Source organism: Lactuca virosa, chromosome 1, assembly GCF_052849685.1.
Source record: "Lactuca virosa cultivar CGN04683 chromosome 1, Lactuca_virosa_CGN04683_v6, whole genome shotgun sequence".
Classification (NCBI taxonomy): Eukaryota; Viridiplantae; Streptophyta; class Magnoliopsida; order Asterales; family Asteraceae; genus Lactuca; species Lactuca virosa.
The window spans coordinates 111227334-111299422 of NC_136426.1; the positions used below are offsets into that span (position 1 = coordinate 111227334).

The following is a 72089-nucleotide window of genomic DNA, read 5'->3' on the forward strand; positions in this document are numbered from 1 at the left end:
TAAGCACAAAGCTTAGTGAGTTCCCCCATCATACCACATACCATACAATATCCTCGGTATCTTTCAACCGGTAATCATCGTCGGTATCTTTCAACCGGTAATCATCATCGGTATCTTTCAACCGGTAATCATCATCGGTATCTTTCAACCGGTAATCATCATCGGTATCTTTCAACCGGTAACTGTCATCGGTATCTTTCAACCGGTACTTGGGGACTATTCCACCCCCTACCACTAGCATACAACAAAAAGATATAAACATACAGTCAGGCATATCCGGGTACTGACCTACCCTTTGGTCCTAAGGACCGTTATCAGGGAAACCAATCCCTATCATACACGTAACATGTCATACAAATAAAACTCATGACCAAAGCATGTAACCAGACCAAGATAATTATCACAAAGACAATCATCTTCTAAATACTCCTCTTTGGTGGGTCGGCATTGTGGCCTTAGACCCACCCCTACTAGAAGGTAACTCACCTCGTACGAGAAACTGCTGATAAGCTGTGCGGGAAACCTCCGTCCGCTGCTGTTCCGGAAATCCTCCGGCTACAATCCCCACAAAACACTCAGTTAGAAACTGATATCTACTCTTAGGGTAAAATGACCATTTTACCCCTAACCAAGTCCAAGTCAAAGTCAACTTCCAGTTGACCCGACTCGCCGAGTTGGGCCGTCAACTCGTCGAGTCCCTTCCCTTTACTCGACCTTATCCACGACACGACTCGTCGAGTTTGACAATGACTCGACGAGTTCCCCTTCCTTACGAACATCAATGAACCTTCATCCGACTCGCTGAGTCGGACGAACACTCGCCGAGTTCACCTTCAACTGATGAACAAGTCCTGACCTTGACTCGCCGAGTTGTATGAACAACTCGTCTAGTTCATCTTCAAACATAAGGAGATTGCCTTGGACTCGCCGAGTGTGATCTAGCACTCGTCGAGTCCCATGAACTCCAGGCCTAAAATTAAGTCCAATGCGTTGGGTCACTCTTTCTGTCCTGCTACAACCCTTCTAACACCCAACTGAGTCCTTTTGACCCTCAACAGATATGGGACTCAAAGCCTTGGACTCGTCGAGTCCCAAGAACGGACTCGTCGAGTCGATAACATCCACACCCTAAATCCTCGATTTCTGATGTACAACACTTGACCAAATGATAGATCCAAGCCCCTAAGCTCGATCTAGCACGTAAAGTTACGAACTTTACGTGCATGCATGGGACTTTTGAGCCAAAAAGGCTCTAAAATGGCTCTTATGCTGCATGGGGCCTTCCTTGAGTGCAAAAGCAACCCAAATCTGCCTTGTGACCCCTCCCAAGACTTAGATCCGAAGTCTTGACCCCCAACCATGTTTGCAATCATGGTTGGCTACCTCATATGGCTAAAAAAGCCTTAAATCTTCCCCAAAAAGGGATCTAACAAACAAGCAAGCAAGGTACAGACTTTATACCTTTCAAAGACTGCAAATGATGAACCAAACTCGAATCCTTCAGTATCCTCTTGATCCTTCTATGCTCTTCCTTCTTCCTTGAGGTCAAAACCCACAAAAATCACTCAAAAGCCTTAGATCTTGCACCAAAACACTTAGGGTTTGCTATGGAGGGTTTCTGGGAGCATAAAGGGGTGATGGAGGTTGTATAAGGTTGTTTAAATAGGGTGCAAACCCTCAGATTAGGGTTTTGTCCAGTCAGAGCCTACTCGTCGAGTCCGGGACCCGACTGGACGAGTCCATCACTTAAATCTCGCGTCTCATCCCGCTTCTACTCGGCGAGTTGGTCCTTCAACTCGTCGAGGCCAAGGTCAAAAATGCAAAATACCTAAATAAAATACATACCAAGAACCAGGTGCTACAAATCTCCCCCACTTATTTTAGACTTCGTCCTCGAAGTCTGCTGCTCGATCCTGGAATAGCTCTGGGTAATGCTCCATCATCTCATCCACCGGCTCCCAGGTCCATTCCGAGCCCTTCCGGTGATGCCATTGCACCTTCACGAGCTCCACCCTCTTGTTCCTCAGATCCTTCGACTTTCGGTCGAGAATCGCTACAGGTCGCTCAATGTAATTCAGGCTGTCATCGACCTGAATATCCTCTAATGGTACCACTGCCGCGTCGTTCACCAGGCACTTCCGCAACTGGGAGACGTGGAAAGTGTTGTGGATCTGGCTGAGTTCGGCTGGCAGATCCAACCTATAAGCCACCTTGCCCATCCTGGCTATAACCCTGAAGGGTCCAATATACCTGGGACCCAACTTGCCCCGTTTCCTAAATCGGATGACGCCCTTCCATGGCGACACCTTCAGAAGAACCATATCCCCGACCTGAAACTCCAGGTCCGATTGGCGCTTGTCGGCATAACTTTTCTGCCGACTCTGAGCAGTCTAAAGTCTGCTCCAAACCTGCTGAATCCTCTCTGTCGTCTTGAGCACCACTTCGGTGCTTCCCATGACCCTCTGGCCAACCTCGCCCCAACATATCGGGGTTCTGCACTTCCTCCCGTATAACATCTCGAAGGGAGGACGGTCGATACTCGCATGATAGCTATTATTATACAAGAACTCCGCCAACGGAAGGTAGGTATCCCAGCTACCTTCGAAGTATCAAACACATGCCCGCAGCATATCCTCTAGCGTATGGATGGTCCGCTCGCTCTGACCATCCGTCTGCGGGTGAAAGGCGGTGCTAAAATGCAGACGAGTACCCAGCTCGTCATGAAACTTCTTCCAAAACCTGGAAGTGAACCGCACATCCCTGTCGGAAATCACTGAAACTGGCACCCCGTGCCGCGCCACCACCTCTCTGATATAGATGTCGGCCAGCTTCTCGGCTGAGATGCTCTCCTGAATCGGAATAAAATGAGCGCTCTTGGTCAATCGATCGACGATGACCCAAATCGAATCCACTCCCCGCGCGGTCCTGGGAAGCTTTGTGATAAAATCCATCGTAATGTCTTCCCATTTCCACAGTGGGATATCCAACGGCTGCATCTTGCCGTGTGGCCTCTGGTGCTCGGCCTTGACCTTCCTGCAGGTCAAACACCGCTCCATATACCATGCTACGTCCCGCTTCATGCAGGGCCACCAATAATCAGGACGAAGATATTTATACATCTTCGTCGCTCTGGGATGGATAGAAAATCTGGATTTGTGTGCCTCCTCCATCAGGATCTGGCGCACGCCTCCATGATAAGGGACCTACACCCTACGGTGAAGAGTCAATAACCCTCGGTTATCATAGTCGAAGGAGGAAACCTGCCCCACAATCCGCTCGCTCTTCCGATGTTCCTCCTTCATGGCCTCCTGTTGGGCCTCCCGAATCTGCTCCAACAGGGAGTCACCACTGTCATCCTCAGACAGATATCCCTGATCGGCGCTGCCTTGCGGCTAAGCGCATCGGCCACCACATTGGCCTTCCCCGGGTGGTAGAGGATCTCACAGTCATAATCCTTTACCACATCAAGCCACCGACGCTGCCTCATATTTAGATTTGGCTGGTCCATGAGATACCTCAGGCTCTTGTGGTCCGTGTAAATCGTACAACGAACCCCATAGAGGTAATGACGCCAAATCTTGAGGGAGAACACAACAACCCCCAGCTCCAAATCATGCGTCGGGTAGTTCGCCTCGTGAGGCTTCAGCTGCCTCGAAGCGTAAGAAATGACATGCCCTATTTGCATCAATACTGCGCCCAAACCCGTGATGGACGCATCACAGTACACGATGAAATCCTCCATGCCATCTGGCAGGGCTAAGATTGGCGCCTCGCACAATCTCTGCCTCAATGTCTCGAATGCAGCCTGCTGCTCAGGCCCCCAACGAAAGACCAAGGCCTTCCTCGTTAGCCTGGTCAGGGGTACGACTATCTTGGAGAAATCCTGGATGAACCTCCGATAGTAGCCGGCTAATCCTAGGAAACTCCGAATCTCAGATGGAGACCTCGGAACCTCCCATCTCATCACCGCCTCCACTTTGGCCGGATCTACCGAAATCCCGTTCTGGTTGACAAGGTGCCCAAGAAACTGCACCTCGCGCAACCAGAACTCACACTTGGAGAACTTAGCATACAAGTTCTCCCTTCTCAAAGTCTCCAGAACCTCTCGCAGATGCTCCTCATGCTACTCTCGCGTCTTAGAGTAAACCAAGATATCATCAATAAACACTATCACAGACCGGTCTAACATCGGTCTACACACGCGGTTCATGAGGTCCATGAACGCGGCAGGAGCATTGGTGAGCCCGAAAGGCATCACCACAAACTCATAGTGGCCATAGCACGTCCGAGACGCAGTCTTCTGCACATCCGCCTCTCTGACCCTCATCTGGTGATACCCTGAACTCAGATTAATCTTGGAGAACCAAGACGCTCCCTGTAGCTGGTCAAAGAGGTCATCAATCCTCGGGAGTGGGTAACGGTTCTTCACCGTTACCTTATTCAGCTCCCGATAATCTATACACATCCGATGCGACCCGTCCTTCTTCTGCACAAACAGAATCGGGGCTCCCCAGGGAGAACTACTCGGTCTAATGAATCCCTTGTCTAACAGCTCCTGCAGCTGTGTAGACAACTCCTGCATCTCAGGAGGAGCCAACCGATACGGTGCCTTGGCTATCAGAGCCGCACCAGGGACTAGGTCGATCCTGAACTCCACCTGTCGCTCCGGAGGTATCCCAGGCAACTCCTCGGGGAATATGTCTGCAAACACTCGTACTACGGGCACATCGCCCACCGTCGCCCTACCCGCCTCCCGGGTATCCATAACATAGGCGACATAACCTGCGCAACCCTGCTGGAGGTAGCGCCTATCCCTCGCTGCCGAACATAAAGCCGGTCCTTGTTGTGGCCCTTCGCCCTGAACCACCAGCTCTCCCCCACTAGGGGTCTAATCCGTACTGACTGCTGCGCACAGTCAATCACTGCCCCATTGGGGCTCAGCCAATACATATCGATAAATACCTTGTTCCCCCGCAAAGGTATGGGAACCAGATCTACCAGATAACGCTTCTCAAACAGCCTCAAAACACAATCCCGGTAGACCTCTGACGCCCGTACCGACCGGTCGTCCGCAATCTCGACCTCTAGAGGGCAATCCAACATGCCCGAAGACTCTGGAAACTTCTTGCTAAGCGCAAGAGAGACAAATGATCGGGTGGCACCCGAATCAAACAACACCTGAACTGGGATACCGTTCACATGGAACGATCCTAAGCAAGGCACATAATATATCAAAATCATAGCGACATAACATGAAAGCATAAAAACAAGAAATCATACCCGTCACCACATCGGGTGCAGCGTGTGCCTCTTCAGCTGTCAGCTGAAATGCTCGGCTTCAAACCACTGGAGCCTCCAACTTGGCCTTCCGGCCATCCACAACCCGTGTTGTCGTTGTAGTTGGCGCCACTGCCGGCGTCGCTGCTGCTGTCAATCTGGGGCAACTGGCCTTTTTATGGCCCTTATGATTGCAATGAAAGCAAATCAGGTCTGATATCTGAATCACAGGAGCAGGGGCAGTGCAATCTCTGCCAAAATGCCCAACCTTGCCACACTTATAGTAGCCTGAACCCGGCCCAGTGCGATAAGCTCCCTCGTGTGACCGACCGCATTTCCCACAGCGATCCCGCCCTGACTGGCCTTTCGGCCTACCATCGGATCCCTTGGGCTTCTTCCCCGAAGCCCCCGTCGTCAGCCCCTCAGCTGCCTTCCTCTTCCGGATGTGCTCCAGATCAATCTCCCTCTCCCTAGCCCTGACAATCATGGAATCCAGGGTAGGGCAAGCTGAGAAACTGACATGCTCCCGGATGTCAGCTCGTAACATATCATGGTAGCGGGTCCTCCTCATGTCCTTATCACCCGCATACTGGGGCACCAGCAATGCCCTCTCCCGGAAGTTGGCGGTGATCTCCGCCACAGTCTCCGTAGTTTGTCTCATGTCCAAGAACTCCCTGGCCAGCTGCTGAAGCTCCACAGCTGGCGCAAACTCCGCCCTGAACCGGGTCACAAAATCCGGCCATGTCATAGCCTCAATAGCCGAGGCTCCCAGAGAGTCACCAACCGACTCCCACCAATCTCTGGCCCTGTCTCTCAAGCATCCTGATGCATACCTTACCTTCGACCCCTCGGGGCAGAAGCTAGTCAACTGTGCAGACTCAATGTCTGCGATCCATCTCCTAGCAGCAATGGGGTCTTTCACCCCATGGAAATCCGACGCACCACTCCCGCGGAAGTCCTTAAAGGACAGTGTGCGCGTACTCGTCTGGCTAGACGCCATATCACTCCTGAATGCCCGGAGGCGATCCTCCATCAGCTCAACAATCCCTTCCTTGATCGACCCGAAAATGACCGGCGTCGACTCAAGAATGCCTCTCGTGATCTCAGACGCGATGAATTCGCGCATCCCGTCATCAACTTGCTCGGATCCTGCACCCGAGCATGATCCTGATCCTGATCTGGAACCTCCTGCTCCATGTCGCGTGGTCACCATGCTGAAAATACACGCATAAATGTCAGGATCATACATACTCTCGAGAGGTCTAACACACTCTCCAAGGTTCCCGGTTCTGTCTCAACCTTCCTTGATCCGAGTACGGATCCTCTGCTTCCAGTAGTACGGGCCCATACTACCTTCCACATCTATCCGTACTTTCCTCAAGGACTGTCTCGACTTCGCCAGGTCCCTTACCCAATATCCCTTTCCATCTAGTCTCATCCCACGCTTTCCTGGGGCACTCTCCGACCTACCCTCCGCCATCAGCTGCACTAGGAGTCCCCACCACTTCCCCCTAACTAACTTTCAGATACTGTTACATATCCGTTCCTTAGCTAGTTGAAGGTGGCCAGAACCCCCATAGCACAAAGCAAGCAGCATTCGTGCATTGGGTAACCAAATCAAGCATAACCTACACAGGCCATCCTACTGCTGACTAAACAGTCCTAGCATACAGCTCATACAACAGGAATATAAGGCATCCTCCTAGATCCTTAGCCCTAACTAGCATGCAATTCTCAGAATCATATATCAGGCACACAAGGCATCCTCCTAGATCCTTAGTCCTATTCTAGCATGCAGTTTTCTGAATCAAAACCATATAGCATAACATATCAAGTATGGGTATCTTGGGGAAAACTTACTTGAGCCCGGCCAGTCGCATGCATCACACACTTTGACTTTCTTAAAATCCTTCCATTTAGATTTTAGAAAAACCATTTTTCCTTGTAAAAACCTTTTAGCCCCTCAGTTTGAGTCCAGACACCCCCGAGGGTGTGTCCGAATCCCTCAAACCAGGGCTCTGATACCAACTTGTAACGACCCAATTTTCGAGTCCAAAAATTTCTTTTTGATTAACTGACTCATAAAAACATTCATAAGAAAATACTGTGAAAACACGTCATCTCATAAAACAAAGAATCATGTCTGAAAACCCAAGTCATAAAATAATATATATCAGAGTACAATCCCAGAAAGCTCCGTGCGGAAATCATGTGTGTGTGTGTGATGCGATGCTACGCCGCCGGCTCCTTCCCCTTGGACGAAGAGGTACCTGAATCCAAAACCGAAACCGTAAGCACAAAGCTTAGTAAGTTCCCCCATCATACCACATACCATACAATATCCTCGGTATCTTTCAACTGGTAATCATCGTCAGTATCTTTCAACCGATAATCATCATCGGTATCTTTCAACCGGTAATCATCATCGGTATCTTTCAACCGGTAATCATCATCGGTATCTTTCAACCGGTAACTGTCATCGGTATCTTTCAACCGGTAACTGGGGACTATTCCACCCCCTACCACTAGCATACAACAACAAGATATAAACATACAGTCAGGCATATCCGGGTACTGACCTACCCTTTGGTCCTAAGGACCGCTATCAGGGAAACCAATCCCTATCATACACGTAACATGTCATACAAATAAAACTCATGACCAAAGCATGTAACCAAACCAAGATAATTATCACAAAGACAATCATCTTCTAAATACTCCTCTTCGGTGGGCCGGCATTGTGGCCTTAGACCCACCCCTACTGGAAGGTAACTCACCTCGTACGAGAAACTGCTGATAAGCTGTGCGGGAAACCTCCGTCCGCTGCTGTTCCGGAAATCCTCCGGCTACAATCCCCACAAAACACTCAGTTAGAAACTGATATCTACTCTTAGGGTAAAATGACCATTTTACCCCTAACCAAGTCCAAGTCAAAGTAAACTTCCAGTTGACCCGACTCGCCGAGTTGGGCCGTCAACTCGTCGAGTCCCTTCCCTTTACTCGACCTTATCCACGACTCGACTCGTCGAGTTTGGCAATGACTTGACGAGTTCCCCTTCCTTACGAACATCAAATAACCTTCATCCGACTCACCGAGTTCACCTTCAACTGATGAACAAGTCCTGACCTTGACTCGCTGAGTTGTATGAACAACTCGTCGAGTTCATCTTCAAACATAAGGAGATTGCCTTGGACTCGCCGAGTCTGATCTAGCACTCGTCGAGTCCCATGAACTCCAGGTCTAAAATTAAGTCCAATGCGTTGGGTCACTCTTTCTGTCCTGCTACAACCCTTCTAACACCCAACTGAGTCCTTTTGACCCTCAACAGATATGGGACTCAAAGCCTTGGACTCGTCGAGTCCCAAGAACGGACTCGCCGAGTCGATAACATCCACACCCTAAATCCTCGATTTCTGATGTACAACACTTGACCAAATGATAGATCCAAGCCCCTAAGCTCGATCTAGCACGTAAAGTTATGAACTTTACGTGCATGCATGGGACTTTTGAGCCAAAAAGGCTCTAAAATGGCTCTTATGTTGCATGGCGCCTTCCTTGAGTGCAAAAGCAACCCAAATCTGCCTTGTGACCCCTCCCAAGACTTAGATCTGAAGTCTTGACCCCCAACCATGTTTGCAATCATGGTTGGCTACCTCATATGGCTAAAAAAGCCCTAAATCTTCCCCAAAAAGGGATCTAACAAACAAGCAAGCAAGGTACAGACTTTATACCTTTCAAAGACTACAAATGATGAACCAAACTCGAATCCTTCAGTATCCTCTTGATCCTTCTATGCTCTTCCTTCTTCCATTAGGTCAAAACCCACAAAAATCACTCAAAAGCCTTAGATCTTGCACCAAAACACGTAGGGTTTGCTATGGAGGGTTTCTGGGAGCATAAAGGGGCGATGGAGGTTGTATAAGGTTGTTTAAATAGGGTGCAAACCCTCATATTAGGGTTTTGTCCAGTCAGAGCCTACTCGTCGAGTCCGGGACCCGACTCGACGAGTCCATAACTTAAATCCCGCGTCTCATCCCGCTTCTACTCGGCGAGTTGGTCCTTCAACTCGCCGAGTCCAAGGTCAAAAATGCAAAATACTTAAATAAAATACATACCAAGAACCAGGTGCTACACTTCGGCACGTCTGGACCGCCTCGCGGGGCCTTCAGCCTATCCAGACCGCTCGTCGGGCCTTCAGTCTGACTATCATACCCTCTTGGGTTTTGTAGTCTATCCGGACCCCCCTGGGTATGTTGTCCTTCAGCACAAAGCAGGACCGCCTCAACCCAACACCCAAATCAAACAACATGTGCATATACATTCATAGGCTATCATAATAACAGACAAACCGATCTAACAGATCAAATAGCATAGCAACGTCCTAAACCAGGACACCGACCTACCCAGGTCATATCATAGCATAATCCTGTAACAAGGATATCGACCGAACCCGATCACTAAGCATAAGCATATCACCATCCTAACTAACAGGATGCGAAACAATGCACATATTATGTAATAATCCAAATACAAATCCATAAGGGTCGGCCTTGGTGCCTTAGACCCTGTTGATATAGTGAGGATAACTCACCTTGCAACTGACGTCTGAAACTAGAAATCCCAACTCCTGGATCACCAACACGAACTCTACCACCTATAGTTACCATAAAACCCTTTTTCATAAATTTCCAAATTACCAGAATACCCTCAGAAGTCAACTGGTCAATTCTTGGTCAAAGTCAAAGTCCACAGTCAAAGTCAACAGTCCATGTCTACTCAACTCGTCGAGTGTAGTTTACCGACTCGTTGAGTCCTTCCTGAACTCGAGAAGTCGTGAAATCCTTGATTGGCTCGTCGAGTTCCCCTTTAACTCGCCAAGTTCATACGTGTCCAAGAATTGGGAGAAACCCTAGCCGACTCACCGAGTCTTCGAACGACTCGCCGAGTTCAAGGCAATCTTCAACGGACTCGCCGAGTTTGTTCATCAACTCGACGAGTTCATGACCATCTTCATATGACTCGCCGAGTTGACTATGCAACTCGCCGATTCCTTGCAGACCTTCATCCATGCAGACACTTTTCAAGCCATACCAAGGTTTCAGATTACAGATCCAAGCTTCTAAGGCATGTTTATCATGTGAAGTTGCAAACTTTACACGCATGCAAGGCCCTAAAGGCTCTAAATGACCAATCTAAGCTTCTAATGGAGCTTTACACCATAGGAGAGTCTCATCCTTGCAAAAGCTAGAAACTTTATGGACTTAGGACTCAAAAGAGGTTTAGATATGAAGTTTCAACTTCAGATCTAGCTCCCATACCAAAATCCCTTCATGAATAACTAAAGAAAGCCCTAGTTTCCACATATGAATGATTCTAGAAGAAAAAGAGGTTAAGGTAACAGCTGGAACCTCCAAAACGTGCCCAAACTGAAGTAGACTCTGAATCCACACAGAAATCTTGATTCTAGCCTCTTGATCTACAAATTTCCTTCACAAAAGTCACTTCCCAAAGCTCCAAAACACTCTCCAATCTCTCACTCATGGAAATTAGGGTTTTTGGGTCTCAAGAGGGTGATAGAGGACAGTGGGAGGCACTAATGGTCCAATATATAGGGTGCAACACCCTGTGAATTAGGGTTTCCACTGCCAGCTCCTACTCGTCGAGTCTTCATGTCGACTCGACGAGTCAATCATCAATTGACGTGTCCTGGCCCGATGCTACTCGATGAGTCAAGCGCCAACTCGTCGAGTAGACCTTAGACATGAAGTATTAATGGAAAAAAAATTAATAATACTTGACGGTTGGGATGTTACAATATACTTCATATTATGCTAGTTAGGATGAAACCTTGGAATATTGAATATTTGCATGTATAATAGAGAAAACATAGATCCAAGGTTTATAGGGTTACATGTACAACATAGGAGTGTTAGAATGCTCAAAACCCATCAGTGGTATCAGAGCCTAGGCTTTTTTTTCAATTATACTTGATGCTACATGTTTTTCCAAAGTTGAAATTATGTATTTTTTGCATCTGACTGCTTACCACGACGTGGTGATGCCCCTGTATGCAGAATTTCGGGGTTTTGCTTGGTATTGGATGAGGATCATTACCCTAAACTGTTTTTTGAACCTTAAAACTTGTTTTTGATGTGGTAATGATTATGCTAATCCAATTTCAAAGGTTATTATCAAAATTTGAAGCTTTATATGTGTTTATATGATTCTTGAAAAATTGTTGATATGATTGTTCATACACTTATGAGTTTTGGTAGATCATAGGAATTATTTACAAATTGTTTGTTAGTTAATTCTTGATCTAAATGTTTTTAATGGAGTCCATAATTTGTCCTCAAGTTATGGATTACCAAAAGTCATTTCTTTTAAAGATCCATTAAAGAGTCATAGGTTACATAATTGAAGAGTCTTTCTCATAAATAGTTTTATGAACTCCATAACTTGTCCTCAAGTTATAGATGTTCAAGAGTCTCTTCAATAAAGTTTTTAAAAATCTTAATTAAACTCATAAGTTATGAAAAACCAAAAGTTTTTTGAATTGATCAAAACTTGCCCTCAAGTTTTGGAATTTGTAAAGTCTCATACACACTTTAATTCCAAACCCTAGAGTTTTAAAAGTTAAAATTCAACCCTTATACTTTATAGTATTATAAGTTATTAATATATATATATATATATATATATATATGTATAAGAACAAGTTAGTCTTACCGTTAGTAGGCCTCATTAACGAAGTCGGTCTATAAGGGGGTATAAGGTTGTTGCCTATAAAATGGCAGCTTAATGGGTGTCCACTCTCACCCACTGCTTCCTTGACTGGTGGAGGGTCGTTACCCGAACGGGTAGGACAAGGACTATAATTCTCATTATAAGTATAATGATAAATATAAAGTAACTAAACCTTTTATAAATTCTCAATCTTAGTTACTTTAGGAAAATGTGAAATTGATGCTAACCCATGAAATTACACTTTGTACCTTACCAAGTCGTTGGTGGAACGTGTATGGGTAACCGACACACTAACATGGACTAGTAAGAGTCGCAAAGGATGACTTAATGTTTATCATAGATCGGTGGAGCGCGTGTGGGTAACCGGCACATCGATTAGGTGATAAAGTTAAGGGTACCAAGTTAATTTGCATGGTTATTCACACATTGTTTGTGATCCTCGGCATCCCAGTCACAAACTTGAGAGGGCACAATAGAGATTTAAACATGCCATTGAAAAGTTCAATGAATCTCAAAAGATCTAGGAGTTTCAAATCCAATTAAAACCTAATAATTTATTTCGTTTTTCATGGTGGCAATTGGTGAATCTTCATTCGCCTACCTTCAAATATTTTGTAGCTTGGATTACGACATCCCTCTTGCAAGTTATAAAATATTGTGTAGGGTCCTAGCCTTAATACATATTGGGTGTTATATTAAGGACTTAAATCAACTAACTTGGATTTCTCCCATTGTAGATGTCTGGTTCACATAATTATGATATTCCCAAATCTTTTGGAACAAGTTTTCTTAATGAAGATGATGTCCCGCGATTGGATCATGGAAATTATACTTCTCTTCCTCCACCTCCTCCAATTATTCTCCCTGACCCACAAGCTCGAAGGCTTGAAAAGTTCAAGATCACTCAAGTCCTACTTGCAATGAAAAATAAAGATGGAAGACCTGTGTGTACTCATGTCTTAGAGATGAAGTCACATTGACAGGTTGAGAATGTTGGGTGTCGATATCTCACGAAAGTTGGCTATTAACTGGGTTCTTCAGTCACTTCCTGAGTCATATAGTGAGTTCATTAAGGACTACTATGTGACAGATCACGACATGACCCTTATTGATCTTACTTATTTGCTTGTTGCTGCTGAATCAAAAATGTTTTGGCGCACTGGAAAAGTAAATTTGGGTGGAAGATCTACTTCTCAAACTTCCATGGACATTGACAATGGTAACATTGGAAGTCCAGAAAAGCTTTCTCTTCCCAATGGAAAGGGATCGGCCTTGGTCAACCCAGTTGACCAAAAGGTAAAGGGAAAGGCTAAGTCTGTGATAGTCCTGTGTACCATTCCCAAAGAGTCTATATGTTTTTATTGTCAAAATAAGGGGTATTGGTTGCGAAGCTGCCCTAACTACCTGAAAGATCTGAGAGAAGGAAGAATCAAAAAAGTTTGACTCTGCTTCAGTTAAGTCCACTATCTAACTCTGTTAAGTTCCTAATTGTTGATTCTTAATACATGATGTGACTAGGTTACATTTTGATGTTTTGCAGGATCAAGCAAAGGGAAGAAAGCTTAAAAGAAGAGTATGCTGAATCTGATCGTGAATATGGATTTCAATCGCATGGTTCGAAGATCGGATTTTTGAGCTACTACTTAGGGGTTATGATAAATTGCTAGGAAATATGTAATAGCATAGTTTTCATTTAAAGTTGCATTGTAAGGAAAAAGTTTTTTTCCGCATTTCATAAATAAATAAAATTTTGTTTTATTTTATTATATATCCTTACAATGACATTTATGAAAAATTGATGTTTGTATGTTTCTAGCAATAATGGAAATATGAATTTGATTCTTTCATTTGTGGTAGTGTCTAAATTTACCAAATAAGGAAAGATTCTCATCACCCAAGTTTCAATTGGACAAGAACTTGGAATCATGCGAGTTGTATTGTATGATGAATGAGAATTTTCATCTTTGGAAAATTAAGACTAATTCCTTGATCACATGTATATGTGAGTCAAGTGAAGGACTAAGGTATCGAGTACACATTCTTGTGCACTGGTCAAGTCCACCACAAATATCGATAAGACTATTTGTCATGATTTACTAAAGTTTAGTAGATATGGTTATACTTACAAGTTTAAGTATAATTCTGAAACATTGGAAAAGTTTTGATGTACGACAGAACGAATGAGAAGAATCAAATTAGGCAGAAAGATAAAAGTTTTTCAAATCTGGAAAGATAGGAGAGTACTTTAGTATCATGTTTTGTGATCATCTTAATGATTAAGAAACCATATCACAATTGGTCCTCTAAGGACATCTTAGTGCATTCCTATGGCTAAGAAGAGGAATCATGAATTGTTGAAATGGTTAAAATCAAGAAGATGAGTCATACTTCGTTCCAAAAACAATTCTTAGAGTCATACTCCAAGATTGTAACTTGAGTGATACATCTTAAAGAAGGTTTATAACACTTGTCAAATGTAAGAGTAAAATGTTTTCTACTCTTGTACATTTGAAATTGGTAAGTTGTGATGTTTTGGATAAAACAAAAACCAACTAAGGCCAATTGTGTGAAGTGTTTGTCTTGATAAGAATCCGCACTATCTCTTGAATATTTGTTTGGTAAGGAATGGTTCTTGGCAAGAGAGTCTTATATGTCAAGAGGACAGTGGGAGTCTAAAAGATCCTGAAAGATTTTCAAGAACTAATCAAGAATAAAACCTGTAGTTTATCACTAGCGCACGACTTGAGGTTTGTAACCTATCGTGTTGACATACTCTTATTTTTGTGCCTATTCCAGTTAAACTTGACTATGCATCTGAGTTCTACAAGTTCTCAATTGTTTTGATTACAACCTGGAAGCAATGGTAGGCCTTGTGCTGCCATGTGGCAAGAAGTTAAGATTGCACAAGTTCAGTCCATATGAGTTTGGATTTGTCACTAACCTTGTCTTGTGATTATGGTTTTGACAAATTCACATGGATAGCAACACATACACCATAAAATCTAAGTGCCATAAGGTTTCTCTCCGATTCATGAAAATGATGGTGAGGAAACGCTTTCGCTAAATAGATTTTAAGTAGATAGCAATTGTGATATTTGCATTCTCAAAGTCGTTAGTGGAGCGTGTGTGGGTAACCGGTACACTAACATGGACTTGTGAGAAATGGCAAAGGTCTAAACGATTGAGACTGTGATTACAACATCCTTTTTCATGGTTCTAAAAATTGTTTAGACACACATGTAAGCTATCTAAGGAAAGGTGTATGATTTTGATAAAGTTTTATCAAAGCATCTCGTATCAGAAATCTGAACTTTGGTAAGAAAGTCAATAAAGTATTGATTTCTAGAAGTCCAGCTGATTTCTGAGTACATGTCAAAGCTAGTGGGAGCATAAGTGTTATGCTAATAATTATCATGTTAGTAGGAGCATGATAATTATGATAAGTATTGCAAGTTAGCAATGTTAATTATAGAAAACAAAAGTTTCAATTGGGAAAAGTTGTTTTGCTATAATTAAGGGAGAGGAAATTATACTTCATTTCAATTCTAAAAGCTTAGATTGAGATTTTAATCATCTTTAGTCAAGGATATATATATATATATATATATATATATATATATATATATATATATATATATATATATATGAATTTTATGTTGGAATGGTTCAACATGAGGAAATTCTATATATATTGCGTTCTCAAATTCGATTATGATTACGACATCCCTCTTCATAGTCAAATTATGAAAACATGGCAAATAAAAAATATTGTAGCAAAAGACTGATCTAGGATCATGTCTTTATGTGAGACATCATGAATCGTGTCCCATATGCTTCGGATATAGGATCGATTACATGTGCTATAATATTTATCCTTTCTAAATTTTCCTAATGCCTAGAGCATTAAGAGGGGAAAAGGTCTAGAATTGGATATGACTAAAATGATTAAGCAATTGTCGAGGACAATCTGAGGTTTACCAAAGATTGGTTGATCATGGACAGTTAGAAGTATGGTGTAAATTTTTGGAAAGGACCATATTGACATATTTTGAAAAGAGGCAACTCTTGTTCAGAAGTGATAGTCAAAATGAGAATATGGAAATGTCTCCATAGGTGGAAGTTATTCAATCTTGTAAGATTAGAAAACTTAATGCAAGAAGGATGTTCAAAGGAATGTACTTTGAATTTGAGACTTCGTTTCCGTGGAATTTGCTCTCCATTGGAATACTTTGTAATGTTTGTTGCCAAGTCTTTGTGACTTTTGTGCATAGTCATTACAAGAGGATCAATGCATATAAGTTTAGAATCTAACAGATTTCGGTAAATGGCAAAGAATATTGTATTCTTACATTTACGGTAAGGATTTGGGATTGTGAAATGAGCATAACTGGAATCATGTTCAATTGGACTATTTCACAAAGTAAGGATCATAGACAAACATAGTGTGCATACTTGGTGTATGACATAACTATTGTTTAGAAAACATAGTGTGCATGCTTGGAGCATGGGACAACTATTGTTTTAATTCAAGTATTAAGTTGATTATTTGAAACATTCTACAATGAATAATGTGTAATTAATATGGTGATAAATAAAAGGTGTTTTATTTATATTCATAAGTTCCGAGACCATATTGGATTCGATTATTCTTGTGTTTCACTTTGCATTTTTTGACTTCCCGAATAACTAGGTTATTCAAACTCTCCACAGTCAATCATACTTTGGAAGTAGGTATGAATGAAGACTGTCATAAAGTGGGCTTGTAGATGTCTAAAGAGTTTAGACATAGCAAAAGTTGCTACAACATTCATGAGTGCTCCTGGAATGAGATTCGAGTATTGGATTAAACCCACGCTCATTTGTATCACTTCATGGATTTTATCACGAGTGATCATGAGACGATAATACCTTATATTCTTCAAACAGAGACGTGTGAGTTGTAGTTGCCCGTCAGTTGCACATTGACATATGTAAACGCAACCAGTAACTTGGTTGTTATAAAACATATTGTTGTGTGTAATTTGATGAGTAAGTACAAGCGAACATTTGGTTCGAAGTTTATCCATTCCTTTTACCCTTGGAGGGATAAAAGCGATATTTGTGGGCCCCTCGATGATTTAGTGATGACACACGTAAGTGCTTGGCCAAGCCTAGACTGATTTGATTTGTTTAATTAGTCAGTTGTCATAAATCGAAAATCGGGAAACAAAAAATGGACAGAGAGAATGATTATAATCCATGTCTCAGTTCATATGATATCTAGAATGGAGGAATATATGATCCCTTATCTAATGGACACGTCATTTGACTAGGTCAGATTTCGACAGCGGCTTTAAGAGCTATGATTGCTAGTCGGGGTCTTGGAGTCATACTTGAATAATAGTTTTAGACTTATCCAAGTGGGAGATTGTTGGATTAGATGTCTATGTCCATAACTATTATTGGTATGTACTCGACCCGAGTGTAGCATGGTCCATTTGGGTTGCACTTCACCGAAACAATTTGTATGGATAGTCTTTTGAGAATAGTATGTCTATGGTTTATTAATATATTATAAGTTGTAATATATTAATATGAAATCATATTATTTAATTAGTATTGATCAAGAATTAATTTAGAATTAATTTAGTGATCAAAAGGAACTAATTAAATATGGACTCTTATATATATATAGAATGGGCCAAGTTCATTTAGGATGGGCTAAGCTTGCATGGATAGTCCATGCGGTTTTTAACCCATGGATCCTATGGAAATGAAAGGTCTTGGGTATTAGGTTTTACATGAATGTAACCCTAATCCTCCATACTATATAAAGAGGTCTTTGGCACATGAAATAGCACTAGTGTGTGAGTACAAAGGGTGGGCCGATTTCTAGAAGTGTTTTCTATTCTCTCAAGTTTTCAAAGTGCTTTTGGTGATTTGTGATTCCATTTGAGGCTTCCACATTATTGGGGTTAAGCTCTTAAAGGTTCAAGACTACAAGCTCCATCAAAAGGTATGTCATTCTACTAGATTCTTGTATTGTATATACTTCATATTATGCTAGTTAGGATGAAACCTTGGAATATTGAATGTTTGCATGTATAATAGAGAAAACATAGATCCAAGGTTTATAGGGTTGCATGTACACCATAGGAGTGTTAGAATGCTCAAAACCCATCAGAAGCTTCTAGAAGTGTTTGCATGGCATTCCATGATTGGTTGGAAATTAGGGCATCCCCTTTATGGGCTAACTATGGATGGGTCTGGCCCATCAGAATTAGGGTTTTCTATGCTTTCCTATAAATATGTTCATATCTCTATTCATTATTCATTGCGAGGTAATGCTTGTGTGTACACAGTAATTTCGAGAGAGCGATCATTGTGAGGTTTAGTGCACATCCTTTGGAGTAGTTACTAAGCAAGAGAGATTCTTTTGTTTTGAGAGCTCAAGTGAGGTGTAACATTTGTGTGTGATTGTAATTGTTCTTGGAAGTTTAATAAATCCTCTCTCTCTCTCTCTCTCTCTCTCTCTCTCTCTCTCTCGTCCATGGATGTAAGTCACCTTGACCGAATCATGTTAAATATTGTGTTCCGATTTGATTTAAGTTTTTCATAATTTTTATTTCCACAAGTTTCACCGAAGTTTGTTTGATATTTTTATGAAGTGTTTAACTTGTTTTGTTGTCATTCTAACAATTCTAGCTAGTAATTATATAATGTATTGTATTGTGTTGTTGTTCGATTTCTAATCTACATAGCTCCCATTTGTTTTAAGAAACTTTTCTCTTCATACTCATCATTTCAAGCAACAAAACATATTTTGCTCTTGGTGGGCTATTCTACAAATACATTTGATAATCGTGGATTCCAACTTGCACAAGTTGTACATCCTACGTAGCTTTTTTTCATCTCCAAATTCTTAATTAAGACCACCTTGGAAAACCTCTTCATATCATAATAAATATGGTGTCTTGATCATCTTCTTTAATTTGGGATCGTTTTATGAAAAATCGCCTTCTTAATTAAGACACCTTTGGAATATCTCGACATATTCCTATTAGGGCATCCACAATGCATTGAACTTTATACAGTTCAATGGATTGCCATATCATTTTTCTACATTCTATACAACTCAATCAATTTTTTTCCTACAATGCATTCAACTCTACAAAGTTCAATAGAAAGTTACAAAAGCTAATTTATAGTATGTATTTAAGATTAAAAACAGTCATTTTCCCATTGAAGAGTTCAATGACCATTGAACTCCAAATCCATTGAATGTCAAGGTGACATCTCACTATGGTAGAGTTTCATTCATTGAATGACAACTAGATTTGCCACCTCATTCAACTCTTCCATTGAACTCACCATTGTGGATGCTCTTAGGACCACATACATATGTATGTATCAATTCTAACACTTGGACGTTTCTTTAAACAATTAAAGAGAATGTCTAAATCATCCTTTTATAAATAAAATTATATAATATAAAGCAAAACAACTCTGAATTGTATGATGTCAAAATTTCTACCAATTGAACACGATTGTATGACAAGATTGTTGGGTGTTCCGAATATTCACCATTGATGAAGCTAGAAAGAGTATCAAGATTTCAAGAAGCATCGGCCCATACATTGTCACTTGGTTTCATCATTTAACAGATATGGTCATATGGGTCAGAGTTAGAGTCCCTATATGATTCAATATTTAGCATGAGAAGTGATGGCCCAAGTTTCTTGAAAAACTACTCCTTTATTTCTTGATTTCAAATTTCAAATATCCTATATTCCTATACATGCCTCTCGGCTCTGGTTCTGTTCAAAAACTTAGTTAGACGTAGCAGTGTTTTATTTTATTTTATTTTGTTATTATTATCTATTTATACAAAGGACCTATGTATTATCGCAAAGGCTAAATACATAGGCTTTATGATAGACCATGGAGGCATGGATATAAGTAAATTGTTGTAATTTGAAACACATTTTGGTTTAGTTTTTTAAATAATTAATGCATCAAATATGATACTTTTAAATAAAACAAATTTAAGGGATACCTTAATACTACTCTTGGAAAAACTTTCTACCCATTTGTTTCACTTTTAGTTAATTTTTTCATTCGACTCATTTCACAATTACATATATACATACCACAACACCTACCACTTCATAAGTAAATTAATTGAAACTCATATCTCTACCATAACCAATCCAAATTAAAACTGATTGTCGTTCACACACTTACAAGTTACAAGCAACAAAGATGAAATCAAGTTCACGCCTTCAAATTACCATAAAAGAAATATATCTATAATATAAATAAAGACTCATATCCAAATCCTAGACAACAAGAACAGATTCATCTTCTGTAAGTTCTTCATTCTGAAAAAGGAGTGACCTTGAACCTATAGAGCAATGTTTTCTTCTTTGAAGTCGAGTTGTCAATAGTAAGAAGTATCCTACCAATCTCACTGATCTTGAAGCTGTGACTAATCACAGGTTCATCACTTTGAGTCATCTTCTTCGCCTTCTGTATGATTATGGTGTAAAGATCTTCGTTATTGGGTACAAACTCAGCACCATAGCTCACTTCCCAACCAACTACACGTAGCTCCCAGACAAATACGCATTTCTGGAACAATTCATGGTGAAGCACACAAAGAAATCGATCAACATTTTGAGAGAAAACGGATCATGTAAAACAGTAAATAGCAAATTGTACCTCGTTGACTATAATCTCCACAGTTTGCTTAGTTGCAGGTTTAACTGTAACCACTGAAGCTGGATCATCAATGGTGAATTCCGGATTGCAATCACAGTAATCTAAGCTCAACCCACCGTATTGAATTGGAACATGCTCGGGAGTCACGTATCTAATTTCAAAAATCAAAACCCTAAAAGCTTAAAGAATCGGTAATGGAAAGGAGATTCATAAGTTTATAACGAAAAAGAGGAACGTACTTGAAAAGGGTTTCGGGGGTTTTTGCAGAGCTTGCGAATACGAACTTGCTCTTGGTTCTTTGAGTCATGAATGGACTGATCATTGTATAGAAAGCTAAATACCACCATGGAGCATTGATGAAAACCTTCAAATAATCATTCGTAGTTAGAATACAAAAAAGGAACAAAATTTGAACATAAATGGAGGCAATATGCGAATATTCGCCATTAGAGTTACCTGTTTTGCTACAAATTCAGGGTAGTTGTCCTGCAGGAGGTGCAGAGCTTGAGTGGTGGCTAGCCGGAGCTCCGTCTTGGCCGGTCCCGGAGAGTTTTTCAGGTCGTTGATCTGGAAAATGGTGTTTACACCGCCAGGGGTGAAATCTAGCTTTCTTATACTCCTTTCAAGAAACTGAATCCTCCATCTCAAGAACTTCAGCCTCGTTTCTCCATCGGAAAAAGTTTTCTGATACAATTCTTTGTTCTGAAACTCGCCGTATACATTATAACAAACAGGGTGTCCTTCTTTATCGAATCCATGCATAAACACAACTTTTTCAAGATCATCTCCTAAGTTTTCGTCAAGTAAAGAATCAATGTTGAATGTTTGTCTCCATTGGAGTGTGTCTTTGAGCATTGTGAAAGAATCTTTGACTTTGAAGTCTCTAGCTCTCAAGAACTTGAGCAAAATAACATCAGTTCTTTCATCTTTCAAAAGGGGTATGCCCCAAATTGAAATTTCTTCAGGAGGTGAAGTGATTTCTGAAATGGGTTCTTCTGGTTTAGTCAAAAAGGTAAACTCTTTCTTGGTTATGGCTTCTTGGAGAATGTGTTTGAAGTCATCAAGTGATTTTTTTTCTGAAGCTGAAAGATCTTTGATTTGGTTGCTTTCTTCCTTGAAAGAAGGCATGTGTTCAGGGGTTTTGGTGGGTTCATTGGATATGGATTTTTCTGGTTGTTCAATAACCTGACCTATGGTAGTGGTGGATGGTGGTGAAAATGGGGTTTCCTTCTCTGTTACAGAACCAGGTGGCGGAGGTGATGGTGGAGGGTGAGACAAAATGGGCTGCTCACTAGCCATTTCCGGCGGAGGTGAGGCGGTAGTGGGACTGTCGTCGGCCATTCTTGATGTTAGTATCGAAAGGCGTGTTTACACTTAGTCAATTAGTAAAAGGAAAGCTAGCTGTGTAAAAGGGTGTGCTTTTGTTGAGAGAGAGAGAGAGAGAGGGAATCTATGTTATACGAGGTAGAGTGAACGGTGTGAAGGTGGAAGCAAGATGTAGGGAAGAAATTAGTTTGTTGGTGTATTGTTTAATCGTACAAAATTCACTGGTACAAGTCTCAACAATGTTTTAGGTGTGTATTAAAATATTTTTACGACAAAACTTCAAAAATGTCCCTGTGGTTTTCGAAAATATCAAGTTTAGTCCCTAAGTTCAAAAAACCTCACAGATGGTCCCTGTGGTTTCAAAACTTTTAACAAATGATCCTTTTCGCTAACTCCGTTAACATTTAGCCGTTAAGTGAAGGGCATTTCTGTCATTTCACAACCAAAGGGACCATTTATGAAGTTTTGCCTTAACTTTTTTTTTAAAAAAAATAAATATAATTATTTAATATTAAACATCATCTCTCTCTCTCTCTCTCTCTCTCTCTCTCTCTCTCTCGTGAATCAAATCATTCTTCGTTGCCCCCACCATCGCATCATTCCTCACCGTTTGTCACCACCAAATTCTACCACCGGTTCCTCTGGGAAACACTCCGATCCCCATCCCATTCTTCTCTTCCTCCCTAAAAGTTCACCAAGAAATTGAGCCTGAGTAACAGACATGAAATCGATTAGCAACCCCAATGAAATCATTCACAAAAATCAAGAAACGGGTTCTCCGTTTTAGTCACCGGAGCAGCCAGAAGACGAAATGGGGACAGCCCTCCTCCACCCCTCCTCTTGTTGATCGGAAACAACCAAACACCTCTGAGGATCGCTGCTTCCCTCCGCTGCTACTTCGTTGTTTCCTTCCCTTCCTCTCTCGTGTTTTTCCAATGGAACAGAGAAGGAACGACCAAGGAGGCCACCAGAGCAACCCCCTTGCTGTAACAGTCACCCAACATCATAAGTTGCCTTCGTTTTCTTCCTTCATTTTGGCGATTGTCCAAACCCCCCACCGAACCACCTCTGCTTCCATTCTTCTTTCTCCATTCGATCCAGTGTTTCCCATTCCCCTCGATTTGTGATCGCCGACGACGAGAGAAGAGCCAAGGGGAGTTTGTCGGAGATCGACTCCCTTCTTGCGATCTATTTAACCATCAGACCACCATTTTGAGTGCTTTCATTCGTGTTCCTTCTTCCCTTTCCCGATCAATGAAGAAGAGGCGTAAACCAACAAGGGGTTATCGGTCTCGACGGACACCCTTTTCCCTCCTCGTGATTTCCCAGCCGCACCGAACCTCCCATCGATCTGCCTTTCGTTCGTCTGTTCCTTGCCCAATCTGATGGATACGATGATTATTCAAGGTCAAAGTTGGTTTGGCTTTTTGGGGAAGATGAAGCTATAAGAATACGTACTGTAAAGTCTCAAAGCAATGGGGGGAGAGAGAGAGAGAGAGAGAGAGAGAGAGAGAGAGAGAGTGAGAGAGAGATCAAACATTAAAAGTTTTGAAACCACAGGGACCATCTGTGAGGTTTTTTGAACTTAGGGACTAAACTTGATATTTTCGGAAACCACATGGACCATTTTTGAAGTTTTGTCTATTTTTAATTTCGAATGGATATAAAAGTTTTATATAGCCGTTTGTTTTAGTTTAAAAAAAAATTGAAAAATGTTTTTGTGGGCCTCTTTTGATTTAAGTTTTGGCCTTTTTTCAATAACTAGATGGGAATCATGTGCGCCCGTTGGCGCTGACTCATTTTTTTTTTGTTCTTTCAGGTTGTATATGTACTGCAACGTACCATTATATTGATAAAAATATATTTAACATACAAGAGATTTTTGGATAGGTCTTATATAGAAATTTAGGAAAGGAAGTAGTTGATGAAATGATTATTGTCCCTGCAATTACATATTCAACATGGTTAAGTGTTTTAAATAACCATTCCATAATTAAAAAAAACAAAGATCGGTTAAAGAAAATACAAAGTGGGTAGGTCACCAGATTAGAGAGTGCAACCAGTATTAAAGCCCATAAGGTATCATCATCCACGAAAATCGATAAATAACTAACCACTTGAAATACATAAATAAATAAATGTCAAGATTATTGTACGGAAATAATTATATAAGATTGCAGTGTTGAAACTTAAAAACACTAACTCGCATTGCATTTTTCTTCTTGCTGCAAGGCATCCCACCAACCCCGTATCTATAACAAAAAAAACAGAGGTTCATAAGGAAACACAACTGCAACCATGGAAGATGATGGAACTTTAGCAGCAGATGTAAGAACATTAAGTGTCCCCTTCACCAGAGGCTCTATCAATTGTGCCTAATAAAAATTAAGAAAAAGTTATATTAATTTCCACCAAATGATAAGTTAGGAACATACAACATATCTTAAAATGTAAGCATGGAATTTTGAGAGCAAAAGAAGGAAGAAACGAAAACCTATGGCTCAGACATTGAAAGCAGAACAGGAAATGCTATATGAAAGACACAAATCTATCATTTCATCACATTTGAATGTCAGAATTAGTCTTTTTAATGGAAAAGGAAGAATTAGTTGGAACATTACCTTTTTCGCCTAAAATATGGTAGCCCATCCTGTGTAGAGCCTGAATTTAAATCAGGTTCTCCACTGAGCATAAAAGCAGGTGTTTGGATGGTAACATAATCTGAATCGTTGATGAGGCATCAGGCTACTATAACCAAAAAAGTCATAATTATCTAATATGAGCAACTGATATATTGTATTTCAAAACCTGCAAAAAAGAATAACATACAGCTATAAAACCACCATAAAATTCTGTGAAAATCTGTATACAAACATTGATTATATCCAAAGAGTAGGATCCAAAGATAGATCCATTAAGAATAATGTTAAGCCATATGATATCATTGTACAAATTAAAAACTTTACATTCTTTTAATAACATAATCTGTCCAACAGTAAATCAAAAGAAAAACATTATGTTACCATCCAAACACCATATTCCTAATCAACTACAATCACATGTGGGAGCAAGTAAGCAACTGGAAACTTTTTTACCTACTAAGATGGAAAAGGGAAGACGTAGAAAACAGAAAGAAGAATAGTGCACAACCTACAGATTCTGTTGTAGTTCCATCTGCTCCCCGCACTGATAATCAGAGAAACATAATGTATCAAAACTTAAAACAAATTTTCTATAGTTTTAAGCCAAAAGCCTATAATCAGAGTGCTGAAACATGAGTAAAAAAAATTTACCTGAACATCTGATAGCTTTCCCTGACATTTCATTAACAAATCAATTAGGCATTAGTGGAAAAAGTTGCAATTAGCCTCTGCCTTGAATGCCCCCCTTCGATTTTCCTATTTCCATTGTCTCTCCCATACCTCTCGCATATGAAAACCGCCATGCTCCTCTCTTCAGTTTTTAGGGTTAGAGAGGGACTGTTAGAGGCAAATATGCTCTGTGATTATACATACCCTGAACAACAACTTATTCAACTTGCATATTTAAGAACAAAAGTAGAAATAAATATTCCATACTCTGAAAATCAAAATATAATTAAAATAAAAACATTTATGTAAAATATTAAACCTGCCGATGAACATCTGCTGCCAGTCGAATTGAATCATACATCATGTTTTCTAATCTCTCCAAATCAGATGTAGTCCTCCATAAAACTTTGTTTTACACGGAGATCAGGTGAACATTAATTGCTATAAAATAAGAGATACCTGCCCTCTACTGAGTTTTCATTTTCCTCTTGCAAACATTAAACTTTGTTCTCCGGTTCATGGGTATAAGCCTATCCAACCATATAGAACTCTCTTTTTTAATGATCGTGAACATGCAGCAGACTCCATGTTGTTGATCATTCTTTTTTGCCTCGTTTCTAGTCATCCATAATGAATTGAGCTTCAAAGTACCTATAAGAATTTAGAATGTCATCAAATTAAAAGGGTATATGTGGAAATAAATATCGACCAAATGTAACCTCGGAATTGTGACCTCTAAAAAGAATAACGTACAAAATGAAATTACTACTCGGCTTGAAGATGTTTTGTTTTGGGTTTACCGATGCTTCCTCTTCTGATTTTTCTTTCCACCATACGGCTTAACCTGCTCTTGGTTATTTGCACTGGTATCTCCTCCAAATGTAATATCCTAACATATAAACAAAGTCAATTATTAATTACATGGTTTTAGATTTCCTCAAACGATGATTACTTATGATTTCTGAATATTTGAACTACTTTCTTTTCAGGGCATCAAAAATACGAAATACAATTATGATTTTTTACGGTATCATATAAAAGTATATATATATATATTTTTTGGGTTTTACTAACTTACAAACTCACCTTACAGCAAAAAGTTTATATATTTCTTTCTCTTAAAGGCTTTCATTCTAATGAAATGATTTCTTGACAAATGAAACATATTTTTTAAATTCTAATGGAGTGAACCATCCGGTTCTTTCCTATATTGCACAATATCAAACATTGCCTACTTCTAGCAAGTTACTATCATAGAGTGATATGGATCAATACATTGTTCAGGTGGTAAGTCAGCCGTAGTGGACCCAAAAGTTTGGTTTACTTGAATTTTGCCACATCCCTTTCCCCCTCTTCTCCAAATCTGTTACTACACTGTAGGTAGTTGGTAATTGTCAGATTCTGTGTAACATCGCAACAGAAGTTCATGAAAAAAGATATAAAAATTTAAACATGTTGCAGAGAACCCCAAAACTTTGGGTAAAGAATAGATGAAGGATGTGACTTTAATAAAAAATTCAAAAAAATGAGTTTAAATTCTAAAATTTGGCGAAATTAGGGTCAAAATAAAGTAATTTAAAGATCCAGGGTGGCTTTTAAGCTGGTCAGCTGCAGTGCACAAGTCCGCAGGTGTCCTTGCAACTGTCATCAAGACAAATAAAACCAATACATACATGGTTCCATCCATGACTGAATAACAACCCGTTCAAAGGAGTGGAGATGGATTTGAGAAACTTACTCAGAGATGTCGAACATATGATGGTTGAAGGCCGCCGGGTAGGGCGCTTTCACCAGAACCTCAATGCACCGGCGACAGTATGACGGTGCACTTTGTGTTTGCTTGTGGTATAGCCAAAAAGAGGAAGCAACAGTTGGTGGCGGCTGCTTGTTTGCTGCCGGTGTCAGAGTTTGCTGAGAAAAAAAGGGGCGCGCCGGTGGAATTACTTTGCCCTAAAAAATGGGGACTTCACCTGAGACGTCAATTCGACGATTTGATGTCCATACATAACAACAGTGGAGGTGAGAGGAGAAGCAGAAGCTGAATTTCTAAGACAAAGGAAGAGTTGTGAGAGGCAGTTATCGACAGAGCGATGTATCGATTGACGGATGATTTACAGAATTGGAAGGAGAAGGGTAAGAATCGCCTTGAAGGGATGCAGAAGAAAAAAAAGCGGTGGAAGGTCTATCTGATTGAATACAATGGCGGTGGGAAGAGATAAAATTGAGGGTGAGTAAGCAAGGAAAAAAAGGGGAAGAAGGCACGTATCTGTTGTGTCAGAAGCTGACGGTACTGACGGTGGTGGAATAAAGCGCGAAGTTGGAACCAAAGAAAAGAAAACAACGAAAGCAAAACTCTAAGTGTCAAAATAACGAAAACTTAAGCTTCGTGGCCAAACATGAAAGAGAAAAAATTATACTGTTCCCCAACTTTTTAAGCTTTTATGTTATATATAATATGTTATTTAGGTATGTTAAATTCAAATAAATTACCATATCGTTTATATTTTTTATAAGAAAATTGCAAATTTTGTTAGCATGGTTTGCAAGCTTCTATAATAATAATAATTTGAGGCCAATGTTATTTTATGAGACAAATGGACAACATTTCGGTCTTTGATCAAAATTGATCTTGTGGTTGTTAAAAAAACATAGTTAAAGCTTATTAATATGTCTTAATTAGAGACAGATTAGTCAATGTTAGGTTAAATATATCAAAACCAAATTTGCTATCAAAATTACCGTCATTGTTAATGTAATCAAATCTTCATCATATTCAATCATCAATATCTTCAACCATGTATGTAGGATCTTATCACAAATATCAAAATCTTTGCTATATGATCAACTTTTTCGTTGATCGGTTAAGCATTCTTTCTTATCAAAATCACATTTTTGGTGTTTTGTGTCTTCATTTTTTAATTCTTCGACATCTGAAACTCATCATCAAATAGATGTCAGTTTTCAACGAAGAGGTTTTATCAAATCACAAATATCCACATCATAAACTAATCATAAGATTGTGATCGATTTTTAGCATCTTGATCGTTGACTTTCAACAAATACAGCTAGTTTTTGTTCTCTGATCATCTACTTCATTAATTATTCATTTAATCACATTTGTTTAGGTGTTTGAGATCTACTTTGAGCACTTTAAATCTTTGATTTAAATCTCAGATTTCAGATTTTTATATTTTCATCAAGGTTCTAAAAAGTTTGTCATGGCTTCGACATGGCGCGCCATGACTTCAAGGCTTGTACTTGCCGCCAAGTTTTAACAAAATTCCGTCTTAAGTCATATATATATATATATATATATATATATATATATATATATATATATATATATATATATATAAAATTATGAATTTTATACAAAATTGTCGCCTTAAGTCACGCCTTACAAATGACGTGACTCGCCACGGCTTGAAAAAACTTGAGGCTTGAAATTGCCGCCAAGTTACGTCTTACGTTATTTAGAACATTGATTTTCATCATCTCGTATCAATTATTAATTGGAGCTTTGATTATAACAATCGATCATTGGTTTCAAGCTTTTATTCTTTTATCCACATTCGAGCACATAATACATGAAAAGATGCAAACATAAACAACAAATTTGTCAAGTTATTTTGAGTTTTTTATGTAAAATTAACAGGGTATGTTATGTACAAAGTAATAATTATTGCTCACCAAATTCTCTTAAACTATGCACTCTACATGTTTGATGAAAGTCTTGAATGAACAAAGACTCAGACGTATCACTCCTTCCTTCCCATGACTAAACTCATCTTTAAAAATATGAATATTCTTCCAAAATATGAGTCAAAACCGATGTAAAATAATACAATGTTGACTACTTTTATTAAATTTAACATAGTTTTGTTAAAAATATGTTTTGTTTTCTTTAAAGACATATTGTTGGAGGTCTTTTTAGCAGCGTTTTCTTTGTTATGCTCGTTGTTAACTTGCAGAAAAAAAAGGTTGTACTAAAGAAAATATTGGCTTTCCTTATATATGTTTCAAGAATATGATCATTAACATAGTTGTGTTAAAAAATCTTCAAACACAAAAGGTTGTGTTGGGGTATGAAGTCTTGTCCAAGCGCTTAGAATTAAATGGAGCACTTGAGGTTCATGGAGCATGTAACAAATGAACGAATCATCTAAAAAGGGAATTGATTATCTGACAAAGGAATAGATCAAATGCCAAAGGAACAAATCATCTAAAAGTAGTTTGGAGCACCTTGGAGTAACATGGTTCAACATGTTGAGCCATGAACATGTTGAACCAACTGAAGATGTTGAGCCATGAAGATGTTGAGCCAAGTGAAGATGTTGAGCCAAGACGATGTTGAGCTAAGGAGATGTTGAGCCAATGCGATGTTGAGCCAAGGAGATGTTGAGCCAAGAAGGATGTTGCGTCATCCTTGCACAAGATGGGCAACATCATATATGTTGTGTCATCTAGGCCTAACAATTCTCTACACGACCCGCGACGCGACACGAAATAAACGGGTTTGGGTTGAGTTTTTCAACCCGTCAACCCGCCAGCCTGTTTATTAAACAAGTCATATATGGGTTTATTAAAAACCATATGGGTTGACCCTTCAACCCGTTTAGAATTTTATTAAAAAGGTTATATATTTTTTAAATGTATTAAGTATTATTCGTAGGAATGTAGGATTAATGTTTGTATTAATGTGGCTATTACATTAGCACTTGAATTTATCTATGTTTGTATTAATGTTTTAGTTTGAACATGTTTACATGAATGTTTTAAATTTTCATTTGCATCTAGAATTTATTCATGTTTAATTATCTATTTTATTTATGTAATCTGACCCACAAACCCCCAACCAGTGAACCCGTGTAAATAAGTGGGTTGACGGGTCGTATATGGGTTTATGTTCCAAACCCGCCAACCCATGACATTTATAGTTAAATGGCTCGTGTTCGGGTTGGTGTATTTTGACCCGCCAACCCACCAACCCGCGGACTGTCAACCCGAACACGACACAATTATCAGGCCGTCGTCATCTTGGTACAAGATGTGTCACCTTGGTTCCTTGATGAGCCATGGTAACCCTGACGACCCATGTATGCTATGAAGTCCTCTATGATGTTCAAGACTGTTCAAGGTTGCTCAGAAGTTGGTGATGCTCATGAGGTTGAAGGTTCTAGAAGCGTCTGCATGGCACCCCCGTGAGTGGTTAGAAATTAGGGCATTTCCTTAATGGGCTAATTATAGATGGGTCTGGCCTATCTGAATTTGGGTTTCCCATGTTTGCCTATAAATAGTTTCATATCCCCATCATTGTAAGGGGCACATAAATTTCAAGAGAGCAATCATTGTGAGGTTGAGAGCACATCCTTTGGAGCAGTTTGTAAGCAAGAAAGTTTCTTTTGTTTTGAGAGTTCAAATGAGGTGTAAGTGTAACCTTTTATGTGTGATTGTAATTGTTCTTGGAAGGGACAGATAAATTTCAAGAAAGTCTCTCTCTCTCTCTCTCTCTCTCTCTCTCTCTCTCTCTCTCTTGGATGTAGGTCACATTAACCGAACAACGTTAAATATTGTGTTCACTTGATTTATGTTTTTTCAGAAGTTTTATTTCCGCAAGTTCACCGAAGTTTATTTGACATTTATCTGGAGTGCTTAACTTGTTTTGTTGTCATCCCAAGAGGTTGTAGATCAAATCAAAAGTTACGTTATTATTTAACGAATTTCTGCTAAAGTTAGTAATTCAAGTTTGGACAAAACATTTTAATAGATGGAATGATTTAAGGTATAAAGAAAAAAAATACCAACCGTATATTCTATATTTCATTTTCAAATGCTAATACAGAATAATAAAATCATAAGGTTACGATACAAGGATCAACTTTATAAAAGAAAAGGGTATATATTATTAATGAGTAGAAAGGGTCTGTAAAAAAAATGTTTAATATTAGAGTTGATATGATACATCAAACAAAACAATATAACTCTTTATTAAATATGTTGGGACCATCAAAATAATGGTCTGGTGAGATATAACGTTGTTATCACTTTTTTGGTGTGAATGAAATTACAAATAACAAAATTGTACTACTCAATCAAGATTTACAACTATTGGTAGAGAAAAGCCATTAAGACTTTCAAAAGATTATACATATACTAGGTAATTTAAAATTCATAAGGGTCGTATTAAGCACGACCAACAAATCCATGATTGCTTTTGATTTGTCCCATGGATTACACACCGCTTAAATTGCAAAAACTACTACAAAAAATGTGAAAAAGCATCAAGAATTCAATGTCAAACTTCATGGTTATTTTTATAGTTAGATTCCCACGATATAATCAAACTCGTTCATTCTTATGTACTCTAGTGTTATTTTGCATTTCCCTAATCACTTCACTTTACCATAGAGCCAAAGCTTAGTTGGTGCTCAAAATGGGGTTCCTAAAAGAGCTAATTGTCATAACTCCACAAAGAAAACATATGGTCGCTTCGAGAAATAGAAATTAGAAAATGGAGGTTATCGTAAACTTTTGGTCTGTCATATAAGAATAGATAAAATTCCTATTAATCAGCTTAAACTTTTGATAATCTTCTTCGAGAATCTCGGTATATATATGGACATTATAAAGTTTAAGTTAATAGCAAGAAATATCATCATCCTTTCGTTGTTTAGTTTATTGTAGCATCATATTTTTATATTTTTGTTGTACCTTGAAAAATCTAGTTTATTATAGTAATTTCGCCAAATTAAATACAATAATAAAAACTCGAAAGTATAATACTACAATGTTTTATAGAGTAGTATGCCTCGATATGAGAAATTGAAAGTATAATGTTTTAGGACATTGACATTAATGCAAAATTTTACGATGTGTAAGACACGTCGTGATACTAGGAGTTACTAAGTTTTTACAACATTTCTCACTTTGCAAAGTTTGATGGAGAAAAGGGAAAAATTAAGGCTTGTGTTTGTTAGTGATGAATCGACACAATCTAAATGGGCGAAAACCAAATAAATAAAATAAAATAAGCATACGCAATTATCATGAGCATATCGTCTTGGATCGGAGTAAAATTATGTTTGAAGGAGATTTCTCTCTTATAGTCTTTATTTAAAGTCCTTCGATCAGGCCTTCAATGGGTTTCTTGTATGTGAAAGTCAATGATTTTTCCGTACCCTTCTATTGGCGATATTCTAGATACTAAAGATAACTATGATCCTGATAGATAACATAGTTAACAGTTGTATAGGATTTAAACTCATGTTTATTAGCTTAGTTAGTTTCACATATTTTGTACTATGTTATATATACACATGAATAATATTAATGATATTTTAAGTGAAAATACACCTGATATGGTATCAGAGCGGGCACGACATTAACCCTAGCCGACCTCCCCTTTGTTTCTTCTCTTTTCTCGATTATTTTCCAATGTCTACATCTGAAACTCCCATCTCTCTCAACACTATCTTACATCTTCTCACCATCAAACTCTCTTCCACAAACTACCTGCTGTGGAAAAATCAAATCACCCCCTTATTGTCCTATCAGGATCTCTCGGGACATATTGATGGTACAGCTCCTCCACCCGCTGCCATTGTTGAGGTTGAAGGCAAACCACCTCAACAAAACCCTCTGTATCCACCGTGGCACAAGGCTTATCAACAAGCCTTGCTCATTATTCAATCATCTCTCTCTGAAGAAGCTATGGCAGAGACCATAGGCCTCAAATCCGCTCAAGCTATATGGAATGCTCTTGAAGCTGCATACAACCATGACTCCATGGAACGAATGCATAACCTTTGTGACTCCCTGCGACAATTACACAAAGGTACTTCCATTGTTTCTGAATACGGTCGCAAGTTTAAAGGCATCTGTGACCAACTAGCGGCTATTGGGCAACCTATTGATAACCTGCACAAAAACCACTGGTTTTTGTGCAGTTTGGGTTCTGGCTATGAGTCATTTTCCACCACTCATCGTGCTCTCAAGCCAGCTCCTGCCTTTCGCACTCTTCTCTCACTAGCTGAAAGTCATGAGTTATTTTTAAACTCAATTCACAACAATTCTACACCACCTGCTGTTGCTTTCCAGGCACAACAGTACCGTGCTCCTCAATCCAATTCCCATGGCTCAGCCTCCAATCGAGGGAATTTTTCAGGAGGACATGGCAGGGGTAATTTCTCAGGAGGAAGGGGACGTGGCAGGCGCCCCCCACACTGTCAACTCTGTAGAACCAATGGGCACTATGCCTCGGAGTGTCCAAACCTATCTACATATGCCAAACGTGAGTCTCCAATTGATACTAACCTTGCTCAGTCCTTTCAGAATCAATGCACTTTAACTCAATCCCGCCCGGATTGGTATGTTGACTCTGGAGCATCGGCCCACATGACCAATTCCACCAGTAATCTTGACAGCTCCGATCCTTATTCGGGTAAACACCAAGTTATTTTTGGGAATGGTAACTATTTAAATATCTCTAGAATTGGCACCACTAATGTTTCAAATAATCTTAAGCTGTTGGATGTTCTTGTGGTTCCTCACCTTACTAAGAACCTTCTCTCCATTAGCAAACTAACTGATGATTCACAGGTTGACATATTGTTCTCTAATAAATCTTTTGCTATTCAGAATCGCAACACCAAGGACATAATAGCAAGTAGCAAACGTGAGGATAGACTCTATGTGCTTGAGCAAGGAACCAAGGCTTTCGTTGCAGCTTTAAAAAATAAATGCATTACTGCATCTTTTGAACTTTGGCATAGTAGATTAGGTCATGTAGCTTTTGACATTATTTCTTTATTACATAAAGTTGGTTCTTTGTCTATTTCATCTATCTTGCCCAAACCTGGTTTATGTACTTCGTGTCAATTATCCAAAAGCTCTCGATTACCTTTCAGTGACAACTTGAAACGAGCTGAGCATGTTTTAGACCTTATTCACCGTGATTTATGGGGTCCTGCACCCATTCCATCTACAGATGGATATCTCTACCATGTCATTTTTGTTGATGACCACTCACGTTTCACCTGGTTCTATCCACTCAAGAAGAAATCAGATTTCTCAGCCATACTATCTATCTTCATCACTTTTGTTCAAACTCAATTTAACTGCAAGATCAAAGAATTTCTGAGTGATGGAGGAACTGAGTTCATTAATAATCGTGTTCGCCATATCTTTGACACTAATGGAACTCATCACCGTATTTCGTGTCCATATACACCTGAACAGAATACACGTGCTGAAAGAAAACATAGACATATCACGAAAACTGGCCTAGCTATGTTATTCAGTTATGCGGTTTACATCATTAACCGGTTGCCTACCAAAGTTCTCCTCCATAAAAGTCCATTTGAAGTACTCTTTCATAAAGTACCAAATTATGAAGTTTTCAAGGTATTTGGCTGTCGCGTTTTCCCTTATCTAAGGGATTATGCACCTCATAAGCTTCCCCACGAAGCACTCCATGTATCTTCATTGGTTACTGAACTCAATATAAAGGCTACAAGTGTCTAGATCCAAGCATCCAACGAGTCTACATATCTCGGCATGCCCAGTTTGACGAAAATACTTTACCATTTTCTGGTGTGTTATCCGCTACTGATCTTGCACAAACCGTTTTTTCGACATTTGATGAACCAACACAACCGACAATGGCTGATGTTCCTTCTCCACCGTTGCCACAACTTCTTTAACCCAGTTCGATACCACAAACATGTGCTCTCTGTCCGCCACTTCAGCAACCATCAACCCCCAATCTACCAATCACACATGCCTCACCTTCACCCTCTCCTTCACCATCATCAACAACATCGTCATCACCGTCGCCATCTGCAGAATCCTCTGCTGATGAAGCACCTCCAGAACAGTCACCAGCCCATCATGATTCTTCTGTACCGCAACATACAGGCTCTGTTCACCCAATGGTTACTCGTCTTAAAGATGGTATTGTTAAACGAAAACTTTTTGCTGACATGGCCTCATTGGCTAGCACACCGCTTATCACCTCCTTGTTCTCTACAACTGTCCCAAAGGGGTTCAAATCAGCATCTAAAAATCCTCAGTGGCTTATGGCAATGGAAGAAGAAATGGTTGCGTTACGTTCCAACAACACATGGGATTTGGTTCCTAGACCCTCTAATTCAAATGTTGTCGGTTCCAAATGGATATTTCGAACTAAGTGCCGTTCTGATGGATCGATAGAGAGGTACAAGGCTCGTCTTGTGGCACATGGATTCACTCAAGTACATAGAATTGATTATTATCATAAATTCAGCCATGTTGTAAAAGCATCTACAGTATGCATCGTTTTCACCATAGTTGTCATGAAAAGTTGGCCTTTACATCAATTAGATGTCAAAAATTCTTTTTTGAACGGGTGTCTCTCGGATACAGTTTTTATGGAACAGCCACCTGGTTTTCTTGATGAAAAATTTCCTCTTCATGTATGTCGGTTGAAGAAGGCTCTCTATGGCCTTAAACAAGCTCCAAGAGCATGGTTTCAATGATTGAGTGCATTCCTTGTTTCACTTGGTTTCTATTGCAGCAGGGCAGATATGTCCCTTTTTGTCTTCAAACGAGGCTCCACATTGCTTTACTTACTTGTTTACGTGGACGACATTATTCTTACAGGCAACAACTCATCCCTTATTTGCAGTTTTATCACTAGATTAAATGGCAAATTCGCTATTAAAGACCTTGGGCAGCTAAGTTATTTCCTTGGTCTAGAAGCATCTTACACTGACAATGGCTTGTTTCTCACTCAAGCAAAGTATGCCCATGATATTCTTACACGTGCAGGTCTTCTCGAATCCAAACCAGTGTCCACTCCACTTCACGCCACTGATCAGTTGCTCAGTGATGGGGCCCAGTTCTCTGATCCGACCTTGTACCGATCGCTTGTTGGGGCACTCCAATACCTTACAATCACTCGTCCTGATTTGTCTTATGCGGTAAACCAAGTTGGCCAGTTTCTTCAAGAACCTACCATTGATCATTATCAAGCTGTCAAACACATTTTAAGATATGTTAAGGGCATACTCTCATTTGGGTTACATTTCACTCGACCTCATTCCTCCTCTGTCATGGGCTACTCGGATGCTGACTGGGCAAGATTTATTGAAACAAGACGGTCTACCTATGGTTATTCGATTTTTTTAGGTGGTAATTTGGTGTCGTGGAGTGCTAAAAAGCCACCAACAGTCTCTCGTTCAAGTTGTGAGTCTGAGTATCGGGCAATGGCTAACACCGCTTTTGAGATCATTTGGGTAACACATCTCCTCTGTGAACTTCATGCTCTTCTGCCTTCTGTGCCAACCTTACTTTGTGACAACAAAAGCGCTTTATTCCTCAGCCAAAATCCTATTTCACATAAACGTGCTAAGCACATTGATATTGATTATCATTTTGTACGAGAACTCGTCTCGTCTGGCAAGCTTGAAACCAAATATATTCCCACTAATCTCCAACTTGCAGATATATTTACCAAGAGCTTGCCGAGGCCATTGTTTGAACAGTTTCGTGCCAAGCTTCGTGTTGGACCACCACCGTTCAGCTTGCGGGGGGGGGGGGGGGGGGGGTATTGGTGATATTCTAGATACTAAAGATAACTATGATCCTGATAGATAACATACTTAACAGTTGTATACGATTTAAACTCCTGTTTATTAGCTTAGTTAGTTTCACATATCTTGTACTCTGTTATATATACACATGAATAATATCAATGATATTTTAAGTGAAAATACACCTGATACCTTCTCTCATTCACATAATATATATATATATATATATATATATATACACACACACACACACACACATCATACAAGAGGTATAAGCCCGAATACAAAATGGGCTTTATAGTATTGGACAATAATACAAGAATACATAAATAATGATCTGCTAACAGCCCCCCGCAGTGCGAATGGGAGGGGAATCCCGGATGCTCAAGCTGGACCGAAACTCTAGAAAAAAAGGAGATGGAAGACTCTTAGTGAAAATGTCAGCATATTGAGAAGATGATGGCACATGTAGAACACGAATATGACCAATTGCAACTTTATCATGAACGAAATGAAGATCAATCTCAATATGATTGGTCTGTTGATGCTGAACTCGGTGGCAGACATGTATACTGCACTTACATTATCACAATAAACAAGAGTAGCCCTTTGAGGAGAGTAATGAAACTCAAGAAGCATATTGCTAATCCAACACGTTCCAGCAACAGCATTCGCTACTCCACGGTATTCAGCTTCTACACTAGACCGAGATACAGTATGTTGACGTTTGGAAGACCAAGATAAGAGATTGTACCCCAGAAAAACACAGTACCCGGATGTGGACCAACGAGTGACAAGGAAACCGGCCCAATCAGCATCAGAATAGGAAATGATATCATGAGATGGTGAGCTAAAAAGTTGAAGCCCATGACCCGTTGTGCCACATATGTAACGAAGGATACGCTTGAGTGTTGTAAAGTGCGGTTCGCAGGGGTCATGCATATATAAACAAATCTGTTGAACAACGTATGTAATGTCTGGCCTAGTGAATGTAAGATACTGTAAAGCACCATCAAGGCTGCGATATAAAGTGGGATCAGCAACCGGAGGACCGGAACCATCAAACTTTGCAGAAAGATCAGCAAGAGTGCGGGACGGTTTGCAGTTAAGCATAGAAGCTCGCTCAAGTATCTCAGTAGCATACTTTTGTTGAGATAAAAAAAGACCATCTTTGGATCTAGTAGCTGAAATGCCGAAGAAATAATGAAGATCACCAAGGTCAGTCATGGAAAACTTAGAACTGAGGATGGATGTAATGCGAGATAGTAGCTGTGGAGAAGATCCAGTGAGAATTATAACATCGACATACAAGAGCAAGTAAGCCATGTGAGCACCATGTCTGTAAATAAATAGTGAAGAATCACACCTGCTATGAACAAATCCAAAACGTGAGATAAACATAGCAAACCGTTGAAACCAAGCACGAGGAGCCTGTTTGAGACCGTAAGCAAATGTGATCAAGACGAGTAGAATCTTTGAAGAGGAGGTTGATGCATGTAGACGGTTTCTTAGAGGTGACCATGGACAAAAAGCATTTTTGACATCAAGTTGTCGTATGGTCCACTGATGAGTGATAGCAATGCAAAAAAACAATCCTGATAGTAATAGGCTTCACAACTGGGCTGAATGTGTCATCACAATCAATATCGGGTCTTTGATTGTGACCATTAGCAACAAGTCTCGCTTTGTAGCGAGATAAAGAACCATCTGCATTAAATTTATTTTTGAACAACCAAATACAGTTAATAACATTAGCAACAAGTGGTCGAGGTACAAGAACCCATGTTTTGTTAGAGATAAGTGCAGTAAATTTGTCAGTAATCGCTTTTAGCCAATTGGGATCATTAAAGGCTTGAAGGTAGTTTTTAGGAATGAGAGAAGATGAATCAATGTGTAAATTAAGTTTTCGAATGGGCTTATGGATGCCCATTTTTGCACGAGTCACCATGGGGTGATGAGATAGAGAGGAATCAACATTAGGAGAGGGAGTGGATGAGGTGGAGGTGGGTGAAAGGGGAGAGGAAGTGGATGTATCCAAAGAGGCCGACTCGGGTCTAGGAGAAGTCGACGATTGAGAAGATAAAGGGATGGGAGTCAGAGTATTTGATGTAGAGGGGATCGAAGAGGAAGGCAAGGGAGTCTCATCGAAGATAAAGTGGTAAGTAGGAAGGGAGGTTTTGTGAGGAAGACCTCCTACAACATTATTATCAAGAAAAGTATAGGATGGAGCGACATTGGGAGTCATAGAACCAAAAGGAAACACAATTTAGTCAAAAACAACATGACGTGATATGATAATTTCTTGAGTGTCTAAATTTAGGCATCTATACCCTTTGTGATTGGATGGGTACCCAAGGAAGACGCACATAGTGGATTTAGGGGATAGTTTATGAGATGTGACAATGTGAGGAACGCATAAACAACCGAATACACGAAGATGGGAATATGAGGGTTGTTTGTGAAATAATTTATGATAGGGAGTGTCATTGTGGAGGGTGGTGGTAGGTAAGATATTAAGAAGGTGTGTAGCCATGTGAAGAGCTTCAACCCAATAGGTTGGAGGCATGCGAGCATGAAATAGAAGCGTACGGACGACATTATTAATGGTATGGAGCATACACTCAGATTTGCCATTTTGTTGAGAAGTGTAGGGACATGAGAAACGCATTTGAATGCCATTTTGAGCAAATAATTGATGAAAGTGGTGATTTTCATATTCACCACCATTATCACATTGAAAGGATTTGATGTCAGATTGAAATTGATTTTTAACAAAAGAACGGAAGTGAAGGAATTTAGAGAACCCATCAAATTTAGCACGTAGAGGATAAACCCACAAAAATGAGAGAATGCATCCCAAAAAATGACATAATATTTAATACCACTAATACTCTCAACAGGAGAGGTCAAAACATCTTAGTGAACAATGTCAAAAGGAAACTGAGTAATAGAATTTGACATATTAAATGGTAACCTAACATGTTTGCCAATTTGACAAGCATGGCACAAAAAGAAATACTATGAGTATTAACTAAATGCTTGAAGACATGATGACCGAGGTGACCGAGTCGTTGGTGCCAGACAGACTGAGCAACGGAAGCAAAAACTTGAGGAGTAGGTGCAGTGACAGGGTAGAGGTCACCGGTGTTGTCACATCGCATGAGGATTTATTTTGTCCGATAGTCCTTCACAAAAAAACCAAAAGGATCAAATTCAATAGAACACTTATTTTTCCGAGTAAAGTGACGAACAAATGTGAGATTTTTAATTATTTGAGGAGTAATCAAGACATTTTTAAGATTGAGAGTTCGATATGGATTTGGGAGAGTGGTATGCCCAATAATAGTAACGGGTATAGAAGATTTGTTACCAACTAAAACCGATGTGAAAAATTACTTTCATTATCTAAAACAGACTTGAGTATACCTGCATCGGAATGTAGGTGAGCCGTAACGCCCGTGTCCATGTACCATCCGCCTTGTCCCGAGTCATTTAATGTCATAGAGTTGAACATTTGTGAAATGTAGTGTAACATCCCGACTCCCAAGTATAATATTTAATTATATTATGTTCATTTTGTCAGGGAAACTCGACGAGTTGGAGGCCCCAACTCACCGAGTAGAGATAGAGATACCCGCGTGATTTTTAGAGTCTACTCGACGAGTTGGAGGACCCCAACTTGACGAGTAGGAGCTGAGTATGAAAACCCTAATTTTCAGGGTTTGTGCCCTATTTAAAGGACCTTAAGCCTTTCATTCCACCTCCCTTATCAATTTAGCACCCTGAGAGAAACCCTAAACGAGCTGGTATCATCTGAGAGAGAAAGAGAGAGAGTGAGAGGCTAAAGGTGTGTGATCCAGTGTTCTTTCGGTGCTAGCTGCTATTTGGAGGTAAAAAGCTATCACCTTGATCATTGTTTGGTTAGATCTCTTCACTAGGGAGTTTGTAGCCATTTCCATCTTCCCTTTGAGCCTTTAAGTTGTTTGAGCATGCCATGAAGTTGAGACGTCAGATCTGGACAGTATGAGCTTCCTTGGGCCTAAAGATTTAAGATTTATCAAGCTATTGGCCAACCTTCATACATTAAACCCTCTATAGAGCTTTGTTTTGGCATTTTGAGCCCTAGGTTCCATGCATGGACGTAAAGCTTGCAGCTTTACGTGATACTTCAGCCTTAGAAGGTTAGATCTAGAGTATGGGGTCTTAGTTCTGCTTAAAAACGTCTGAATGAGAAAATGGACTAAAGGGACTCGATGAGTGGATGAGCCAACTCAACGATTCGGTTAGGGTTTTCCCCAATAGTCTGGACGCGTGAAAACTCGACGAGTTGATGAGATAACTCGGCGAGTTGAGTTGGAGTTTCCCAATTTTCTGAGAACAAGAGGGACTCGACGAGTCGCATATATGCACTCGACGAGTTGGGTCAACAGGGACTGTTGACTCGAGTGTTGACTTCCGTTGACTTTTAGGGTTTGGTCAAGTTACGGATATGGAGGCCATGGAAGGGTAAAATTGTCTTTTCACCTTTTCCAAGAGTTAGTAAAGGGGTTAGCTTAATATCTTTAAAGTTGTTATTATAAAGTGTTAATTAGAGATGATTATGACATGTAGGCGGAGCCTAGACCGATCTTTGAGTACGAGACCTACTTGCTTATGTACGAGGTGAGTCTTCTCACTATACTTACCTGAGTGGTAATAATGTGTGACCGGAGGGTCTTATATGAGTTATTGATCGGAGGGTCTTATTTGAGTTATTCACCGGAGGGTTTTATGTGCTTATACTGAGTTATGTGATATCATGCATTTTGTCTTTGTGATTTATGTTGTATATTATTTTTGTGCTTTATTGAGTTAGGACCGGAGTGTCCAAATCGAATTGTGAGACCGGACGGTCTTCACTGAGATACCGGACTGAAGGGTCCGACCCCGAGCTATGAGACCGGAGGGTCCTTATTGAGATATAGCCATGAGAGGCTAATTATTTGTGCATGGTATTTTGGGGAACTCACTAAGCTTCGTGCTTATAGTGTTTTGTGATATGTGTTTCAGGTACCTCTCAAGATCGCGGGAGGACGCCGACTTGATTGTACACACCAGTTTGAGATTATGTTGTTTTGAGGATTCTGGGATATTATCAAACATTTTGTTGTCTTGTGTTTTGAACAACATATTCATTGGGTTTTTGAAACTGTGAGATTGTGCTTATGTGGTTTTAAAAATGAAAAATTTGTTTGAAAATTTAGAGTGTTACATGTAGGTGGGCTCGGTATATGCATTATTGGGCCATGGGGCCTGATGAGCAGTTTGAGAAGCATGAAAAGCCTGCTGGGGCGAAAATGGGCTGTTATGTCCTTGCTGAAAAAACTGATGGGCAACATGTTGCTTAGCTGAGGATTGGCGAGTCCCATTTAAGTGTTGTTGGGGCAGATTAGGTAAAAGCAGAAGATGACCAACCTGCGTCAAATTAGAACCAGGCGGCACTTGATGCCAACCAAACAGCCAAGGACCACCTCCTTTTCTATGGCTGATGTGGACGACGACGATGTGTGACCACCACCTCCGCCCTGAACATTGTTCCGGCCACCATAGCGTCCGCCGCCTCGACCCCCGCACTGTTGATTGCGACCCCCACGATATCCCCCTCGATTGTTGTTGTGAGATTGTGAGGATTCCGAGACCAGAACCATGGAAGATGACGAATGGTCTGAGTGGATTTGAGTCGAAAGTCTGGACTCATCTTGTTGCATCTGTTGTTCTTCAAGTAGGAGGATGGAACGAGTATCCCAAAACGAAGGCAGAGGATCACGATGGCGTTGGGTGGTTGCAATGAATCAAAATTTTTTAGACAAACCATTCAACGTGTAGGCAACAAGATTGTGTCCAGGAACTTTTGCATCCATGTTATCCAACAGGTCAGCAAGATTTGTTATACGATTGCAATATTCAGTAATTATAGAGTTACCAATGGATATGTTGCGAAGTTCGTTGTCAATTTGAATAGTCTTGTTTGCCTTGTTATCACGAAATACCTTTTCAATATTTACCCAGACTTCATATGCAGTAGCTTTCTTCTTAAAGATCATTTGGAGAAGAGAGATAATGAGAGTACCGTACAGCCAGGACTTAACTATAGAGTCCAATCTTTCCTATTCATTGGAATCAGAGGGGGTGGCCTGTGTCTCCTTCAGTGGCAGCAGGTGATCGGCAACTCCATAGCCGATACAGTGGATCTCAAAGAGTTCTCTCCATATGTTGTAATTCATTCTGTCCAGATCAAGCATTAGAGGGACAACATGTTTAATGTTAATTGTGGATAATGGCTTGTCAGATATAAAGGGATAAGAGTTTGGTTTAGGAGATCCAGTCATGATGATTGAATGGAATGAGAGAAGAAGAAGAAAACGAGAAGAGAAGGGGATGAGAAGATGGTCAGCAGTAGGGAAACAGTCGACAGGAACTAGGGTTGTTGGAGAGAAACTTTACGAGAAAGTTTCACGCTCTGATACCATGAAAGTCAATGATTTTCCCGTACCCTTCTCTCATTCACATAATATATATATATATATATATATATATATATATATATATATATATATATATATATATATATATATATATATATATATATACATCATGCAAGAGGTATAAGCCCGAATACAAATGGGCTTTATAATACTGGACAATAATACAAGAATACATAAATAATGATCCATTAACAGTATGGAGAGCTTAAACAAGCGAATGAAGATGTAACAATTGGTAAAAAAATTATCAGAGTTTGACGGTCAAACCACCACGAAACGTTGGGTATTAAAGACCAATTGTGTGTAAGTTTATGTTTATAATGTATCTTAAAGGTATTATATTCATAAGTACCTATCGAACATCTCAAAATGTTCAAAACATCTATCGTTGAAGATCGAATCGAACATCACCAAATATTAACTTTAATTGTGACGTTAAAAATAAATTTTTGCATTGGATAATTTGAGAGTTATGGATAAGGAATTTGACTAGATTATGTTCTCCTGATTCCGTAGATGTAAAGAATGTCCAAAACGGAGGTCGTGTGAGAAAGTTACGCCTCTTTAAAGTTAAAAAAATCAATATTTATCTGATTTTCCTGAAACAAACCGTACACTGTTTCATTTGGAATAGCTACGAACCTCGAAAATCACTTTTGAGCATGTTTTTAAATTCAGAATACGGTCTATTATTTTATTTTATTTTTATAATATTTTTAACCTCGACCAAAATCAATTTCGTAAAAATCTATCGAATCCAAATCAATTAATCGCGAAACTTTAAACGCTAATTTACGGAGTTTGGTATATCAAAATTTAAATCCGTCTGCATTTCTGGAATCACCACAACTGAGACAATAAGCAGTCACATTAAGAAATTTTTTCATATGTTGGGATCTATCGACACGCGAACCAAGAAACGAAACGACATCACAAAACCAATAAATAAATATATAAAACACATAGCATTTGTTGTATAACCCAAAATATATTCAAAAGTCAAAATTAAGACTTTGAATACAAATGCTTCAGATGGAAACTATCATTTTCCTTATTTTATTTCTCAATCACTCTCATCTCCCACCTCTCTTTCTTACTCACCATTGAAGAACACCCACTAGAGGTGAGTGTTTTCCGGTCACCAGCAAGAGATTGTTGCCTCTCCTTCCCTCTCCACCTATTCCCGTCAAGTGACAAACCCAAACACCCCATCACACCTGCTAATAACCTCGATTCCATTTCCTTCCATGGCTCACCGAAAAAACAAAGCAGAAAGTGGGGACTGCCACTCCGATCTAACCTCCCCTCTTCACCCTTCAACCAACTCGCACAACCACCCTAAACACCCCCTTAATCTTCTGCTACTTCCTTTCTTCGTTCCAATATCAGCCGCCCACGAAGAACCAGCCACAAAAGGCTCGTTGGAGACGCATACTGCTACCCATCAATGACCAAAACTACCCCGTTGAGGACCTATTCCTTCAAAGCTAACCGCCGGTGAGCCAAGATTCTACCGCCGCCATCTCAGCCTCCCCCATTGTCACACCCCCAAACCAGGATGGCAGAAACGTCTGGGGGTGGATGACTTCATGAACAGTATCACAACATAATGTACAACAGTGATCAAAGCAAACACAACCATCATAAATATAACTGAGAATATTACATTGTTTCCAAGTATTGTATGTTTCAAAACCAATTACATTATGATGACAAAACGAATAGTACGACGCGGTAACGTCCCATCCTCAAAAGCCTTGTGACTACGTGTTTAACGGTTTCCTGAGAATACAAGTAATTTTGAAAAGTGTCAACAATTAAGTTGGTGAGTTCATAAGAGTTTTGTATGTGAAAATTTATGTAACTCTTTCCTTGTAAAATGATAGTGTTTGTTCCTAGAAAATCCAGTATTTCCTTAAAAATGAGTTGTAGTCTTAAAAACCCTAAGATCAAAAATGTATAAGTATTTCTATGCTTAAAATGGTATTACGTAGTTTTATTATTATATAAAACCATTTGAATGCATGTTACCCCGTAAAGTAAATGTATCGTTGATTACCCATGTGAGTTATTACAACCATGCTAAAACCGAAGTTGCCATGCTGCGACGTTCTTCAGGCGTCGTAATGTTAGACATTTGTCACCCCAGACCCGCCGGTCTAGCTGTAGATAGTAGCTTAGGTGCGGGATTGTCAGTCTCGTATAGATCTATACATAAGTCTCATGCTCTCTTACCGAGATTCTGGTTATAATTCAGGACTTTAGTGTGTACTCTGGTAGGTACGGTGAAGACTTTGTCTCACATAATTGTTTCAACAAGTTTACGTTTTGGTGTAATGAAAACCCTTGTATTTGTAAATATCACTTTCTCATAGTATTAATATAGTGTATAATAATTATATATTTTTATATAATTATTCGTCTTGTCCCAAAATGTTATAATAGATGTTCATAAATAACATATATTATACATCTAACACAAGTATATGAACTTTTAGTATGATAAAGTCAGTTTTCTAGTTTTGGCTTCCTTTACGTCACCAAACGGTAAATATTGAATTACAAACTTTGTAAAATTTATTTTTACCTTTTTGTGACTTTTAATTCAAGTTAACCTTATGTATTTAAAACAACATATTTTAGGTCAAATCTCACAAAAATGGTACCACAACCTGATTATGTCCATTTTTGTTAGAAAACCCTAATTTTCACATAACATGATAAATTTTTAGGTTTTCTTTTTGTAAAACCAAATCCTTGGTATTCATAACTAGTTTCATAACATATGTCCAAAATAAAATATTTTGATTTATACCCCATAAAAATGGTGTAATAACTTGGTTATAACCATTTTTGCTAGAAAAGTCATATTATGTTCATAAAAAAACAGAGTATTTATAATTTTGTTTTTATGACTTTTTCTTAAGAACATATAGCATGTTTATACTCATTTTTCATAGATTTGTATTTTAAACAACATACCACACATAGATGTTCATGATACTAGGTAATAACATTATTTCATGTAGATAGCATTTTTACACAACATGAAAGTAAGGCATGCATAACAACTTGTATATTTATACAAGTTTACTTGTATCCCCCCCTAAAACTTGGATAAAGATGAAAATGAGGGGTATGAACTCACCTTGAGTGTGTTTCTTGGTGGATAAAGAGGTGGAGATTAAACATTTCAAGTTAAGAACACTTGAAGATTGAAAGATCCTATGGATATTAACACATATTAATGTGTGTAATTGTAACAAAACTAGTATATATATATGTATAGAATCACTAGATTAGTAAGGAAAAACTTACCAAGAGATCAAGAACCAACTTATGGGAATTAATCTTGAGATAGTGAACTTGTTCTTGAGGAAAGAGATGAATAAAATGTGATGAGGGGGGAGGGTTTCGGCCGAAAATAAAGAGAAAAGAGGGAGGGTGAGGGGGGGGGGAAGTAGGGTATGGTTTCTTGAATTAAATATTCAAGAATTGCTCTTTCAATTAACTAATAATATTTTATAAAAGATGTAATAATCATATAAGACAAACGTGGTTTCTTTAGTTTATTTTTATAAAAAGAATGAGTAATTTTTATAAGAGTTTGTGATTTTTATAAAAAGTGTGGTAAAAATGATGTATAATTACTTAATTTGAATCATCTAAATTCAAATTATTATAAAAATCATTATCATCACAAATAATAACACATTACACGAAAGTTTGGATGATTCCTAATTCTTTTCGTAAAAGTTTGAGTGTTTAAGTCGAATATAGAATCTGTCGCATTTGGTGACGAATTCACCAAAAAATTGAATATGTAACCTTTGTTATGGATTTGTCATGTAGTATAAGGTTTATGAACTCAACTACATTGTGTTATGAATATTATTTATACCTAAATAATATATAATTGAATTATCGAAATTTTACATTACTAACCCTAATTAGGGTTGATATTCAATAATTGGTAAAAAGAGACGTACTTTGAATTTAACTTGCCAATAGTACATTAGTAACATTAGGGAATATCACATTTCTCCTAAAATTCTAATACGAGTTGAGTTGACCTGGTTGACTTTGTTTGACCAAAATTGACGGCTGTCACATCATCCGCCTGTTAGAAGGAATTTTGTTCCGGAATTAGCACTCCGAGTGGGTTCTCAAGAGTTAGGGAAAAGATGTGGGTATTTCTATTTCATTTGGTCCTCATGTTCCCAGGTAAATTCAGGTCCTCGCTTGGCATTCCAATGGACCTTTACTATTGGTATGCGACTTTGCTTCGTTTTTTTGACTTCCTTGTCCATGATTTCCACGGGTTCCTCGACGAAATAGAGACTCTCGTTTACTTCGATTTCGTCAAGTGGAATGACGAGAGTCTCATCGGAAAAACATTTCTTCAAGTTGGACACATGGAAAGTGGGGTGCACGTTGTTGAGTTCTTGCGGTAGCTGAAGTCTGTAAGCTACCGGGCCAATCCTGGCAAGGATCTCGAATGGCCATGTATACCTTGGATTTAGTTTCTCACATTTTCCAAAATGTATCATTCCCTTCCAGGGTGAGGCCTTCAACAATACGCGATCACCAACCTGGAATTTCAAGGGTTTGCATCCTTTATCCGCATAACTCTTTTGTCGGTCCCGAGATGCCTTTAGTCGTTCACGGATCTGAACGATCTTCTCTGTCGTTTCCCGTATGATCTCAGGGCCGGTAAGAGTGCTGTTAGGCACTTGTCCTCTAGCTAGCTGAGTGTCACCCAGCTCAGCAAAACACAGGGGTGATCTGCACTTGCGCCCATAGAGGGCTTCAAATGGATCAACTTTAATGCTAGAGTGATAATTGTTGTTGTATGAGAACTCGATGAGTGGTAAGTGGGTATCCCAAGCTTTACCGAAGTCTAGCACACAAGATCTCAACATGTCTTCCAGTGTTTAAATAGTTCTCTCACTTTGCCTGTCGGTTTGTGGGTGATAGGTTGTACTCATGTCGAGCCTGGTTCCCAAATACTTTTGTAGTGATTGCCAAAACCGTGAGGTAAACCTGCTATCTCTATCATAGATAATGGATATTGGCACACCATGTAATCATATAATGTAACATCCCGACTCCCAGGTATAGAATTTAATTAAGTTATATTCATTTTGTCAGGGCGGCTCGACGAGTTGAAGGCCCCAACTCGCCGAGTAGAGATGGAGATAGCCGCGGGATTTTTAGAGTCTACTCGATGAGTTGGAGGACCCCAACTCGACGAGTAGGATCTGAGTGTGAAAACCCTAATTTTCAGGATTTGTGCCCTATTTAAAGGACCTTAAGCCTTTCATTCCGCCTCCCTTATCACATTAGCACCCTGAGAGAAACCTTAAATGAGCTGGTATCATCTGTGAGAGAGAGAGAGGGGGGGGGGAGGCTAAAAGTGTGTGATTTGGTGCATTATTGGAAGGAGATAGAAGAGCAAAAGGCTTGGAACAAGAATAAGCCGTTGGATCCAATGTTCTTTCAGTGCTAGCTGCTATTTGGAGGTAAAAAGCTATCACCTTGATCATTGTTTGGTTACATCTCTTCACTATGGAGTTTGTGGCCATTTCCATATCCTCTTTGAGTCTTTAAGTCGTTTGAGCATGACATGAAGTTGTAACTTCAGATCTGGACATTATGAGGTCCCTTGGGCCTAAAGATTCAAGCTCTATCAAGCTATTGGCCAAGTTTCATACATTAAACCCTCTATAGAACTTTGTTTTGGCATTTTGAGCCCTAGGTGCCATGCATGGACGTAAAGCTTGCAGTTGTATGTGATACTTCAGCCTTATAAGGCTAGATCTAGAGTATGGGGTCTTAGTTCTGCTTAAAAATCGTCTGATTGAGAAAATGGAATGAAGGGACTAGACGAGTTGATGAGCCAACTCGACGAGTTGATGAGACAACTCGGTGAGTTGAGTTGGAGTTTTCCCAATTTTCTGAGAATAGGAGGAACTCAACGAGTCGCATAGGTGCACTCGACGAGTTGGGTCAACATGGACTGTTGACTCGAGTGTTGACTTTCGTTGACTTTTAGGGTTTGGTCAAGTTATGGATTATGGAGACCATGGAAGGGTAAAATGATCTTTTCACCCTTTCCAAGAGTTAGTAAAGGGGTTAGCTTAACATATTTAGTGTTGTTGTTATAAAGTGTTAATTAGAGATGATTATGACATATGTAGGCGGAGTCGAGACCGATCATTGAGTACGAGACATACTTGCTTTGCTTATGAGGTGAGTCTTCTCACTATACTTACCTGAGTGGTAATACTGTGTGACGGAGGATCTTATTTGAGCTATTGACCGGAGGGTCTTATCTGAGTTACTGACCGGAGGGTCTTATGTGCTTATATTTAGTTATGTGATATCATGCATTTTGTCTTTGTGATTTATGTTGTATATTATTTAAGTGCTTTATTGAGTTAGGACCGGAGGGTCCAAACCGAGTTGTGAGACCGAAGGGTCTTCACTGAGATACAGGACTGAAGGGTTCGACCCCAGCTGTGAGACCAGAGGGTCCTCACTGAGACACATGACCAAAGGGGGCATGTTATAGCATATGCATCGAGGCAGCTGAAGCCTCACGAGAAGAGATATCCCACCCATGATTTGGAGCTGGGGGCGGTGGTATTAGCCCTCAATATTTGGCGCCACTATCTTTATGGTGTCCGATGTAGGATATACACGGACCATAAGAGACTGAAGTACCTTATGGATCAGCCCAACCTGAATATGAGACAGAGGAGGTGGTTGGATGTAGTGAAAGACTACGATTGTGAGATTTTGTATCATCCTGGCAAGGCTAATGTGGTAGCCGATGCCCTGAGTCGTAGAGAAGCGAGTGCTCCGATCCGAGACGTATGCATGAGGATGATAGTGATGACTTCAGTCTTAGATACCATATGAGAGGCCCAAGCGGTGGCCATGAGACCAGAGAACTGCAAGAGAGAACGGGTGATTAGGCAGATTTCTGAGTTTGAGGCGGATGGACGTGGGCTTATGACCTATCATGGGCGGATATGGGTGCCATATTCGGGTGGAGCTCGACAGATTTTGATGGAGGAGGCCCATAAGTCGAGGTTTTCTATTCACCCTGGGGCCACTAAGATGTACTTGGATTTGAAACGCGAATACTGGTGGCCCTGTATGAAGAGAGATGTGGCATGGACAATCGAGAGGTGTTTGACCTGCTGTAAGGTCAAGGCAGAACACCAGCGTCCTCATGGAAAGTTGCAGCCTTTGGAGGTTCCTCTATGGAAGTGGGAGCAAATTTCCATGGATTTTATTACCAAGTTACCGAGGACTGCGCGAGGTGTTGATGCAATATGGGTGATTTTAGATCGGTTGAAGAAGAGTGCTCACTTCCTGGCTATAAGTGAGAGCTCTTCTATGGAGAAATTGGTCGAGATCTACGTTCGAGAGGTGGTGGCACGACATGGGGTGCCAACATCAATAGTGTCAGACCGTGATGTGCGTTATACTTCCAGGTTCTGGAAGAAATTTCATGAGGAGTTGGGTACCCGGTTGGATTTCAGCACCGCATACCACCCACAGACAGACGCGCAGAGCGAGCGGACGATTCAGATGCTCGAGGACATGCTACACGCATGTGTTATGGACTTCGGTGGAAGTTGGGACACTTTCTTGACCTTGGATAAGTTTTCATACAACAACAGCCATCACTCCAGTACCGGTATGCCTCCCTTTGAGCTTTTATACGGGAGGAGGTGTCGAACTCCCATATGTTGGGGAGAGGTAGGGCAGAGAGTGATGGGGATCACTGAGATAGTGCTCAAGACGACAGAGCAGATCCAGCAGGTCAGGCAGAGATTACTGACGGCCCAGAGTCTTCAGAAGAGTTACGTAGACTGGAAACGTTCAGAGCTAGAGTTCCAGGTCGGAGATTATGTCCTCCTGAAGGTATCCCCATGGAAAGGGGTGATCCGATTCAGGAAGCGGGGCAAGCTGGGCCCTAGATACATCGGTCCTTTCAGAGTGATCACCCGAGTGGGTAAGGTAGCTTATCGGTTAGAGCATCCTGCGGGGTTGAGCCAGATCCATAACACCTTCCATGTGTCCCAGCTGAGGAAGTGTGTAGCCGACGAGACGACAACGGTTCCTTTAGAGGACATTCAGGCTGATGATCGCATGAACTACATTAAGAAGCCGGTGGCGATTTTGGATAGGAAGGTGAAGGTCTTGAGGAATAAAGAGGTGCCCTTGGTTCAAGTTTAGTGGAAGCATCAGAAGGGATCCAAGTGGACTTGGGAGCCGGAGTCCGAGATGCGTGATCATTACCCATAGTTGTTTTCGGAGAAGGACTTTGAGGGTGAAGTCTGATTCTAGTGGGGGAGAATTGTAACATCCCGACTCCGAGGTATAATATTTAACTAATTTATATTCATTTTGTCAGGGCAGCTCGATGAGTTTGAGTCCCCAAGTCGACGAGTAGATATGGAGATAGCCGCGGGATTTTTAGAGTCTACTCGACGACGTGGAGGACCCCAACTCGACGAGTAGGAGTTGAGTGTGAAAACCCTAATTTTCAGGGTTTGTGCCCTATTTAATGGACCTTAAGCCTTTCATTCCGCCTCCCTTATCACATTAGCACCATGAGAGAAACCCTAAACGAGCTGGTATCATCTGTGAGTGAGTGAGAGAGAGAGAGAGAGAGGCTAAAAGTGTGTGATTTGGTGCATTCTTGGAAGGAGATAGAAGAGCAAAAGGCTCGGAATGAGAAGAAGCCCTTGGATCCAGTGTTCTTTCAGTGCTAGCTGCTATTTGGAGGTAAAAAGCTATCACCTTGATCAATGTTTGGTTAGATCTCTTCACTAGGGAGTTTGTGACCATTTCCATCTCCTCTTTGAGTCTTTAAGTCGTTTGAGCATGACATGAAGTTAAAACTTCAGATCTGGACAGTATGAGGTCCCTTGGGCCTAAAGATTCAATCTTTATCAAGCTATTGGCCAAGTTTCATACAATAAACTCTCTATAGAGCTTTATTTTGGCATTTTGAGCCCTAGGTGACATGCATGGACATAAAGCTTGCAGCTTTACGTGATACTTCAGCCTTAGAATGCTAGATCTAGAGTATGGGGTCTTAGTTCTGCTTAAAATCGTCTGAATGAGAAAATGGACTGAAGGGACTCGACGAGTTGATGAGACAACTCGACGAGTCGGTTAGGGTTTTCCTCAATAGTCTGGACACGTGCAAACTCGGCGAGTTGAGTTGGAGTTTTCCTAATTTTCTGAGAACAGGAGGAACTCGACGAGTCGCATAGGTGCACTTGACGAGTTGGGTCAACATGGACTGTTGACTCGAGTGTTGACTTTTGTTGACTTTTATGGTTTGGTCAAGTTATGGATTGTGGAGACCATGGAAGGGTAAAATGGGCTTTTCACCCTTTCCAAGAGTTAGTAAAGGGGTTAGCTTAAAATCTTTAGAGTTGTTGTTATAAAGTGTTAATTAGAGATGATTATGACATATGTAGGCGGAGTCAAGACTGATCGTTGAATACGAGACATACTTGCTTTGCTTACGAGGTGAGTCTTCTCACTATACTTACCTGAGTGGTAATGCTGTGTGACCGGAAGGTCTTATTTGAGCTATTGACCGGAGGGTCTTATCTGAGTTACTGACCAGAGGGTCTTATGTGCTTATATTGAGTTATGTGATATCGTGCATTTTGTCTTTGTGATTTATTATGTATATTATTTATATGCTTTATTGAGTTAGGACCGGAGGGTCCAAACCGAGTTGTGAGACCAGAGGGTCTTCACTAAGATACCGGACTGGAGGGTCCGACCCGAGCTGTGAGACCGGAGGGTCCTTATTGAGATATAGTCATGAGAGGCTAATTATTTGTGCATGACATTTTGAGGAACTCACTAAGCTTCGTGCTTACAGTGTTGTGTGAAATGTGTTTTAGGTACCTCTCAGGATCGCGGGAATGCGCCGAATTGATTGTACACACCAGCTTGATTTTATGTTGTTTTGAGGATTCTGGGATATTATAAAACATTTTGTTGTCTTGTGTTTTGAACAACTTATACATTTGGGTTTTTGAAACTGTGTGATTGTGTTTATGTGGTTTTAAAAATGAAAATTTTATTTGAAAATTTAGAGCCTTAGATATAATCTCATTGATGTACGTCCTTGTTAGTTTATCCATTTTGTCGGTCTCCTTTATTGGTAGTAAGTGCGCGAATTTGGTAAACCTATTGACAATTACCCATATGGTGTCAAGTCCACCAGTTGTCTTGGGCAATTTACTTATGAAGTCCATGGTTATCCGCTCCCACTTCCACTCGGGTATATCAGGTTTTTGTAGCAAACCCGAGGGCTTTTGGTACTCTACTTTGACCTTGGTGCAAGTCAAACACTTGCCCACATAAGTATCGATTTTCGTCTTCATGTTTGGCCACCAATATAGTTCCTGGAGGTCTAGAAACATCTTTTCTAACCTGGGATGAACGGAGTAATTGGTCTTGTGAGCTTCGTTCATGATAATGTCTCTGTACCCGCCAAATCTCGGTGTCTAAATTCGATTCATGAGGTAATGAGCTTCGTCATCCTTGACCTCACGGTTTTTATCCATTCCTCGCAAGGCTTCAGTTGCGACATGCTCAGGTTTCAAGGCTTCAAGTTGTGCCTCCTTGATCCGAGTGGGCAGATGTGAATGGATAGTCATTGTCAATGATTTTACTCGGCGACCCGAGTACTCCTTTCAACTTAGGGCATCTGCTACCACGTTGGTGAAACATCCCAAAAATATACACCAAAAATTTCGTTTTAAATCAGTAATAAAAACCATCAATATTCTCAATCACATAAAAATCATAATCATGTATCACAAAAACATCGTCATATCTGTCAATGTATCAAAACCATATATCATAAATCAGAGTGGATCCTCCCAGGCTAACAACAGTGGTGTGTGCCATGCAGTCATCCCGAGCTCTTCCCCTTACTAGCGGAACCACCTGAAACTAAAACTGAAAACTGTAAGCACGAAGCTTAGTGAGTCTCCCTAACTACCACATACCACACACATAACACATAAACATATCTTGGGCCCCGCCCCTGCTACATCGAGAAAAACTCGGCATCAGCTTTCCCGGCATCGGGCCCCACCTGGCATCGGGCCCTGCCCGACATCGAACCCTATTCGGCATCGGGCCCCGCCCGGCATCGAGGTTCGCCCGACATCGAGCACATATCAGAATACATATGAGCATAATCAATATTACACATAAACCTAAGCATATAATATTAACGCTTAAACATTCCTCGGGCCCCGCCCGGCATCGGACCGTAATCCGGTAACATACTAACATTCCTCGGGAACGCCCCGGCATCGAACCGAAGTCCGGAAACATATAATACAAACACATGCAAGAATCACAGAGACATAAAGTATACAACCATTCCTCGGGACCGCCCTGGCCTCGGATCGAAATCCGGAAAAGCATATAAACCTACATAGGGCCCCGCCCGACATCGGACCATAGTCCGGAACTACTACTAGCTAAACGAGCCAGCCTTGATGCCTTAGACCCGTTCCTACTGGAGGAAACTCGCCTCGAATGCTAGCTGTGAAATCTCGTGTGAGGAATCTCTGACGGCTGCTCCAACGACTCCCCTGGTCAAAGTCAATATCTTGGTCAAAGTCAAAGTCAAGATCAACTCCCAGTCAACCCAACTCGTCGAGTTACCTATTAACTCGGCGAGTTCCTGTACTACTCAGACTCGTGGTCAGCCGAGTCAACTCGTCGAGTCCCTTCACAGACTCGTCGAGTTCTACCTGGCATACAATCGGGACAACTCGACTTCAACTCGTCGAGTCCCTTACTAGACTTGTCGAGTTCCCCAATCTATTTGGGCTATCAATGGATTAAGCCCCTACACTTCAGATCCAAGCTTCATACTTCACAAAAAACTCTGATAATGTCCTTTTAAGGGTAAAGTTTCTGACTTTACCCATTAATACCTCTTCTTAAAGAGTTTAGCTCAAACCCTAATTCCTTGGGACCTAGAACTTGGTCCTTAAACCACCCATACACCAAAATAAAGCTTACAACCTCAGATCTAAACCCCTAACACTACTTGGACACGTAAAGTTCCCAGCTTTCCTTCCAAGCATGGCCTCTTAGGACTAAAATGGCCATATTAACGCTTATAAGCTTGCATGGGGCTTCCATGGTCATAAAGTTTGCACCTTTTGGCCATGGAACCCCTCTTAGATCCCAGATCTGAAATATAAGTCACTTGGGACGTCCAAATCCCAAAGAAAAAGGTTTTTGCACCAAAACCTTCATCAAATAGAAGTAAATAGATCTAAGAATTGAATGATCAAGTTAGAGACTTGATTACTAGAAAGTGATGAGGATGGAAGGTAATCCCTGGATCTACTATCTTCTCCTAGAACCTTCTAGCTCCTTCTTCTTCTTCTAGCTTCAAGAACACACCAAAACACTAAAGAATGGCTCACAACTCACAAGATACTCTAGGGTTTCGTGGATTAGGGTTTAGGACTTGGAGGCTGGAAATGAGGCTAAAAGGTGGGGATTAAGATGCTTAAATAGGGTGCAAACCCCGGAATTAAGGTTTCACTCTGACAGACCTACTCGCCGAGTCGAGGGCTCTTGACCCGTCGAGTAGATGGCTGAAATCCCGCGTCCAAGAATCAATTCTACTCGATGAGTCTGGAGTTTCCAACTCTTCGAGTAGCTCTATAAAAATGAATAATTTGTAAACAAATGCGTACCAGAAACCGGATGTTACAATTCTCCCCCACTTGTCTTAGACTTCGTCCTCGAAGTCTGCTGCGTCTGAAAACAACTCCGGGTAATGCTCCCTCATCTCCTCATCGGGCTCCCACGTCCACTCTGAGCCATTGCGGTGCTACCACTACACCTTCACTAACTGAACAACCTTGTTCCTCAAGGTTTTCGTCTTGCGATCCAGAATCGTCATCGGTCTCTCAATGAAGTTCAGGCTGTCATCAACCTGAATATCCTCCAAGGGCACAATCGCTGAATCATCCACTAAGCACTTCCGCAACTGGGAAACATGGAAAGTGCTCTGGATCTGACTGAGCTCTGCTGGTAGATCCATCCGATATGCCACCTTGCCCACCCAGGCTATAACATTGAAAGGACCAATATACCTGGGGCCCAGCTTGCCCCGTTTTCGGAACCGGGTGACACCTTTCCAAGGTGAAACCTTGAGAAGGACCATATCGCCCACCTGAAACTCTAAGTCTGAACGCCGCTTTTCGGCGTAGCTTTTCTGCCGACTCTGAGCAGTCTGGAGCCTGCTCCGGACCTGCTGGATCCGCTCTGTAGTCTTGAGTACTACCTCTGTACTCCCCATGACTCTCTGACCGACCTCACCCCAACAGATTGGGGTCCTACACTTCCTCTCGTAGAGTATCTCGAATGGAGGTCGGTCTATGCTGGCGTGGTAACTGTTGTTATACGAAAATTCCGCTAACGGAAGATACATATCCCAACTTCCACCGAAATCCAAAACACATGCGTATAGCATGTCCTCGAGAGTCTGTATCGTCCTTTCGCTCTGTCCATCTGAATGAGGGTGGAAAGTGGTGCTGAAGTGGAGACGAGTACCCATCTCGTCGTGAAATCGCTTCCAAAATCTGGAAGTGAAATGGACATCTCGGTCTGACACCACCGAGACAGACACTCCATGTCGTGCCACTATCTCACGCACATATATCTCGTCCAGCTTCTCGGCCGATATGCTATCCTGGATCGGGATAAAACGAGCGCTCTTGGTCAACCGATCCACAATGACACATATCGAATCTACTCTACGTGTGGTCCTAGGAAGCTTGGTAATGAAATCCATGGTGATATCCTCCCATTTCCACACGGGAATGTCTAGCGACTGCATCTTGCCGTGTGGTCTCTGGTGTTCAGCCTTGACCTTCCTGCAGGTTAAGCACCGCTCCACGTACCAAGCAATGTCGCGCTTCATGCAGGGCCACTACTAATCAGGACGAATATCTCGGTACATCTTCGTCGCCCCAGGATGGATGGAGAACCTCGACATATGGGCCTCATCCATCGGAACCTGCTGTACTCCGCCCCAATACAGAACCCATACCCTCCCATGCAGGTTTAACAACCCTCGGTTGTCATAATCAAACGAGGCCACCCGACCTACAACCCACTCGCACTTCTGGCGCTCTTCCTTCAGGCCCTCAACCTGCGCCTCTCTAATCTGCTCCAAAAACGGAGTAATCACTGGCATCCTCAAACATATGTCTCTAATCGGAGCCGTCACCGAATTGCGGCTCAGGGCGTCAACCACCACATTGGCCTTCTAGGGTGGTAAAGGATCTCACAGTCATAATCCTTCACCACATCTAACCACTGACGCTGCCTCATGTTCAGATTCGGCTGATCCTTGAGGTACCTCAAACTCTTGTGATCCGTGTAAATGGTACAACAGACTCCGTAGAGGTAATGTCGCCAAATCTTGAGGGCGAAAACCACAACCCCCAGCTCAAAATCATGCGTCGGATAGTTAGCCTCGTGAGGCTTCAGCTGCCTCGATGTGTAAGCTATCACGTGACCCCGCTGCATCAAAACTGCACCCATGCCCGTAATCGACACGTCACAATAAATCACGAAGTCATCAACTCCCCCGGGCAGAGTCAAAATCGGTGCCTTGCATAACTGCTGTCTAAGAGTCTCGAAGGCTGCCTGCTGCTCAGGCCCCCAGCGGAATGTCACCGACTTCTTGGTCAGTCGGGTCAAAGGAACAGCGATCTTGTAGAAATCCTGGATGAATCTCCGGTAATAACCCGCTAGACCAGGAAAACTCTGAATCTTAGTTGGAGACCTCGGAACCTCCCACTGCATCACGACCTCTATCTTGGCCGGATCGACCAGAATACCCTTCTGGTTGACGAGATTCCTAAGAAACTGCACCTCGCGCAACCAGAACTCACACTTGGAGAACTTTGCAAAAAGTCTCTCCCTCCTCAATGTCTCCAGCACCTCCCTCAGGTGCTCCTCATGCTGCTCCTGAGTCTTGGAATAGACCAAGATATCATCAATGAAAACGATCATAGAGTGATCTAGCATCGGTCTGCACACTCGGTTCATGAGATCCATGAACGCGACTGGAGCATTGGTGAGCCCAAACGACATCACCACAAACTCATAATGACCATAGCGACTCCTAAAAGCTGTCTTCTTCACATCCTCCTCTCTGAATCGCATCTGGTGATAACCGGATCGCAGATCAATCTTTGAGAACCAAGATGCACCCTGTAGCTGGTCAAACAAATCATCGATCCTCAGGAGGGGATAACGGTTCTTCACCATTACCTTATTCAGCTCCCGGTAGTCTATGCACATTCGATGCGACCCATCCTTCTTGTTTACAAATAGGATCGGGGATCCCCACGGTGAACTACTCGGCCTGATAAATCCCTTGTCTAGCAGCTCTTACAGCTGCGTAGACAACTCCTGCATCTTGGGAGGATCCAACCGATATGGTGCCTTGGATATCAGAGATGCACCGGGGACTAAGTCGATCCTGAACTCAACCTGCCTCTCCGGAGGTACCCCAGGAAAATCCTCCGGGAATACATCCGATTACTCTCACACGACCGGTACATCATTCACTGTCGCCTTACCCTTATCCCAGGTATCCATAAAATAAGCGACATAACCTGCACAACCCTGTTGTAGGTAACGCCTCACCCTCGCTGCTGAACATAAAACCGGTCCGCGCTGTGGCCTCTCGCCCTGTATCACTAACCCTTCCCCACTAGGAGTCATCACCCTCACTAGCTGCTGCTTGCAATCGATCATTACCTCATTGGGGCTCAACCAATCCATACCCACTATAACCTTATTCCCTTGCAGGGGAGTGGGAACCAGATCCACTGAAAACTTCTCATCGAATAACTGTAGTGTAGAACCTCTGTGAACCCTCACAACTCTAACGGTCCTGTCATATGCTATCTCCAAATCCAGTGGGCAATCCAGCTCCCCTGGAGCTCCTACGAATCGCTTGCTGAGCGCGAGCGACACAAAATATCGGGTGGCACCCGAATCAAACAGTACCAAGACTGATATACCGTTCACTAAGAACGATCATATAAAAACACATAAACATAAGCAAAAATCATAACAAATAAAGAGATAAGGAGAGAATACATACCCGTCACAACATCGGAAGCCGCACGTGCCTCCTCTACAGTAAGCTGGAAAGCCCTGCTCCTCGTCGTAGGCGCCTCTGCCCGGCCCTGACGGCCATCTATAATCCGCAACGTGGCAGGAGCGAGTGACGCCACTTGTCCTGCTACTGCCAGACTCGGACACTAGGCCTTCTTGTGGCCCCTCTGATTGCACTTAAAACAAATCAGATCTGAAACTGTTGTGGTGGTGGTGGCTGTACAATCCCTACTCATGTTCCCAGTTCGACCACACTTGAAGTAGCCCGAACTCCCCTCCCTGCACACCCCCTCGTGCATCTTTCCGCACTTGCCACACCTGTTGCAGCCCTGCTGGCTCCTCAATCTGTGGTCTGATAACTTGGGCTTCTTGCCCGAACTGCCTGTCTAAACCCCATCTGGTTTCCTCTTCCTCTCCATCTCCAAATCCAATTCCCTCTCTCGAGCCCTAGCAATCATATCCTCCAGTGTCCTGCAGCTGGAGCGGCTCACAAACTGACAGATATCACTCCGCAACATTTCATGATATCGGGCCTTCTTCATCTTCTCGTATGCCACGTACTGCGGAATGAGAATGGCCCTCTCCATAAGCTTGGCGGTGATCTCCGCCATAGTCTCTGTTGTCTACTCTAGATCCTGGAACTCCCTCGCTACCTGTTGCACCTCAATCACAGGTGCAAACTCGGCCCTGAACCTGGCCGAAAAATCACTCCAGATCATAGCATCTAGAACTGTATCATACGCAATGGCTCGTCCGACCTCCTCCCACCAATCTCGTGCCCTGTCCTTCAGAAGGCAGGATGCAAGTCGGACCTTGTCCCCCTCAGGAAATCTGCTCGTACAGAATGTGTGAGCGACATCAGCCAACCATCTGTTGCTAGCAATAGGGTCCCGAGCCCCATGATAGTTGGGAGCTCCACAAGCCCTGAACTCCCGGAAAGTTAGTGTGCGCGACCCCATCATGGCCGCCACCTCAGTGCAGAAAGCGCTCAGCTTCTCATCCAGAAGCTCCAAAATACCCTCCTTTACCGAACCAAAGATCACAGGAATCTGATCTAAAATGTTGCGTGTGATCTCAAATGAAATAAACTCCCTCGTCTGCTCATTCATCTGCCCTGCTCCAGAGCCCAAGCCTGATCCCTCACCAGTGCCTGAAGTGACAACTGGCCTAGTACGTAGCGTCACCATACTGAAAGTACACCATAACAAACATCAATATACTCATCATAACTCGAGGGATCTCACATTCTACAAGTTTCCTGGGTTCATCTCAGCCTTCCTTGATTCGAGTACGGATCATCTTCTTTCAGTAGTACGGGCCCATACTACCTTCCACATCTATCCGTACTTTCCTCAAGAACTGCCTCGACTCCACCAAGTCCCTTCTATTACTACTCCTGATCTCATGCTAAACTCATCCTAGGCTTGACCTAGGGAAATCACCAACCCACTCTCCGCTATCAGCTGCATAAGAAGTCCCTGCTATTTCCCTGTAACTAGCTCATGAATACTATTACATATCACTAAGACTAGATAATTCTACGAATGAGAGATCCTACCCTACAACGGTTGGACTTAAACAAGAGCTGCGTAATAGAGATAGACCTAACCTTCTGAAATTATTTAGTCCTCGCAATATGTAACTTAACATATTCATTTACTAGTTAGTAAAAGATAACTAGAGCTCCTAAAATCACAAAGCAAGCAACATTCGAGTATCGAGTAAACATAATCAAGCATATCTCATTCAGGCCATCACTAACTAATTTGTACTAGCATGCGGTTCATAAAGCCGAGATACATATAACAGGCACATAAGGCATCCTTCCTAGATCCTTAGTCCTAAACTAGCATGCAATTCTCATAAAGTTGATACACATATAATAGGCACATAAGGCATCCTTCCTAGATCCTTAGTCCTAATCTAGCATGCAGTTCTCATAAACATATCATAACATAAACTTGTATGGGTAATTTGGGAGTACTTACTTGAGCTCGACTGATTGCATGCACCACACCCTTTTGCTCTTTTCAAAGTTATTTTCTCTTTTCAAAAGTCTTTTTGTAAAAATGATTTTCTTTTGAAAATTTTCATACCAAGTCCTTAGTTTGAGTTCAGACACACCCGAGAGTATGCTCGAATCCCTTAAACCAAGGCTCTGATACCAACTTGAAACATCCCAAAAATATAGACCAAAAATTTCGTTTTAAATCAGTAATAAAAACCATCAATATTCGCAATCACATAAAAATCATAATCATATATCACAAAAACATCGTCATATCTGTCAATGTATCAAAACCATATATCATAAATTAGAGTGGATCCTCCCAGGCTAAAAACAGTGGTGCGCCCCATGCAGTCATCCCGAGATTTTCCCCTTACTAACGGAAGTACATGAAACCAAAACTGAAAACTATAAGCATGAAGCATAGTGAGTCTCCCCAACTACCACATACCATACACATAACACATAAACATATCTTGGGCCCCGCCCCTGCTACATCGAGACAAACTCGGCATCGGCTTTCCCGGTATCAGGCCCCGCCCGACATCGAACCCTATTCGGCATCGGTCCCCACCCGGCATCGAGCACATGTAACACCCAGTTTTGGAAGTGTTCGATTTTGGTCTCGAAGGCCAAGGGTAGGGGCGATTCGGAATTTTATGGGTCTCGGGTTTATTCGGAAGGGTGAAAGGCTTGTGTATGGAGCTCGAAGCGTAGGGCTTCTAGCCACCTTTTCGTGGATATAAAGTTCATCGGAACGGACTTAGAACGAAGAAGATATAGTACTTTGAAGTGATTGTCAATTTTAGCCCCTAATGTAGCTTTGTGACAAGGCAGCCCATGCATGCAAGGAATGCATGCGTAAGTTTAGCTGGGTACGCCCAGCGTATAAGGATAAATGGTCGCGGGTGCAGAGAGGCGTACGCCCAACGTACGCTCAGAGTTCCTAAACCCTAATTTCTATGGTGCGCCACTATATAAAGAACATTATACCCTCAAGGGTCAGCCTACTTCTCACCCTTAGACAGTTTTCACGAAACCCTAATCTTCTTTGAGTGTTCTTGGAGTTTGGAAGGCTTTGTGAGAGCATTTTGGTGTTTTGGATCCACCCTTCAAGGAAGCAAAGGTCAAGGCAAGGTGTTGGTGCAAAAGAGAAGGTTCAGATCTGGGATTGTTGCTTTACTTCAGACCCTTTCAAGGTATAAAGTCTTGAGCTTGATGATTAATCTCTTAGATCTCTCTTAGGATGAGTTTATGGACTCTTTTGGCCCCAAGAATGGATCTTTATGACTTAAGCATGTTTTAGGACCAGGGTTGCCACCCTTAGTATCATGTGAGTCCCATAAGCAGTAAAGTTTAAATCTTTAGGGCTCATTTGTGGCCATGCATGGGATCTAGCCCTTTTTATGGAAGTTTGTTGTCACATTTTAAGTTTGGGCTCATTTGGTGGATTGCAAGCCACCAAATAATCAACTTTATGGATTAAGATGTCGAAGAGGACTTGGATCTATGTTTATAGCTTCTGGGGTAGAGTATTAAGCACTTAATGGGAAGGTGACTTAACAAGGGAGTACGCTGAGCGTACATGCAAGTACGCCCAACGTACGCACCATCTAGCCTATACGCTTAGATTACATAGGAGTACGCCCAGCGTACTCATCAGATTGGGCTTGACGATTTTTGGGCCTTGGTTTGGGCCATGCAGTGGATTTTGGGTCTTTGGGCCTGAGTGGGCCATTAGAAGTCAGACCATTTTGGGCCAAGTATATGTTTGGGCTTAGGGTAAGGCCCATTAGAGGGATTGGGCCCAATTTAGCAAATTGGGCCATTAGTGGGCCACTAGTTGGCTTGGGAAGCCTACCTAGTGTTGGGCCTTTCATGTTATGGTTTTGGAGCTTAGATATGGACCAAGTTGGACTAGGGGTAAAATGGTCATTTTACCCTAAGGAAGATTATTGTTTTGGACTAAGTGATATTTCGGCATTGGTAGCTCGGAGAGCCGAAGGGGCAACAGTTCGGGGAATTGCCAGTTAGCAGCCAGCGGAGTATCAACAGGTCTTCAGCAGTGCGAGGTGAGTCTCCTCACTGTGTGCATGGGTCTACGGCCACAATGCCGACCCATTTAGTTTATGTATGGTAGGAAGACCCGGGGGTTAACCCTAGGCATTGTATGATAGTATGTTTCCGGACCACGGTCTGATGCTGGGCGAGGCACGAGGAAGGTCTATAGGTATGTTATTCCAGACTAAGGTCCGATGCCCGGGCAAGCCCGAGGAATGTTAGTATGATAGGTTATACTTGTTGTCTGTGTGATACTTGTATGTGCCTGGTAGGGAGGTGAGTGTGGGCGAGGTCCCGTAACTCATCACTAGCTGAGTATGGACGGGGTTCCGTATCTCTTTAGTAGCAGAGCAGGGGTGGGGCCCGAGATAGCAAAGAAGTGAGTGTGGGCGGGGGCCCGTATCTCACTATCAGCCGGAGTGTGGACGGGGTTGCATGACTCATCAGTAGCAGGACAGGGGCGAGGACCAAGGTAGGCGAGGCCTTAGGACAGGAATACAGTAGAATATGTTTGCTTATTGTGCTAGTATGTTTATGTGATTGTATATGTATAGCGGGCGGGGCCCGGAGACATGCAAGGCCTAAGAGACAGATATGTATACCGAGCGGGGCTCGATGTCGGGCGGGGCCTGATGCTGGAGCGAGTCCGATGTCGGGCTAGTCCCAATACAGCGGGCGGGGGCCCAGTATGTGGTTAAATGTTTGGTATGTGGTAGTATGGGGAACTCACTAAGTTTCGTGCTTACGGTTTTTAGTTTTGGTTTCAGGTACTTCCGGTAGCGGAGGGAAGGGCTCGGGATGACTGCATCGTACAGACCATGATGTTTTAGCCTGAGATGTTTTACTCTGATATGATATGTTTAGACATGATACTCTGATTAAATATGTTTTGAATGAATGGTTTGACAATTATGGTTTCTATTAAGGTTTTAAAATGAAATCTTTTGTCATGATTTTTGGGAAGTTACAACACATCTCGGAATACATATGAGCATAATCAATATTACACATAAACCTAGCATATAATATTAGCGCTTCAACATTCCTCGGTCCCCGCCCGGCATCGGACCGTAATCCGGTAACATAGTAACATTCCTCGGGACCGCCCCGGCATCGAACCGAAGTCCAGAAACATACAATACAAACACATGAAAGAATCACAGAGACATCAAGCATACAAGCATTCCTCAGGACCGCCCCGGCATCGGATCAAAATCCGAAAAAGCATATAAACCTACATAGGGCCCTGCCCGGCATCGAACCATAGTCCGAAACTACTACTAGCTATACGGGCCGGCCTTGGTGCCTTAGACTCGTTCCTATTGGAGGAAACTCACCTCGAATGCTAGCTGTGAAATCTCGTGTGAGGAATCTCTGACGGCTGCTCCAACGACTCCCCAACTATCAATTTCACAATAACACTTAATCAAAAATATGATAATCCTTCTTAGGGAATAATGACCATTTTACCCATGGTCAAAGTCAATGTCCTAGTCAAAGTCAAAATCAAGGTAAACTCCCAGTCAACCCAACTCATCGAGTTACCTCCTAACTCGGCGAGTTCCTATACTACTCAGACTCGTGGTCAGCCGAGTCAACTCGTCGAGTCCCTTCATAGACTCGTCAAGTTCTACCTGGCATACAATCGGGACAACCCGACTTCAACTCGTCGAGTCCTTTACTGGACTCGCCGAGTTCCCCTATTTGTTTGGGCTGTCTTAATGGATTAAGCCCCTACACTTTAGATCCAAGCTTCATACTTCACATAAACCCTGAAAATGTCCTTTTAAGGGTAAAGTTTCTGACTTTACCCATTAATACCTCTTCTTAAAGAGTTTAGCTCAAACCCTAACTCCTTGGGACTTAGAACTTGGTCCTTAAACCACCCATACACCAAACTAAAGCTTACAACCTCAGATCTAAACCCCTAACACTACTTGGACACGTAAAGTTCCTAGCTTTCCTTCCAAGCATGGCCTCTTAGGGCTAAAAAGGCCATATTAATGCTTATAAGCTTGCATGGGGCTTCCATGGTCATAATGTTTGCACCTTTATGCCATGGAACCCCTCCTAGATCCCAGATCTGAAATATAAGTCACTTGGGACGTCCAAATCCCAAGGACCAAGGTTTTTGCACCAAAACCTTCATAAAATGGAAGTAAATAGATCTAAGAAATGAATGATCAAGTTAGAGACTTGATTACCAGAAAGTGATGAGGATGGAAGGAAATCCCTGGATCTATTCTCTTCTCCTTGAACCTTCTAGCTCCTTCTTCTTCTTCTAGCTTCAAGAACAGACGAAAACACTCAAGAATGGCTCACAACTCACAAGACACTCTAGGGTTTCGTGGATTAGGGTTTAGGACTTGGAGGCTGGAAATGAGGCCAAAAGGTGGGGATTAAGATTCTTAAATAGGGTGCAAAAACCCCGAAATTAGGGTTTCACTCTGACAGACCTACTCGCCGAGTCGAGGGATCTTGACTCGTCGAGTAGATGGCTGAAATCCCGCGTCCAAGACTTAATTCTACTCGACGAGTCTCGGGCTTCCAACTCGTCGAGTAGCTCTATAAAAATGAATAATTTGTACATAAATGCGTACCAGAAACCGGATGTTACAGTTGGCCTTGCCCGGATGATAACAAATTTCATATTCGAAATCATTTAGTAACTCTACCCATCGTCGTTGCCTCACATTGAGCTCTTTTTGATTGAGGATGTGCTGGAGACTCTAATGGTCAGTGAAGCTCGTACACTTTATACCGTAAAGGTAGTGTCTCCAGATCTTTAAGGCAAACACTATTGCCCCTAATTTAAGGTCGTGTGTGGTGTAGTTGACCTCGTGAGTCTTAAGTTGTCTTGAGGCATAGGCAATGACTTTCCCTCATTACATAAGTACGCAACCTAGATCCTACTTGGATGCATCACAGTAGACCACAAAGTCTTCCGTTCCTTTTGGAAGAGACAAGATCGGAGCACTGAAGAAATCTTGCTTTAGCGTCTGGAAGGTAGTTTCTTGTTTATCTTCCCAGTTGAAGGTCACTCCTTTCTAGGTCAGGGTAGTAAGTGGCTTTGCGATGTTGGAAAAGTTATGTATGAACCTTCAGTAGTAGCCAACAAGGCCCAAAAACTAGTGGATTTCTGTCGGTGTCCTCGGCACTTCCCAATTTTCAATTGCTTTGATTTTGGAGGGATCCACATGTATCCCTTCCTTAATGGCCACATTTCCTAAGAAGTCCACCTTTCGAATCCAATTCACATTTTGAAAACTTTGCATACAGCTTCTCCGCCCTTAGCGTCTCCAAGACTTGTCGCGGATGTTGACTATGCTCTTCCTTACTTAACGAATAGATTAGTATGTCATCGATAAACACTATCACAAATTTATCTAGGTAAGGTCGGCATACGCGGTTCATTAGATCTATGAACACCGTGGGTGCATTAGTCAATCCGAAGGACATCACAACGAACTCGTAATGGTCGTAACGAGTCCTAAACGCCGTCTTAGGAATATCTTCCTCCTGGACTCTGAGCTGATGGTACCCCGAACTTAGATCGATTTTCGAGAAGTAGCTCGATCCCCAAAGTTGTTCGAACAGATCGTCAATTCGGGGTAGGGGATATCGATTCTTGATGGTTAGTTTGTTTAACTCCCGATAGTCAATATACATACGGAATTATCCGTATTTCTTTTTTTACGAACAAGACTGGTGCTCCCCAAGGTGAGAAGCTTGGTATAATGAATCCTTTACTTAGCAGTTCATTCAGTTGACTAGACAATTCCTGTAGTTCTGTCGGGGATAAACGATATAGTGATTTGGCTATGGGGGTGGCTCCAGAAATCAAGTCGATTCTAAACTCGACTTGTCGCACGGGTGGTACTCCCGGAAGGTCTTCTGGGAATATGTCGGGAAAATTGCAGACTTCTGGAATATCCTTGATGCCCTTCACTTCTCTCTTCTTATCAACAACGTGGGCTAGGAATTTGTGGTAATTGTTGCGTAGGTACTTTTGAGCCTTGATGCAAGAGACGATTCAGAGGTTTGTGTCGGGTTTGTCACCATAGATGACAAGGGTTTCATTATTTTGTAAGTTAAGTCAGACGACCCTTTCGTAACACATGATATCGGCATGGTGATGGCTTAACCAATCCATGCCAATAATCACAGCAAAGCTTCCTATGTTAACAGGCATTAGATCGATTTGGAAGGAGTGATTGTTTAGGGTTAGGGTGCATCCTATGTATATGCCTTTGGTGTTTTCAGTTTTTCCATTAGCCATCTCTACTGTGAATATTTCATTGAGTGATTGAGGTTTTTGTTTGAGTATGTGTTTAAACTTGTGGCTCACGAAACTTCTCTCCTCACCGCTATCGAAAAGTATGCATGCATGTGAGTTATTGAGTAAAAACATACCGGTAACCACAGTGGCGTCCTTCATCGCTTCCTCATGCCCCATTGTCAAGACCCTTCCCACGCTTCTGAAATTCTTGTTCTTTTCCTTTGGGCACTCCCTTTTGAAATGCCACGTCTCCCTACATCCGTAACACGCCTGACTCACCCCAGCGTTAGTGGCTCTTGTTCTAATTTTTGAATTTCGCCTCTCGAGCAGTACTCCTCCAGCATCATGACCTTCAAATCTTCACAACTCATAGATTTGGCCACGGCGAGAGTCAGGGTTTTAACATGGTCATTCCACTAGGATAAGGCCGAGTCAGTGAAAGTACGAGCTGCGTACTTGACTTTACATTCATCTGGGCATGAACAAACTTCAAACACAGATTCGGTTTTCTCAAACCATCTCATTAAGGTGATGACACCGCCGTCTCCATGAAAAGTCTTGGGCTTGCAGTTCATAAAATCCTTGTAGGACCATATTCGTTGGTGTCCTTGGCTTTCTCCATGATTGGAAGTATTGGCACCGTTCCCATTTTTGTTTCCATTTCCATTTCCGTTTCCGTTTGTGCCATTAGCTCTAATTTGTGCCATGGAGGTTGCCACCGCGGCTGCCACAACGGCTTGGAACATAGCGGGGTCCACCTGTGGAGTTGGTGTTGGTGGAACTATTGGTGTTCCACCGACACGTCGGTTACTTCTGCGTGGTGGCATTCTTCTGCCATAGGGATTAGAGGTGGAATGATGGTAAGTCCTCGATAATAGTTATAAATCGGGTATTATAGAAATAAAACGTCTCAGCTATATGTTTGTTATGTCTCGCCTTTATTGTAACTTGTAAACATTTCATAAAAAAGTAATTACTATAATAAGTAAACAATTGCATAACAATTTATAAACTTAATAGTAATACCCAATGAAATAAAACGCAAACCATTTCATTGATAATGTTTCATAGTAGTACATAGTTTTGGAAAATTGACCTTCATGGATGATAGGTTTTATACAAACAATCCTATGTGTGCATGCAACCCTAATTGGATCTATGTTTTCACTATAAGACATACAACTATATGAACACAAAATAAACCCTAGCATGCTTCTATAATTTTCGAAAATCATATAGAAGTGTAGTAGACATACCTTTGTTGTTATATTGCAATAACAACTAGTTTCCTTGATCTCTTGAACTCTTGAAAGCAAGCACCACAATTGTAGTGCCTCTAATGGCTCACAAACACCTTGAAGCAAGAAGGCAATTAAGAGAGAGAGGGAGGATACTAATTTTCGGCTCTAGGGTTTCTCTTGGAATCAGGTGGCCGAAAATTGAAGCATAGGGCATCTATTTATACTGTAGGGTGCTAGGGTTTCAGTCTAAACCCTAATGGATAGCTTAGCCACCAAGCAGCCCAAAGAACCTTCTGGAATGAGGCCCTTGGACGAAAATATGATGATCCCTCATCATAATTTCGTTCCTCCTTATCCCATTAGGTTTCCCAGCCCAAAACTTAACTATCACACATTTGACAGTTTATACCCTTTTATTTAATTAATCTCTTTTAGTCACCAAATTAATTCATAATTAATTTATGACTAATACTAATTAAATAAATATGATTTCTCCTTTAATATATCATTCTTATAATATATTAATAAACCATAATATCTTCTCTCTCATATCAAATTACCTTGTCAAGTTGCTTTGGTGAAGGCAACCCAAAAGGACCATGCACATTCGGATCAAGTACATACCAAATATAGTTACGGACTTAGACACTAATCCAACAATCTCCCACTTGGATAAGTCTAGTAACTATATCTCACATATGACTTCTGTATCCGATTAGCAATCGTAGCTTTCAATAGCCGCTGTCAACTCTGACCAATAATCTGTCCTTCAGATAAGGGATCGTATAATCCTCTGTTCTAGATATCATGCTAACAATACTTATTGTCCAACATTTTGTTTCTCGATCTCTGATTTGTTCGACATAGAACTCAGTTGAACACATCAACTTCATCCTGACCGGGCCCGGCACATAAGTCAAACCAAATCATCAAGTGGCCAAGATATCGCTTTTATTCTCATAGAATAAAAGGAACAGAAAACGTCGACTTATATGCTTTTATCATTTACTAGCTAAGCCACACACAATAATGCATTTTATAACATCAAGTTACTGATGCGTTTTTGCATTATCAATGTATAATCAACTAGCAAACAATAACCATATCTCTAGGTTTAAAGATTATATGATATTATCATCTTGCGATCACTTGTGATAACATTCATGAAGCGATTCCAGCAAGTGCGGGTCTATTCCAATGCTCAATACAAATTTCATAAGCACCCATAAACTTTGCAGCAAACCTTTGCTATGTCTAAAACTTTTCAGACAATCTACAAACAAATTTATGACAATCTTCCTTCATATCTACTTCCAATATATGAGCGATTGTGGACTGTTCGAATAATCTTATTATTCAGGAAGTCAAAACATGCAAAATTGAAACAATAGATAAATAATCAACACAAGATAGAAACTTTCTTATAAATAACACTTTTATTTAATCATCAAATGTTGAATATAAGATCATCCATTACAAGTTTCCTACCTATCTAATCTAAACTAATATCGTCCTTTAGCCCTACGCTCCTAGCGTGCTGCAAATGCTTAACCCTACTCAGTCCCTTCGTAAGGGGATCTGCTGGGTTATCTTCCGACGATACCCTCTTCACAACGAGGAGTCCCTCTTCTACCCGATGTCTAATAAAATGGTATTTCCTGTCGATATGTCGAGATCTGCCATGATCCCTTGGTTCCTTGGTTAAGGCAACCGCTCCTTCATTATCACAGAAAATTTCCATGGGCTCCTTTATGGATGGCACAACTCCAAGGTCTCCAATGAAGTTCTTCAACCATATAGCCTCCTTTTACGCCTCGCTTGCCGCAATGTACTCTGATTCGCACGTTGAATCAGCTACGGTTTCTTGCTTGGAACTTTTCCAAGTCACTGCTCCTCCATTCAGGGTAAAGACCCAGCCCAACTGTGATCGGTAATTATCCCGATCTGTCTGGAAACTAGCGTCACTGTACCCTCGCACCCTTAAGTCATCACTCCCACCGAGGACTAGAAACCATTCCTTGGTCCTTCGTAGGTACTTAAGAATATTCTTGATAGCAATCCAATGTGCCCTACCAGGGTTCCCTTGATATCTGCTGACCATGCTCAAAGCGAAAGCCACATCAGGGCGAGTACAAGTCATAGCGTACATAATCGAACCAACTGCGGAAGCGTAAGGTACTCGGCTCATATCAGCTATCTCTGCTTCTGTACTCGGGCTCTGAGTCTTACTCAGTTTGGTATTGCATTGGATTGGTAACTCCCCTTTCTTGGAATTTTCCATACTAAAACGTTTTAGTACCTTTTCCAAGTATGTATCCTGACTGAGTCCTATCAGTCTCTTGCTTCTGTCTCTTACTATCCTTATTCCCAGAATATATGCAGCCTCTCCGAGGTCCTTCATAGCGAAACACTTCCCAAGCCAGGACTTGACCTCCTGCAATGTTGGGATGTCGTTTCCTATGAGTAGTATGTCATCGACATACAATACGAGGAAGCTCACTATACTCCCACTGGCCTTGACATATACACATGACTCATCTTCATTTCGTAGAAAACCAAACTCTTTGACCTTCTCGTCAAAACAAAGATTCCATCTGCGAGATGCTTGCTTTAATCCATAAATGGATTTCTCAAGCTTGCACACTCTATTTGGATGCTTCGCATTGACAAAACCCTCTGGCTGATTCATGTAAACATCCTCAGCCAGCTTCCCATTTAGGAAAGCGGTTTTTACGTCCATCTGCCAGATTTCATAATCATGAAACACAGCTATTGCAAGCATTACCCTAATAGACTTTATTTTCGCAACTG

At 41.3% G+C, this 72089-nt stretch overlaps 1 protein-coding gene and 1 long non-coding RNA gene across 2 annotated transcripts; both read right to left on the minus strand.

Moving 5' to 3' along the window:
• Positions 1 to 20201: 20201 nt before the first annotated feature.
• LOC145156611 (patellin-3-like) lies at positions 20202 to 22229 on the minus strand. The gene is made up of 4 exons (XM_079075908.1): positions 21182 to 22229; positions 20965 to 21089; positions 20726 to 20876; positions 20202 to 20635 (listed from the first exon to the last, which is right to left on the minus strand). Exons 1-4 carry the CDS (start codon positions 22064 to 22066, stop codon positions 20381 to 20383), a joined length of 1416 nt encoding a protein of 471 aa, XP_078932034.1. The 5' UTR covers positions 22067 to 22229; the 3' UTR covers positions 20202 to 20380.
• Positions 22230 to 25687: 3458 nt separating this feature from the next.
• LOC145106194 (uncharacterized) lies at positions 25688 to 26823 on the minus strand. The gene is made up of 3 exons (XR_013707489.1): positions 26638 to 26823; positions 26116 to 26251; positions 25688 to 26013 (listed from the first exon to the last, which is right to left on the minus strand). It is a non-coding gene; the product is annotated as an uncharacterized LOC145106194 (long non-coding RNA).
• Between the last annotated feature and the right edge of the window lie 45266 nt (positions 26824 to 72089).

Excerpts from the sequence above, each read along its gene's own strand:
- LOC145156611 (XM_079075908.1), bottom strand. The coding sequence starts at position 22,066 with ATGGCCGACGACAGTCCCACTACCGCCTCACCTCCGCCGGAAATGGCT. Across the intron at positions 21,090-21,181 it reads CTGAATTTGTAGCAAAACAG|GTTTTCATCAATGCTCCATG; the intron begins GTAACTCTAATG and ends GATTATTTGAAG. Across the intron at positions 20,877-20,964 it reads ACCCCCGAAACCCTTTTCAA|ATACGTGACTCCCGAGCATG; the intron begins GTACGTTCCTCT and ends TTTTGAAATTAG.